The 69156-nt window shown below is 51.5% G+C and overlaps 4 protein-coding genes across 5 annotated transcripts in view; 2 read left to right on the plus strand and 2 right to left on the minus strand.

The window, feature by feature from the left end:
• Positions 1 to 4863: 4863 nt before the first annotated feature.
• HEATR9 (HEAT repeat containing 9) lies at positions 4864 to 20199 on the minus strand. Its single transcript, XM_034790510.1, has 16 exons — positions 20103 to 20199; positions 19700 to 19749; positions 18316 to 18485; positions 16878 to 16992; positions 16559 to 16615; positions 14864 to 14920; positions 14174 to 14234; positions 10539 to 10669; positions 10206 to 10415; positions 9675 to 9770; positions 8951 to 9070; positions 8329 to 8402; positions 7293 to 7344; positions 5633 to 5719; positions 5455 to 5546; positions 4864 to 5063 (listed from the first exon to the last, which is right to left on the minus strand). The coding sequence occupies exons 1-16, from the start codon at positions 20197 to 20199 to the stop codon at positions 4979 to 4981; spliced, it is 1554 nt and encodes a 517-aa protein (XP_034646401.1). The 3' UTR covers positions 4864 to 4978.
• Positions 20200 to 26661: 6462 nt separating this feature from the next.
• XYLT2 (xylosyltransferase 2) lies at positions 26662 to 50443 on the plus strand. The gene is made up of 11 exons (XM_034789939.1): positions 26662 to 26862; positions 37747 to 38218; positions 38898 to 39073; positions 41343 to 41545; positions 42237 to 42317; positions 42683 to 42899; positions 44329 to 44505; positions 45246 to 45508; positions 45604 to 45799; positions 46306 to 46639; positions 47825 to 50443. Exons 1-11 carry the CDS (start codon positions 26728 to 26730, stop codon positions 48145 to 48147), a joined length of 2577 nt encoding a protein of 858 aa, XP_034645830.1. The 5' UTR covers positions 26662 to 26727; the 3' UTR covers positions 48148 to 50443.
• A 3373-nt stretch (positions 50444 to 53816) lies between these two features.
• On the plus strand, positions 53817 to 67733 carry LOC117887038. The gene is made up of 5 exons (XM_034789263.1): positions 53817 to 54814; positions 57021 to 57142; positions 63244 to 63342; positions 64785 to 64949; positions 66309 to 67733. The coding sequence occupies exons 1-5, from the start codon at positions 54718 to 54720 to the stop codon at positions 66453 to 66455; spliced, it is 630 nt and encodes a 209-aa protein (XP_034645154.1). The 5' UTR covers positions 53817 to 54717; the 3' UTR covers positions 66456 to 67733.
• A 406-nt stretch (positions 67734 to 68139) lies between these two features.
• The window catches only part of MRPL27 (mitochondrial ribosomal protein L27), a 5806-nt gene continuing 4789 nt past the window's right edge, over positions 68140 to 69156 (minus strand). For both annotated transcript variants that reach the window (XM_034789264.1, XM_034789265.1), the window contains exon 4: positions 68140 to 69156. This exon is cut by the window's right edge and continues 433 nt beyond it. The gene's annotated coding sequence lies outside the window, so the exon portion shown is untranslated.

Genomic DNA, 69156 nt, shown 5'->3' on the forward strand with positions numbered 1-69156 from the left:
GTTACTGTCCTTTGTTTCAGTCTCCTTCAAGTATCCTGGGGGGGGGTGGAGAGGCTCCTTCTTTAGCCAGCTGAAGACAAAATGGAGGGGTCTCCCACAGGTTTAAGTAGACTCTCTCTTGTGGGTGGGGACCTCCCTCTTCTGCAAAGCCCAGCTCCAAGATGGAGTTTTGGAGTCACCTGGGCAAGTCACATGCCCCTGCATGACTCAGTCTTTGCATTGTCCACATGGCATCTTGCATGTCTCCAGGAAGACTTCTCATGTGGATTGGAGCATTCCAAGATGCATTGTTCCCTAAGTGTCTCCTGATCAGGTACTTAACCTGGCAAATTCCTTCCTAAAGAAGCTGACCAAATGCCTCACAAAGCTTACTTAGAAATCATGCAAGCATACACCACATATTCTTAAGCTTGAGTAGAAAATGATATATACGTACAAATAGGATGAATAGATATAGTAGATCACAACCCTTACGGAGATATGTTACATGGCACAGGCAGCATAAAACATATTCCAGTTATGTCATACATACATTTATAAGCACCCCCTCCCCATAAAGCCTTATGGGGTACACTGTCACAGCCTCCTTACCTGTTGCTGTAACTTTGTTCTGATCTATTTTCTGTCTCATCCAGCTCTTGCAGGAGAATCTATGCAGAGGGACAAGAACATCAACCTACCAAGTTGGTAAGGAAGATCATAGTAGGTCCTGTTACTGTCCCATCTTAAATTCTGTCCTAGGAAGGTGCAATGTCACAGGTAGAACTGGGCAAATAATGTAACCAACGTTCTGCAGATACTCATTCAAACTTTGAAATTATTTTGCTTCAGCCAGGTGAAGCAATGGAATGGGTTACCTAGGGAGGTGGTGAAATCTCCATCCTTAGATGTTTTTAAGGCCCGGCTTGACAAAGCCCTGGCTGGGATGATTTAGTTGGGGTTGGTCCCGCTTTGAGCAGGGGGTTGGACTAGATGCCCTCCTGAAATCTCTTCCAACCCTAATCTTCTATGATTCTATATTCATGTCTCTTTAGCATTTGCTTTCTGCAAATATTCCAGGGATCAAGTTTACGACCAGGAATCTTTGACTAAAGAGTGAACTTCAAGCAAATGTTGCAGAATAGTCACAGAAAGCACATTTTGAATTTGCAATCATGACCACTCACCTCAGAAAACACGGCAAAGGCCATATTCGTCCAGCCAAGGAGTAGAAATGTACAAGGTGACCCACCTGTCCAATCAAAATAGCTAAAATTTTGAATTGTTGCAACAAATTGCTTATGCATAAGCTACAGACCAAAAGTTATCCACCAAAATTATTATTAGAAAATATTTGATGAGCAATTTTTTAAAAAAACCCACCGATCTAGTCATGGAAGAAAGGCTAAAGTAACTAAACAAATGATTCAGTAGGAATTGTTCACCCAGTTCCAGGTTCATTTGCTTCCCATGTTCTTGGAACAACTACAGCCATCTAAAGAGTGACAGTGAGATAGAAAAGGATTCTGCTCGGTGGAGACTGGAGGTAGAATGTGTCAGATCTATGTCAGGGATGGTAATGAGCACTCCCAGACTTGCACCATGCACCCACCAGGATACACAACGCTGGATCCTTGGCAACACAGAACTTGATCACCAAACCATGGTGAGGTCTAGGTCAGCTCTCCAGTCGCTAGGAAGCGCGCCAGATATCTGCGCTTGTAAACAAACCACGTCCCAGGGGCTCTCAGCCCCGCAGGACCCCACATCATGTGAGAGATGCTGGAGAATTCAACAGGGAACATTTCCCCATAACTTTACTGAATTGCATCAGAGCACCCCACTGGCACATTTCTAACAAGAGAAATTGCAGAATGGAGACGCTCAGATTCACACGGGAAATAATTTGGTTACTTAGGTTTCTTGGCAACAGTATGTGTAAAACAGAACAGCAAGCCACAACAGGGTGCACGTGGAGGCTACTTCTGCACACATGTTGGGCGTGTAACTGGTTTCATACTATCAGCTGCCAGTAACTCACTGATGTAGCCCCCACTGAGGCTTATTGCTATTACCAGTCCACAGGGAATGTACCTTTCTATTGTAAGAAGCATGCACTAGGGACTAAACACTGTAGGCTCAATGCTTCACTCACCCCAGTGTAAATTCAGGGGGACTCTATTGAAATCAATGGGCAAGAGTCTCCCCAACAGTATGGGATCTTTGTCCTCCTCTGTCAGAGCAAAACTGCCCCAAAGTCAGCTGATCTCACTATTGGAAGGTCATCCCAGCACAGGGGAATTGTTAGATGATGTCAAGCTTATATTGAAGTGTGCTTATATAGTGGCCCTGTAACAGCTCTCACCTGAGGGTCTGGTTGGGGAGCATGGCCTAGTAGTCATGACTGCAACCCCTGACTGCCAAGGGCGTTGTGGGGAGGGGAGCCCAGGCCCCTCCCACTCCACTGGGCTCCAACCCAGGGCCCAGGTTACCAGTAGTCTAGCAACCAAAAATTAAAGCTGTCCCCCTGGAGCCTCTTCCCCTCCTGGGATCAGCTTAGTTCCAGGCTTTCCCCTGGTGGGGAAATCCAAACCAAATAAGTAAGAGGGGGTTACCAATGTCCAAGGTCCACAGGATACTTCCCTCTTGGGTTGTCTCTGGGGTGGATCCTCCCTTCCCTCAGAGAGGACCCTTATGGGCAGCTATGCCAGAGCCTTTTAGGCTTTGCCCTGCTGGAGCTGTGAGCTGCAGATCTGCTTACCTCTAGTTTTGGCACCTAACTAAACTAATTTGCTGTCTATTAATTCCTCCAGCAGATGGAGCATTTGCTACAGGTGTGGCAGGGCTGGGCTGACTGAGCCCAAAATAATCCCTTAACCCCTTATTGCCCAGTGTGGGGGTTTTACACCCCATCACAGGCTCTTATGTCAGTTTCCCCCCATCTCATTGGCATTTTTATCCACCTATGAATCACAATGGACTGGACTCTCCAAATCTTCCTGTGGAGTTTGCCTGAACAATACAGCAATTGTGCACACAAATAAGGTACATGCATGAGCAACAGTTGGATGCTTTGTGGAAGCAAGCATAGTACGGCAAGCACAATTTAAGTGCAAAATCGTGCCTGCGTTTTCACGTGTGTGCTGCCTGGAGGATTTAACCGTCAATCAGACCCACAGGGGGCAGGGATTTAGGGGTTCTTTGAGGATGGTGAGATTCTAGGCCCAACCTGCTGAGAACTGCTACATGGCTGTATCTTCACTCAGAAGGCCAATCCACTCAGAATGTGGCAATGCAGGGGGATGGATAGAAATACCTGAGTCCTATGGGCAGATCCATATTTATTTAAGCTAGGTGTGTAAGAACCGATGCACTTGCCCTTTGCTGCGAATCAACCCCTTATGACCCAGGACCAGCTGCCCTCCAAACACGTGTCTTTATTATACTATGATATGAGGAAATTCCTTGCCTTTAAAATCTCTTGCAGGTTTTAACTGCCCGTATCAGGTGGATAGGTCCCATGAGGATCCCTCGTTTCCAGCCCAGCATCCCTCCCAACAGCAGTGCTTATAGTCTGATTAAGGTGAGCTCTGTAGTGTGTCTATCTCTTTGTACTGAACTCAACTCCTCTTTGTCTCAGGCGGTTGAGGACAACGCAACTGACGGCAGCCCTGAGTATATGGTTATAGATCCTCCTGCCGTCACTGACCAAACCCACATCCTTCCTAGTTCTGTGAACCCTGGCAGCTGCTGCAAGGAAATCCAGCCCCACAGTTGCGTAAGAAGAAAACGCAACAGCTGCAGTGAAGAGTTCAGGGCTGCAGCTAATTTAATATCACCCACTCAGGGCTGGAGGAGTCTAACACTTACTGAGGGTATAGAAGGAGGTTTCTTCCTGGTGGGACACTCCATTGCAATGAGGGATGCGATCACCTTTAGCCCTGCAGTGAATACTTCGCAAAGCACTTGGACTGGTTCTTTGGACGTTAATATGCAGCCCTGGGAGGTCTCTCTCAGAACAGCTTCTCTCTTATGCTGCAGATGCCCCGTGTTCAGGGCTCCCCCCACCCCTCGCACTATAGACTCAGGCAATACGATCCTCGCCTGGATGTCATCTCTGAATTGTAAGGTGACCCGGTGTCTTGATTTTCTGAAGACAGCCCCATTTTTCAACAGTCTGCCCCAGAAACATGTAGCCCTCAAAAAGGTGCACAGAAGCTTTACGCTCATCAGTTGCCCTCACGTCTCCTGGAAGGGGAGCTGCTGCAGACTCTGGGAAGCTACTCTCCTCTGCCCCTGGGAGAGCAGGGGCAGCAGTGCTGTTAGGCAGAGGCACCGGGTTGGTACCACCACTGCCATGTCCCTGTAGGCAGCACCCCCAGGCTGTAGGAACAGGGCCTTTCCAGCACCACCAGGCCAGCAGCACTGGGGCCAGGCCAATGGTGGCACCAGCCCAGGAGGCGGTGCATTTGTACATGTGCTTCCAGGCTGGCGGATGGATGGGTCCATAGAGGTTCTCAGACAGAGCTCCTCACCACAGGATGTGAGGGTCCCGTTCACATGCAGATTGATAAATGAAGGGCTGATTCTATTCCCCGCAGTCACTCCCTTTGAGTAGCTCCTCATTCAGTGCATGGTCCCATTGAAATCAATCGGAGTAGCAAGGGACTATCTAGCATGGGTGTGGGTAGCAGACTCTAGTCCTAACTATGTCCTGCCAAGTGAGAGACCCTGGCTGCTGACCATGGTACCAAGAAGACGGCCCCCTGCCTCTAGGAACGGAGAAACACACTCTACAAATGAACACACACACACACAAAATATATTATGACACACACACCCCTGAATATTCCAATCTCCCAGCACTCTTAGGAGACAAGATGCAAAACAGAAGAACCCCCGGCTACAGAGCCGGTGTTTTAAATCCCCTGCGTTCTCTCCACGTTAGCTACTCCCTCTGAGCTCACTCAGCGGCAGGCCACTCCCAGACAGAGGGGCCTCAGGAGAGCTGAGAGATCTGATGCTCCAAGCCTCGTCTAGCACCGGGGAGCTTCTGGAGGATCTTCAAAGCTTTCACACATTCTCTAAAACCAGAGAGAAAACAGCACGATGAGAGATTGGGATGGAAAGGAGGTCCCTCCCTTGGACCTCGATTAGCCCTCTACCCACACTGCGGAGATGTGTACCCTGCCTTTGGGCCACTCTTTTCATGTCCTTCATGTGTTCCTTGAAGCATCATGAACTTCTTCTGGGTTGGCATATGCCTTGCCCATTTCTTACCTAGCTCAATCCAGCTGAGTTTATTCTCATCAATCCTGGTGCTTCACAGACCTGCCTAGCCACCCCAAAACAGGCAGAGGTGACCCAGAGAAGCGTTGCTGCAGAACTCCAGCAAATCAACCCCTGAGGCACCTCACCCCCCAAAATCTCAACTCACCTTGGTCATTACCTCTGATCCCTCAATCTGCACTGTACCTGGCTAGAGCCCCATCCGTCTGTTCCTTGAGCACCAGGGTTTTCAGCACATGCGTGTTGTTCATTCCCAGGGTGCAAAACGTCCTAATGACCTGCAGTGAGAAGTCACAAGCACACAGGTGAGGCCTTTGCTCCTGGACACCAAGAACCACACACGTCACTGGAGAACATCACTAACCTGAATGCGAACAGCCAGACTGCTGTCCACCTCCAGCATTTCCAGCAGGGTAAAGAACACTTGCTTCTTGCGAAGACCAAGGACCCCCTAGTGACAGGAGACGTGGAAGCAGAGCGTCACGGAGTATTTTGAAAGATCAAAATCCAGAGCGGTTTGAAAAAAGAATCTAACAACATGATGATTTGTTTCCAAAGCTGATTAGGCACCACCCTGTGGTTATAACTGGCACAAGTCTATAGTGCACAGTAACATTACACCAGGGCTATTTTAATGGGTGATTGTAATGCTGGCATGAGGCGTGAGATGGCCCGCTCTGGGGACCAAAGTCTTCTGTTTGTTCCCAAAACAACTACAGCCAGGGCTGCATCTGTGCAAGATCCCCCACGTCGCTCCACCAATGCACCTCAGTCCTGACCAGGAATCACCTCCAGGGCTGAGGGGGTCAGCCTGTCTCCACATCCAGGCAATATTTGGACTTTGTCAATGTGGGGGACAGTTCTGGAAGCAGTCTAAGATGTGGACAGTGTCCAGCAGAAAATGAACAGCCAGCCAACCGGCCATTGGACGGTAACAGCTTTCACTAGCCAGTCGCCTAGGCTGTATTTTATACCCTCAGGAAGCTCCACAACCCAACTGGCCATTTCCGGAGTCATTCAGCCTCGCTGTGGTCTGGCCGAGCTGCTCTGAAAGCAGACAGGCTGCAGGCCAAGAGAAGGAGGGGGCGATGTACCAAGAGATTAATACTGTGACAGACCCAGACCAGTGTGGTACAGGAGTCAGGTAGAGGGCAAATATACTGGTCACTGGATGAGTCGTTTTCTGTTCCCTGAGTGACCAGAGCAGGGGCTGCACTAGAGGAATCAGGAACCTGCTAGAACCAGTTCAGGCAGGCAAGCTAATTAGGACACCTGGAGCCAATTAAGAAGAAGCTGCTAGAATCAATTAAGGCAGGCTAATCAGTGCACCTGGGTTTTTAAAAGGAGCTCACTTCAGTTTGTGGTGTGAGTGTGAGGAGCTGGGAGCAAGAGGCGCAAGGAACTGAGAGTGAGGGTGTGCTGCTGGAAGACTGAGGAGCACAAGCGTTATCAGACACCAGGAGGAAGGTCCTGTGGTGAGAATAAGGAAGGTATTGGAAGGAAGCCATGGGGAAGTAGCCCAGGGAGTTGTAGCTGTCACGCAGCTGTTACAGGAGGCACTATAGACAGCTGCAGTCCACAGGGCCCTGGGCTGGAACCCGGAGTAGAGGGCGGGCCCGGATTCCCCCCAAACCTCCCAATTGACCTGGACTGTGGGTTCTTCCAGAGGGGAAGGTCTCTGGGCTGTTCCCCGACCCACATGGTGAATCTCTGAGGCAAGAAAATCTGCCAATAAGTGCAGGACCCACCAAGATAGAGGAGGAACTTTGTCACAATACATAGCTCCCAAGTTAAAGGAAGTCACGTAGGGAGGGTGGAGCCCTAGTCTGAGGAACCTAAGAGAAAGGCAGAGAGAGGCAGAACAGACTGGACAGCAAGTAGAGAACAGATTGGAGCTGGAAACACAGGGCAGGTGGGGATCCAGCCCAGAGAGAGATCGCACAGCCCACTCGATCACCCACACGCTGCCTCTAGCGTAGTGCATGTCTCACACATCTAGTGGTTCAGGACAGAACGTGACTTACCAAGGAAACCACAGCCTGTCTTCGGTTCACCTCGCTCTTCTCCTTCAGCTGCCTGCCACGATGCACACAGCATTACCCGAGAGAAATGAGGCTATTTCTCCCCTCCCGCAAGGTTTAAAGGGAGGCCCTCCCACTACGCTTTTGTCTTCTGCCTCCACTGTGAGGGGATGCAGGTCCCATCCTCTCTACATAAGGGACCACTGTGGGCCTTTAAAACCCTGGTTTTCCAGCCTATGCTGGCTACTCTTTAGATTATAGCGGAGAGTTAAAGGCCTGAGAAAGTCTGATCCTTTTCCCAGCCTTGTGAATGGAGGAGAAGAAATCCACTTAGCTGTCTCCAGCAATCTCAGCCCACTTTCTGTGGGGTTCCTGGGTTTGGGTGTTAGGTGGCTCCTTGCTTTGGGGTAGCCCCCGGTCTCTCTGGCAGCCACCCCCCTTCTGCTGAAGCTGTAGCCTTTCCTCCCACTGTTGTTAGCCAGGTAATTAGGAGCAGGTGAGGAGGTAGCTGCTCTGTACATTAAGCCCTTTGGGAGGAGATGCTTGGGAGGGGCGTGTCTTTAATGTGGTCTCAGATCATCCAAAGTGAAACTATCATCCCCAGTTTGGTGATACCCACCGTGATTCAGGGATTTCCCCAGCCCCAAACCGGAGGGCTTGTGCTGTAACTCTGGGTGTGGCTAAATTTCACCGCACACCCACTGGGGAAAGAGGAAGATCCTGGGTAGAGGGCCAAGGCTGTCCCACCCAAGCGACCATGTCTGTGCCTTCCCTGGGCTTCTGCCTTGAAGTCCAGTCACCACTAGCCGCCATCTGGCCTGGAGGAAAGGCTAAGCCTTGGAACCGTGGGAACCAGGAGAGAAGTGAACGAGCCAGTGAAAATTAGCCCAGCGGGCAGGTTCCTAAAGATGTAGGCCCTGGGAAAATATCTTGGAATCAAACCCAGACCACGCCAGCGGCCTCTGGGCTTTGTTCAGCGCGCATGGTGGGACCGAAGCAGTAGAGAACTGGGTCTCTGGCTCTTCTGCTGGCCACTCACTTCTCCACAATATCCCAGATTCGCCCCTTCATCTGCAGAGCTGCCGCAGTCATTGCCACAGTCTGTCTCACTACCTGTGAACGGGAGAGAGATGCGGGTCGGGAAAGAGATGCAGCGCAGGCTGCGGGGGGAACATTTCAGAGCTGGCGGCACAGTGAGGATGGGGCTGTGGGGTGTGTGTGCATGGGGGAGGGGGTCTTTATCGGTCAGCCTCAGCCCCAACATCTTCTCAATGTTTTGTTGACCCCACATAAATCCAGAGTGAAGAACAATAAGATCAAGACTAACATTAGCCTGAACCAAAACCTGGCCTTGGGTTCGGGTGATCTGGATCCAAAACTCTTGGCTGGTCTCTGGCTAAACCCCAGATTCAAATACTGCTGGATTTTGGATCCTGAGTGTGTCTTGGGCCCATGTTTAAATGGAAGTGAATTCACTAGCACATCTTCCATACTGATGGCCCATCAGAGAGGGTGGTAGTTGGGGTAAAAGCTCCATTAATATCCCTTTTTTGGAGCAGGGAAGGCCAGGGGGTGGATTCATGGCCCTGATGCACTCTCTTGGAAAGGGAATCCGCTATTTCGTTTCATTGCGATTAAATCCTCCATGCCCCGAGCCTCACCAGAAACGGCTCCTGGTGCAGCTTTTCCACCAGCAGCTGGAACACCTCCTCTTCCAAGCCTTCCCGTCGGATCGGCTCCAGCCCAATGGTGCTCAGCAAATTGGCGGCATCGACGCGATGCTGTGGGGAAGCAGCATGAAGAGAGTGCGCTGGGTCAGCCGCTCGTAGGCCATCGGTGCGACACAAGCAGCTAGTGTCTGTGTGCGCGTGTTGGGGAGGAGGGAGGAGCGAGAGGGGCTCTGTGTTACAAGTGAGGTCACTCCACGTCTCTCCAGGCTGCAGGAAGCAAGTGCCCTTGCTGGCAGTGCCACCAGCTGGAGAGAGCATTGCTGTGCCTTTAGCCCAGAAGGGGAGGCTGAGGTGGTGCCATCCTAGGAAGAATTGAGGCCCACTCCAGGTGTCCCACTAAACGAGTACTCTCCGACTACAAAAGACTAGGAGATGTGAATGCTCCACTGGGCAATTAGGCACCAGGACAACAGCAACCAGAGTTTAGGCATGACCCTTAGGGCACGTGGATAAAGATACATAGACACGGGGAATACCTGCTGGCCACTGGACACCTGGCCAGAGTAACCAGGCTCCTATGGACACCTGGAGGCTGGCAGTGGGGCTCCTGAATACAGGGCCATGGAAATGGGTGGAGTGGGAAGGACTGGCAGAGGGTTGGCATTCCTGTCCGCACTCCCACAGAATACGGATGGTGGTAGCTTTCCCTCCTTACCTTGTACACTGGAGAATGGCGAAGCTGATCTATAAGGGCCTGGATGATATCGGCGCTGACTACATTCACGTGCTTCACTAGCATGAGCAAAGCCTGCAGGGGATCGGGAGAGAAGGGTCACAGACTCCAAGGAAGAATTTGGGCCCCATGTCTAAACCCGTGTATCAATAACTAACACCCCCCCCCCAAGTTTTGTACTCTGCACTGTAACAGATTCTCCCATCCGAAGCCGGGGCAACCATTGGCAAAGGGAGACCCGTTGAGAGAGGAGCGGCTGCACATCTGCAGAGAATGCAGAGAGGGGCGCAGCTGAGCAGATGTGCCTGTCTAGACAGACTAAGAGACTTCAAGGCAGTGGTGTCTCTGGATCACCATCCTAAACCAGGTCGTGGGTGAGGGAACAGTCTGGGACAACCCTGCCTCCGTTTTTATCTTCCCCCAGGTAATGGAAACCAATGGGCAAAGCATCTGGGAAAGGTTCATGGATGGTCCTGGAGTGGACTGAGGAGAGGGTGGAGGACAGAGTCATCTGTGGTCAGGCAGGATCCGCACCTGCATTTTCTTCTTCATGTTCTCCTGGGTCAGGCACCTCAGCAGCGCCGCCTGGGCAGCAGGATTGGATGCATCAAGATACACCAAGCAGGTGGCTGCCAACAGGACCGAGTCATCTGTGCCATCCTGTGAGGCTACCAGCTGCTCCAGGGTCCCGATGAGCCTGGACTGGGCACCCACCACACTCCACTGGGACAGAAAGGAAGAGCAGTGCTGTTGATTGAGTTTCATCTCATACTGGGGCTGGCGGTACTGGCACCTGGAAAAGGCAGAGCCTGAGCCCTTTGGTCCAGTTTCAGCAGGAGCCGTGACCTTGGATTCGGGCCCCGCAGCCCACGCGTGCAAAGCCACCGCCAGAGCAGCGAGGAGATCCTTTCTCTGAGTCGGGCTTCCCTTCTTCAGGTGTCTGATCAGTTCCTTCACCACGGCAGCATCCAGGCAACCTGCTCCAACCCAGCACAAAAGCAGAAGGCAATGACCAACTCTGAACGCCAGAGCCCAGACGGCTGGCAGCTCGCTGGGAATTGGGTGCCAGGGGTAAACTCAGCAGAACAGCGGGATGGCACACCGCTGATGGCTGCCCATGAGCCATCTGACGCAGTAGGCTCTGGATGGCTCCTTGTGCAGGAATACTAAAAGGACCCAGGAGCAGGAAAAAGACAAGTGCCTCTCCAGCATGGGCCGCGGGGAGGGGGTGGGGCATTGTCTGTGGAGAGGGGCTTAGGCTTGAAGGCTAGAGGTAGACCAGGGAACCTGCCAGATTTTGGTGGATGCAGGCCTCTCTCATCCTCAGTCCAAGCCTGCCTGGCAGCTTGGACCCCATTCCCTTGTATCACTTTTCTACAGAGATGGGCCCAGCGGCAGAGCGCCTTCAGACTGGATCCGAACGTGGTGGCTCAGGCCTTTCTCTGTAATTAAACAGCAGCCACCAGACAGAGGGAACAGGCCTTCCTCAAGGCTGGCTGCTTTCACAATTCCCTGTCTGCGTCAGGGGGAACTCTCGTCAGAGGAGTCCCCCGCATGACCCCCTCGAGGAGAAGAGCCACCATCCTGCACATTTCTTCCACACATACAAACTCTCGCCGCCCCTTCTGTGTTCTCCCTGCAGCCCTCCTTCCTTTTCCCCATCCATTCTATCCTCCACCCATCTCCTGTGCCCCATCACCACCTGGCCAGTTTCTACACACACATATTCCCCTCTGTGCTCCTGGCAAGCCAGGAGTTAAAAGCAGCACGTCTTGTCCTGTCCTGGCTCTCTAAGGGCAGGAAGGGAGCAGCCCTGCTCTGAGCCCCCCACTGGCTCCCAGGTTATAGTCTCCGAGCCAGATCTGATCCCACAGAGCCATCCTGTGGTCAGGATGCATCAGCTCACTTCCCGGGCCCTGCTCTGACGTGCGTCTCTGCAGCCAGCACCGCCTCTCTCTCTCTGTAACACCGTAATGGAGAAATCCTCCCGTTCAGTCCCACAGGGCTACAAATGCTCCAGCCATAGGAAGGTGTGAGGGCAGGGACCCCGCCCTGTGCAACAGCACCAGGGGCTGTAACACAGACAGGACTCACATTCCGGAGCGAATAAGAGCATCTGCAGCCTCCCCTCCCAACCCCCTGCAGAAGTTCTCCTAACCCACTCCAGCAGCTCTTCCCTCACCCGCTGACCTCCTGCTCTCCGGCTTCCCCCTGTTACTAGCAGAAACTCTATGGATCCTGCCCCATGACCCTTTGTACTGCAGACCTCCCAAACCCTAGTCCACAGCTCTCCTCACTCCCCCTAACAGGTACCACGGCATTCACACACCCCATCACTACACCTGCCTATTCATGTCTCCTGGAACAGACCTCTGGGAGCCACAGACTGATACAATAGCAAGGATTCTACATGCATATCATGTAATTTATTTAGCCTAAGAAATGTTCCTGAGGTACCTAAACCTCTCTTCCCTGGTCTCAGAGATAAGGACTAACGGGATGGAGAATATGTAGAGAGAAAGTGTAAGACATATTATGTTCTTTGGTGATGGCTAGTCACAACCAGCTTCTCTTTGCCTCTTGAGAATTTTGTGGCAGATCCACAAAAACAAAACACACACCCCTGTCCCAAATTCACATGTATATACCCCTATGCTTAATAAATACCACTTAATACTTACATAGTTGTTGTTATGTTCAAAGCACTGTATGGACAATAACTAATTAACAGGCACAACACCTCTGGGAGGGAAATGTTATGCCCATTTTACAGATTGGAAAAATGAGTCCAGGAATGATTTGCACAAAATCATATAAGGAGTCAGTGATAGGATTAAAAAGGGTTCCTGGCTCTTGCCCTTGTGTTTAGGCAACTGCACCATTCTACCCCACGTATTACAAAGAGACTCGTCTCTCCAGAGTGAAGGGTGAAATCAGAGTTCAATTATAAACCCAATTTTTACCCCCACTTCTCCAAACTCTGAGAGGGAAAGCACTGTTGGCTGAAAAACGTGGATGATCGGAGATAGGGCGGAGTAAAACTTTGTCCATGAAGGCCAAGTAATTTAATGAGATGATATTCAAGTTACAACTAGATGAAAATTAGTCTCTGCAAAATTGCATGAATATCTCCTGTTTCTTCAGCCCTGTAACTTCCTAACAGAAACGTTTACACGGCAGTTGTAGATCTCATTCCAATAACAGTTCACACTCGTTTTCCCTAGTGAAAAGGGCTGTTCAGAAATGTTGTCTAAAACAGTGGTATGACATAGGAAAGGCTGGGTGAGAAGGATCAATAATACAAGTGTTATGTGTTGTTCTATGGATACAGGGATGGAGCCGCAGTTGGTCTGAATCAGCTCCACCAGAGAGAGGCTGATTTCCACCTCCTGTATTCTCAACGCAGTAACAGGAAGATATATTAGTTACACAGCAGTATTAGGTACCAGACTGTTCTTTATGTGATGTCTACTTAATCTGATAATTAAAATGTTACCATTCTGCAGTTAGAAGAGGTGTGTGTGCAACAGACCTTGAAGGGTATTGTTCTGGAGCTTGGTGCCAGGCAGCTGTAGTTGCTATAGAGATATTAGTGCCGTGTGTATGGAAACACGTCTTTGTTAAAAAGTTTCTCCCTGGAACTCAGACGCTGGAGTACTGGACTGTGTTTTTAGTGGCTACATTTTCGGGGTCGGTGTAGGAATTAGAATGTTCACATGTCAGTGCATGTATGAACTATATGGGCTTTAGGGACCATAATAAAACATAGCTCAAACATATGGTTACAGTATGGCAACGCTCCAGGGCAGAGTTAAGGTTGGGTGCCTTAATGGTGCATTTCTTTTACGTGTAACCACAACTGAATTTCCTGCGTTTGTAGTGCTTGGTTGCACAGTAAGTACCAGTTACATTCCTATAATATTTTATATCTTTAATTTACTGACACATACTCTCAGCCTTAACTCCATCTTAATGTCGTTTGTTTTAATCTTGGAATTGCAGACCTTTGCAATAGGTAAGTGTTGCTGATTGGATTTAAGGGAACATTTCTTGGTGATAATGATTCCTGACATATTACTTACTGTAACAACCTTAATTTTAAGTTACCTATGTTTTTTGGCTGGGTGCATTGGCCCTGTACTGTCTAATGATGTTGCTGCGCTCCGCAAGACACTTCACCGACATCACACACGCAGCTTCATTAGCATGCACAGCAAGTTAATAGGGCTGCGTTCCTTTGCCTGGTTACATGTATGTATTACAGCCATTGAGTATTACACTGAAAGCCTGAGACTGTGAAGACTGATGCTGTCAGAGGGAATGAAAGAGCAGGCAGATCTTCCTCTCACTGCTGAGGGATTTATGCCCAGTAGGTGCCAACAGGCCAATACCGCAGCATCTGATCATCTTCCCTGATCCATTGGTCAGAGAGTTGGGAGCTGCTGCATTGACATGGAAAAGTGACTAGAAGAATCACTCACCAAATAAAACCAGGGTCCTAGTTACTTCATATCGCACAGGCTGACTCCTGCATACCTGGAGCTAGAAAAAACAGATCCCCTAAGCAGGCCGGACAAAAGCCACTTAGCACCACACTTCCTACCCCTGCAGTTCTAACCTTTTACACAAGTTTTCTATATTAATTTGGGCATCAATATCCCAACAACTGAATCTCTCCCCACCCCAATAAATCTAGTCTCCGTGCCCTCGGGTCTGCTGTCTCCCTTTCCCTGATAAATCACTCTCCCGCGTCCCGAACCCTGGACTAATCTAGTCACCAGAGTGCTGCACGCGCACCAGCCTGGGAGATCCAGCGCCAGCTCAGGGATGCTGTTGAATAAGTGATGCTGGCTGAGCCATCTTCCTCCCCTCGGCCCTGACTTTCTGATCATCTCCTGCGCAGCGTGCCTCCCCTTCCCACCCCAGCCGCGTCAATCCCGTGACTTTGCAGTGCCACAAGTCCGCTCCTCCGACCCAGATCCCCATTACGGAGCGAGCAGCAGAGCGCATGGGAATGGCACTTTAGCCATGAGTCTGCTCTCAGGAGGAGGAAAAGGTCAGGCCCACTTCTTGGTAATGCAGCAACAGCGGGAGGCACTAAAGCTCATTATTAAACTCATTATTAAAAACACATTCTGAAGAGAATGAAGGTCCCTATGGGTTATACCTACAGTGTTGCGAAGTGCAGACAGCACAAACTCATCAGTGATCCTAAGGCAGCCCAGGGCCTAAAGAGACAAACAGCAGAGACATAAATCTTCAGGTGGGAGCAATCCTTGGAGACGTCTGACCCAACTCCCAGCGACACTCAGCCCAGCCCAGTGTAAAATCAAAGAGGACAGACAGTATGACGGCGGCCTTGAGATGAGCACACAGCAGACTGCAGTGCAGGTCTCTCAAGAGCCCCAGGGGATGGGGAGTCAGGGGTCTCCTGGCAGTCATCGTGGGCGGCCTAGAAAGAAGCCTTGGGAGTGGGGTAACATTCATCAGTTACCAGGACCTTGGAGAATGCTTCTAAGGGTACGTCTACACGGCAATAAAAGACCCACAGCATGGCTGTGGCTGGCCCAGGTCTGCTGACTGCAGCTCACAGGGCCCAGGTTGCATGGCTAAAAATTGCAATGTAGACATTTGGGCTCAGGCTGGAGCCTGGGCTCTGAGACCTCACAAGGTGGGGGGTGTCTCAGAGCCTGGCTCCAGCCCAAGCCCTGCGAGCCCCAGCCGACAGACCTGGGCTCTGAGGATGCGGCGCGGTGGGTGTTTTATTGCAGCGTGGACTTTCCCCAGGTAACTGCTGGGAGTTACTGAAGCTAAGCCACAGTAAGACGAGTGTAGGGGGGATTCTGAGTATGGAAATAATATTGTTAGTGGGGATAACGATACTTCCTGGCTTTGCGGGGGGTAAGAGAGGTTATTTAATGCTTATGAAGGGCTGCCTTCTACGAATTGATGATTGACACATTGTTCAATTTGAGTCCTCCAGCCTGTCTTTGTGCCTGGGATTTCTCCTGCTAGCTGGGGGGAACCTAGCAATTGCCAGATCCTGCTGGGTGAATGATCTTACGTGCTACTTGTAGGGCCACCAGAGGGATTCTCCCTGTCTCAGGGCTACCTGCACTGGCTAACTTCATTACAATGCAACCAGATCTATATTAACGGCACAAAGAAAGAATCCTGGGAGTTCCAGGGCTCTGCTCTGCGCTGATAAGGCCGCAGCTGGAGTATTGTGTCCAGTTCTGGGCACCACATTTCAGGAAAGATGTGGACAAATCAGAGAAAGTCCGGAGAAGAGCAACAACAATGATTAAAGGTCTAGAAAACATGGCCTATGAGGGAAGATTGAAAAAATTGGTTTTGTTTAGTCCGGAGAAGAGACAACTGAGGGGGGACATGAAAACAGTTTTCAAGTACATAAAAGGTTGTTACAAGGAGGAGGGAGGTAAATTGTTCTCGTTAGCCTCTGAGGATACGACAAGAAGCAATGGTCTTAAATTGCAGCAAGGGAGGTTTAGGTTGAACATTAGGAAAAATTTCCTGTCAGGGTAGTTAAGCACTGGAACAAATTGCCTAGGGAGGTTGTGGAATCTCCATCATTGGTGATTTTTAAGAGCAGGTCAGACAAACACCTGTCAGGGATGGTCTAGATAATACTTAGTCCTGCCACGAGTGCAGGGGATTGGCCTAGAAGATCTCTTGAGGTATCTTCTAGTCCTACACGTCTATGATTCCCCCTCCCCCTCTCACTGCCTGGAAACTTGTGATTTGCTCCAGCCATGGCTTCTATCGGACTCAGCTGGAGCGGTTTATGAAGCACGACTGAGGTTAGTTACATCCTAGACAGTGATGAACAAAGTCCTATACGTCACCTGAGCAGCGTAGATTTGCTCTTGTTCCACAGAAGAAGCCAAGCTCTCCGTGAGCTCCTGTGGGCACACAAAGGCAAGAGAGCTCTCATATGTTGATGGATTCATAGCCTTCCTGCAAATGTTAGCTACATGTTACAAAACATCTCATCCCTTCTTTGTGGAGTATCTGTACCCCAGGTGCAACATGGTCATTCGCACCACCAAGTACCAGTAGGGACTGGTAAGGAGAGGAAGGAAGATCTGGTGGCTAAGACACGGGCCTGGAATAGGGAGACCTGGCTGGCACCCCTTTTTTAAACCATGATTTTTAGCTCCTGACCTTTATCCTTTCCAGCTGCAGCATCTTGATCCCAGGATCTGTGTCCTTCCATTTAATCTTCACTGGGTATAAACTGTGGATGGACTTTAGCAACTTTGAGAGGAGGAAATCGGGCCTGGCCACAGAGAAGAGGAGAAATCACAGGTTATTTCTCTGCTGAATTTCAAGCACATGTAACACCTGTTGTGTTTCACACCTGGCTTATGGAGTCATGGTATCTGGAGGATCCATGCAGCAGAAATCCATACCTGTCTTGGGTGTGGGTGCAGAGCTCCTAATTACATCCCATCTGACAAGTCCATGATATTTGGATGGGATTAATTGTATTAGAGCAGTGATTGGAGGCTAAGATCAAGCCTCCGTTGTGCTAGGTGCTGTACATTCATATAATGATGAAAGAGTCCCTGCCCAAAGGTAAATAGCTGAGACAAAAAAATGAAGTCTTATTCCCCCCTCCTGTCTGTAGAATAGGAGAGTGTCTCCCGCTGACATAGCTACTGCTGCTCATTGAAGGTGGTTTAATTACGTTGATGGGAGAGCTCTCTCCCGTCGGCATAGAGAGGCTACATGAGAGCTCTTACAGCGGCACAGCTACATCAGTACAGCTGTGCCTCTGTAAGCTCTCGAGTATAGACATGGCCTAAATTAGGGGGCACATTTGACCGGACAAGTGTCCCGTTAACATCTGTTCCATTGCTAGAAGAGCCTGGGATCTTTAACCCCCACAGGGATGTTGGCTTCACATCAGATCCAGCCGCAGCCCTCTGGATCCGCTTAACGCCAGGCTGGAGCAAGGGTGGAGTATTGACTCCGAAGGAAGAATGCTACCACCAAGTTCTCCCACAGCACACCACAAACCAGTCCCCAGATGGCTCCAGCTGGTGAGGCACTAAGAACCCTGGGATACGGCCCCAGGAATGCTAGTGGCAAACTTGTGTCACTGTAGCACCAGTGTAGGGCATGGGTATATGGGGTTTGGAGGGTGTGTGGCTCAGTCAGCAATGTGGATTTTGGGAGGCAGGCTTGGCTAACACACCCCTGCCAGTCAGGATGTAGGCGCACACTGCAGTGTAGATACACGCTAAGTCACTAACATCATATCCTGTGGTTCACAGCAGTTCCCTAGAGCACTGTTTCTCAACCTTTTTGATACCAGGGACTGGCCTGCTGCCTTCCTAAGCTGGGTGAGGGAGAGCTCAGGGACTGGCCTTGGACTGGGCATTGAGAAACCCTGCCCTAGGGGTCTCCTCTCTAAGTACAGACCCAGCCTAACTCTTCTCAGCTTGCGTGACCACATGGTAGAATGTGAAGAACACTGGAACCGCAAGGGGAAGTTAGACAGGCAGAATGTAACTGCTCAGGCTGGAATGGGTCCAGAGCACAGGGCAGATAGACTGAGCTCTGCTGGAAAGTTAAAACCTGCCATTGTGTCTCTTACTTTTTCTTCGCCATCATTGACTTCTTCCTTTCGGCCATAATCTGGTAGGCAGATCGCTGCCTCAGGCTAGCCAACCCGGGCTGCTCCACTATGGAAGGCTGGTTAAAGCCATGCTTGAGGGGACTTTTCCTCCACACGGATGGGGGAAGTGGGAGAATTTCACAAGGCGTCTGCAGTAGGAGAGAATGTTGTTTAATAAACCCCCAATCAATCTCAGCACCAGGATGACGAGTTGCACGAAAATGCCCAGCTGAGCCGTAGGAACAAAGCAAACAGCCCCAGTTGTCTGAAACGTATTTCACAGGCTGGTGCAATATTTCTGCATCTGTGACTGTGGACTGGGGCTTTTAATACTTAGCGCTTTTATTAACTCCTTCCGCCTGAGGCTCTAAGAGCAATTTACAGACAATAACTAACTCTAACTCTCCCAATTCCCTCGGGAGGGAATATGCTGTGCTCATTTTCATGGTGCCCCCTGCCCGGAATGCCATCTGGGGATCCTCTGGGCCTCTCAGCTTCATTCTCCTCCTTTAAATCCCTCATCAGGACTCGCTTTCTGAGTCAGCTTTTCCACACTGATCTCAAACGTGGGGTCAGCCACTCCTGCCTGCTGGCCAGAGTTTGCCCCCTTAAAATTATAAGCTTACATAGATATGCAGAGGGCTGAGTTTCATTGACTTCCAGTGGGACTACACCTCTTCCCACCTGCCGAGGATTTGCCTTAGTGTATCTACAAATCCTATACACCAACCATGGATATATATTTTAAAAGACACTACTCAGATGTAAACGTAACAGGTGCTCCGTTCCCATGGTGAAGAGCCGAGTGTAAATCACTAGACAGATACCAAAGCCTGCCTCGTGATCTTTTACCGTCATAGTCTGTCCTTCTCACTTGCCTCGCCCCGCACGCTCCTTATGTTTGTCCTCCCTTGCTGTGTTAACTCTACCCAGATTGTGAGCTTCTCGGGGTAAAAATATCTCTTTTCTCCATCTGTGACGCACTGGACACTTGTGATGCTTTAGAAATACCACCAGGTTTTAGGTACAGGTAAACTGAGGCACAGAGCGGCTAAATAACATGCTCACAGTCACTCAGCAAGTCAATGCCAAGGGCAGGAATGGAACTCAGGAGTCCCGTCAGTCCCTCTAATCGAACAAGTATGTGTCCATGGTGTTACCACTGCATGGGAGAAAACAAGACTCACTGGCACACTCTTCTTTTCTCCAGTATTTTGCTGCAGCCCGCACCAGGAGGGAAGCCTGAGAACTCTTCCCGTGGGTAGGGAAGGAACTTTAGGAAGAGACCCATGACTGAGGCCAATTCCCTTCTCTGCAACCATGAGATCTGAGTGGGCACCAAGAGCAGCAACAAGGACCATACCTGGTGGCAGGAGGGCTTTGATACCCTGAACTCCAGCTCCTTCTTGTCAGCTGAGAAAAGGAAAAATATTAAATTACCAGGATAGCGACTGGATGTTGGGCTCTTCCCACCCCCTCAAGACTGATCACATGACTTCCTGGTCCTCAAGTCCTCACCTGCTCCAGCCTAATGTAGCTAATCCCCATAGTAAGTGACAAAGGTACACATTACATGAAGTAGCAAATACACTTGTGCTAAGACTAGCGCGTGAAAGACCACACTGGTTCTCTCCAGACCTGGCAGAGCCCAGCCCTGGGAATTTACTCCTCATCTTTGTTTAGTATCTATACAGGGGAAATCCAGCACCTCTTCACAGAACAACCCTGGGTCTCATCCATGCTCTTTCCCCAACAGTGTAATTCACCTGTTGTCTCTTCTTGCTCAATCATGGGGCTCCAGGACAGCATTCCTAAGCTACCGGCACCTTGAAGCCTCTTTAAGGGCATCTTTTTACCCCCCATTTCTAATCCTCCCTGGGTGCCTCAGAGCAGCTCCAGAGAAATCCCTGCCATTGATCTAGTCAGCTATAGGCTTATGCTGCGGGAGAGGCAACTGATGGACAGAGATGCGGTGACGGGACCCCATAATGCTGCTGGGGATTCACTTCCGGGCAAGATTCCCTAGAGATGGCCTTAGGATGATGTCATAAGAAGTGGTGATGATGACATCATCACATTCCTCCACCTCCTTAATCTCATCCAGCAGGGTTGCTTCCAGGCACCATGCAGGCAAAAGATGTAGGCAAGTAATAGCAGCTACAAGAGAGAGAGAGAGAGCACAGATCCTAAATAACTAGGGGTCAAGGAGCAGTCAAAGCAAGAGGAGGCAGGCATGGTACCACTAGGATTTTGATACTCATTATATGGGATGTGTTCTCCCAGCTCCCATTGTCATTTGCCAGTATGACGGCGGTCTAATACAATGGTATCTATAGAAATATAGAATATAGAAATTTAGAGGCATCACTCTCTAGGAATTACACATGGGACTGTAAGCCCCTGAATTCTAACCTCTTGGGCAAGTCGCTGCACCTCTCTGCGACTCAGTTTCTCTGTGTGTAAAAGGGGAATAATGGGCTATGACAAGCAAGTTCTAACAGCATTTCTCTGTTTGTATTGCAACCACTTTGGAATGTCAAAGCTGATCGATTCCCAAATGTCAGGGGAGGTGGTAGGCATCAGTGGGGACAAACCTATTGATCTGAGTGCAAATTAGAGTGCTGGAAAAGGCTGATTCACAGGCAAATCAGGGCCCCCGACAGCTTGGTTCTGCAGGCAGAGGAATCTCTGCTGCCCCCTGCTGCTGCCTACATATTCAGAGGCAGCAGTTTAACTTGCGGCATGGGGAGATTATCTGTTGCTTGAACTCTAACAGAAATCAGGGAGCTTTACAAGGAGGATTTGTAGCCTTTTCTACCCACTTTGCACTTGCTTTGCGCTGGTGCAAATTACTGCATTAGGGGCGGGGCAGCAGCGGATCAGGCCCCCGTCTGTAACAAAGCCAGCTTCTCATGCATGCTTTCACCAGCCCCATCACTGCACCCCGTCACAGTAGGAACCAGCAGCCTCCCTTGCCCTAATCAGGATACTCATTGGCCCTCTCCTGACTCAGCTTCCCCCAGGTCAGAGCCCAGTCTGTGTCTCTCCAAGGGGCTAATTGAGGGCAGTGAGTCCCCAGCCTACAGCTCCGGCTCTGAAGCAAAGTAGAGTATTGGCACAGTACAGAGGAAAGCACACGGTGAAGTTGGATAAACAAGAACAGGCCTAACATGGGCTCCGATCCAGTTCCCATGGAAGTCAGGGGTGGGGGAAGCTACAAGTGACTCCAATAGGCCCAGGCTTGGGCAGTGGAAACACCCTTAAGACTGCCCCCAACCTGTGTCACAGAATATTGCTTAAGAAACCTGAACACCTTAGATAAGAGCGTCTCCTCTTTGGAGCTCCCAGCTGGGGTCGTGAGCCTCACGACCCAGGCTGCGTCGCAAACCCCCTGGACGTCTCTCTGCATTCATCCAAACTCTGCCCAGTCCCAGGGAAGAGAGTTCTTTGTTTGCCCAGCAACCCAGCTGGGCTCCTGCGGTGACTGGTTACACGTTACATCACCTCTCCCAGAGGAGCTCAGTCTGACCTGTGCTTTACCATCCTCTACCTCCCCTTCTCCCCTAGAAATAGCTCCTTCCAAAGGGGTTCTCTGAAGGGCACTCTTCCTCCCACTACAGGTGGGCAGTTTCCCTTCCCCCCCCGCTCCCTGCCTGGCTTCTAGGGTCTTAACAACTCTCCCACAACACCTTTGAGACTGGCTTTTGTTTGACATAATTATTCTCAAACCAAGCTTGTCTGGGCTTGTCTGAGACAGCCTGCTGCTGCAGGATACCAGAGAAGCATAACCATAAATCAGCAAGTATTTGTAAGCAGGAGGACAGGTCTGTCAGCATAATGAAAGCAGTCCCCTAGAGCAATGATCCACCCCAGCAATTCTCATGGGGAAAAAAGCCCCACCCACTGATGGTGGAAAGATAGGGGGGTTAAATCCAAGCTGTCCATGTGCACCTGAATAAATCAGCTGCAGCCGAGAATCAAAACCTTTAAGGTGCTGGGGGCTCTTTTCAGAAACAAAGCAACAGGTGTCTGCTCATCAGAATGGAGATGAGGGAGTGTTGGGAACATGAGCTGTGCACTGGTGCAGCATATCCTTGTTTGCTGTTTATAGACTGTTAAATTGTACAAAGGGCTTGTGAGGAGAGATTTTGCTGCTTTATGTAACACTGGGTATAATAGAAAAGGAAAATCTGGTAAGTAAACCTGAAACCCCAGGGAGGGTTTGGTTCTTGTTTAATGTGGGCCAGACTTGTCAGCGCTCCGCTCCCGCAACTGGGACTAGCTTTCCAACAGCTCTTGGCTTCTGTTGTTGGGCCCCATCCCTTCTGAGTGGGCCCTGCTAGGTCTTGGGCCCTGAGTCTGCCTTTCTGGGGCAGAATCCTGTGATTCTCACATTCAGACTGGGCCCAGCCCTGTGTTGGGACTGTGATTGCTCAGCAGGTCCGAATGGGTTTGGCTACCTGTGGTTCTTCCCCTTTGGGAGCTGTGACCCAAACCAGCCTTCTTAACACAACATAGGGTTTAATCTTAACAGTGGCAGCACAGCATAACACTAGAAAAGGGCTTTTTAAAACAACAAAAGTCTATCTGCATCTCTTACCTAAAGGTTTACGTAGGCTTATTTTACCCCTGGCCTTTAAAGTCTGGGGGGCGGGCTGCTCCCCAATGGCCTGACTCAGTTTCCCCATGAATTGCCTGCCCTTCTCAAGAGAGGGTCTGTATCTTTAAACCCTGGTGAGGCTTTTCCTCCTCTTCCCCCTGCCTCACAAGGGTTGAACTCTCCTGGGGAAAGTTTATCTGGCAGGCCGTGTAGGGGACCAACGTGAATCTCTTCATTGTTTGCCAAGAGCTGTGAATATCAGGCACCATCTCGCTTCCTGGAGCCATTTCCTGGAAAACCTGACAGGGGAATTAACACAATGCATACAGTAAACAACAAACACCCAAATCAGATGCAGGATTCATCCCGTATAACCAGCTTCAAATCTATCACTTTCTCAATAGCCAGTGTGCATGTATATTTTCCCCCCCCAGTGATCTTGTACCCACCCAGTAAGTTGTTTATGGTCCAAGTGCTCTTGTATTTTGAGCAGACAGCAGAGGAAAGTGAATGCCAATGTCAGAAACCATGGTGGAGATGCTTGAATGTCTTGCTATCTAATATGCTTATCACCATAGCATCTAGGCTGCAATGTGCAAATAAGGCCAGACCAAGCAGAACTAAATACGCAGCAAGCAGAGGGTGCTGGTATGCAAAGGGGATTATTGCAAGAATCCAGTCCCAAGTCGATGCTCCATTCACTTCTGATCCCTACACTCCGTGCTTCTCTAATGCCCAGTGCAAACAGGGTCAATGGCTGTAGGACGGCTGTTACACACTTTAACAAGTGGTGTATTGGGTTCCTTAGAGATGTGAAGACTGCATCATTTTATGCTCTGGGCTTCTTCTCCTGTGGAGGGTGTAGTGCTCTGCCTCTTCCCTGACGTCATGGCTGCCCCTTTTGTCTTGAAGCCATCCTGCTGTGGACTCAGACGCTGTGAGCCAACGCCTGCTTGCGTCTACATCAACGTCAACGGGGAGTTAATGCCACTGAAGTCAGTGAAGTAACGCTGGGGTAAAGGTGATGGGACTGAGAGAAGAATCCAGCCCACTGGATCTAAACTCTGTGGTTTGTTCTATGTTGTACAAGCTGCTTCTCATGAATATTTCTGTGGGTTTTGGCCATTTGCACATTTTTCTGCAAAAGGTTGTGATGGGTTTTGTGACTTTTCAAAATTAATGGCCACTAGCTGGGCATCGTGCTGAACTAAAGTTCAGTCGGTTCATTAGCTAATTCCCTAAAGGGCTCGGTATGCTTCTTAGACAGATGTGCTGATTGGTAGATAGTCAATTTTTCCAATTATTCCCTTACCTGCTGTTCATCAACACCTCCTCTGACACAGTCTTCATTACTCCTGTGCTTTATTTTTCCTGTTAAGGAACAACTTTGACAAAGCCTCTTGCAGCATTTGGCCTCAGAGCGGTTGAGGACCAATCCATGCCCTGCTAAGTAAAAGCTCATGAGAGATCTACCATACTGGAAATGTTCGCTTTAGGAGTTTCTGACAGATTGTTCCAGCAAGCAGCAGAATTTGCAATGGAACCAGGAATTTGACTCCCAGACCCATGATCTAACCTGCAGTCAACACTGTTGTTCATTGGTCATTATTACTTTGGAGGGACAGAGTGGCCCTCCAGCCCCACAGGTATCCCAAGATCCGCAGAAAAATCCCATAACTCTCAGGCCACCAATCTGGGGTTGGAAAATCCACGCAGAGGACCCATCCCTCTATGTTAGTTCTTATTTGCCTCCTCTCTTGGCAGCATAGCTCCCTTAGGAGCCAAATTCACATTGCCCCTCACCCAGGAGTGTGTGCGCACACATATCAGAGGGGGTAGAAGGCATAGAGTAGGTTTGCAAGGAAGTAAGGGCTGCCAATGTCAGCAATGGGTGAAGAAGTGCACAGGTACTGCCCTGGATGGCAGGGAGGGGGATGATACCATATACAGCAGCTCCATCCCCCTCCAAACCCATTGCTCCTATAAAGGAGCTCCCTCTGCTTCATGGGGGAGATGCTGCTGCTCCGGTTTCTCTCCCCCTGTTACATAATCACCAGCCAATCTTGGCCATTACTTGGACCCGTTTCATCCTCCCAGGGCCTAAAAGTAGAGGGATGATTCCGCTTTAAGATTTCTACTGATCTGTGAAAATCCATGTTACTCTGGGCTTTTTATTCCAATCACAGATAACTGTATGTGTTGATGTGTAGCATGTTTCCCATATAAAAATGGAAGAGCCACCCTCCTGAGAAGGAATTCCTCACTAAGCTGAGACCTGGCTGATTTTGGACAAACTTGAATCCACTTACCCCTTCCAGTGAGGTCAAAACGATGCTCCAGTTTGGTTTGCAATAGTTAAGAAAAGTGAGATTCTAAATATTTAATTTGCAGTCTCATCACAAAACACATGAAGGAAAAGTGGGTGGCTGGCTTGGTAGCTGGGGGGGGGGGGGGGTGTGTGCTATGGTAGGGAACCTTCCACCTCCAGTTTGTGTCCAGTCAAGGTCAGTTATGATGTTACAGTTAAAATATATTAACAGAGATAAAGAGGAAGCAGGGAGGGGAAAGAGATCAGAGAAGCACTTGCGTGTGAGATGGGGCGGGGGAAGCTGCGTTCTGACATTTTTGTTAAGTCATAGGACACATGGTACGTAGGGACTTGTACTACTACAAATATGGTGCCACCTTAAGGAGCCACCATACTCAAACCAAAAGCATTGCAGGGACTGTGGAAACAGCAGCCAGAGTTTGTTACCGTGTGTAGCATGTGCCATGCTGGTGAGTTAGTCCCTGCAATCACATGCAGCAGTCTGTAATCACATGTGTACACAGCTAATACAAGCCACATAGAGGGGACATAAGGGAGCTGAATTCACATCCTCCAGACCTTTGGCTGTAAACCCTATTCTGCAGATACCACTAGAACCAGTGGAGGGAGGTAGATGGGATGCAGGTCGGTGACCTTTCCACACAAGCCATAGCCCGCAGACGCTACTAAAAGCAGGCCAGGGAGGAAGAGCAAACACAGAAAGCATCACACACCGATCCTATTTTCAGAGTAGCAGCCGTGTTATTCTGTATCCGCAAAAAGAACAGGAGTACTTGTGCCAAGTACTCCTGTTCTTTTTGCGATCCTATTTTGCGGGTGCAATGAAATGCACCTCTAGCCAATAAGCAATAAACGTGTCTCAAAGGAGGGCCAAGCAGGGGCGCAGGAACAGTGTATATAGGGCGGGTGCTGAGACCCATCGACCCAAACGGCAGACCCTGGATATGATGGAAACCACCCCCAGCCCCGATGGGGCTAAGACACACGGCAGCGCCGAAGCCCAGCAAGGGGCAGGCGGGGTGACGGCCGGGCTGCAGCGCCCTGGGGGTTGTTTCCCCCTGTGATTGAACCATGGCACCGCCACGTGGCTGCAGCCCCCCCGGGGGAGTGTTACTCCAGGGCTCCAGCTAGGCAGCGGGGGCCCTCCCGGGGCGGGCCGGGAGAGTCCCGCTGGGCTAGCCCCTGAGCCGCTGACTCGCCCTGTCTCCTAGGCCAGCGAGTGACTCCGCTGCTCCTCCCCCCCCCCCGGCCCTGCCTGATCGCGGCCCGCACCCGCCAGCCCCTTTGGGGCCTTGGGGGGGGGGGGGGGGGGCGGAATCACATGCATCCCCCCCGCATCCCTTTCCCCAAGTCCCCTAGCGTGCTCGCGCCCGCCGCCGCGCTGCGTGCTCGCGCCCGCCGTCTGCAGGGCTGGCTGGCTCGCGGGCTGGCTCGCGCCCGTCCCCCGCCGCTCGGAAGGAAGATGGTGGCGAGCGCCCGGGTGCAGAAGCTGGCCCGCCGCTACAAGCTGGCGATCGCCACCGCGCTGGCCATCCTGCTCATCCAGGGCCTGGTGGTGTGGAGCTTCAGCAGCCTGGAGGAGGACGACCACGGCGAGGTAACGGGGGGGCTCGGCTCGGGCAGGGGATGGGGGCGAAGCCTGGAGGAGCGGGGGTCGGGGCAGATATGGGGTGGGGGGTGCATTCGGGGCTGGGGGGCGGGTGTTGCTGTGCATCAGGGCCAGGGGGTGGGGGGTGACCGTGCATTGGGCATAGGGGTGGCTGATGTGGGGGAGATGGTGCATTGGGACCTACGTTATCTGCTGGGGGAAGAGAGCCCGCTAGGGTCTGGGTGGGTGAGTGGGGGGCTGCAGTTCATTAGGATCTGGGGCTGTCTGGCATGAGGTGATTGTATCAGGCTGCGGGAGGTTGGGGTGTTACAGTGCCGATGGTCTAGGTGGGTTAGACGTTCCAGTGCATTAGAATATGGGGGTGTCTGAGCTGGAAATGGCTTGTACCCCCCGTATCCTAATACTTTGTAGCACAGTGCATCTGGGTCTGGGAGCTCTGATGGGGGGGGGGGGTGACCATGCATTAGGATCTGGGCTGACTAATATGGAAACTTGCTTTAGTGCATTAGGTCTGGGGGGGGTTAGATGGGGTGCTGCTGCTGTGTATTAGGATCTGATGGTGTGATATGGGTGGAGGGGTGGTCTAGTGAATTAGGATAAGTGGGTGGGGACCTGGCTTGGGGTGAGTAGTATTGGGAGTCTGGCGTGGGGGGGGGTGTTAGGGTGCAATAGGATCTGGGGGACATTACAGTAAGTTAAGACTCAGGTCTGATCCAGAGAAATATTACCATATATTATGATATAGAGGATCAGATGTAGTGCGACTGTCAGAACTCAGAGTTCTGATGTAAGACCAGGGTTGTTAATATACCATTAGTTGGAATCTTACATTTTCCAAGCAATGGGGACGTTCACCATGAATCTTGTTCTGAGAGGCTCATCTCGGGAGGAATATTAGTATGCATCATGATGGCATCATGATGGCATCATAATACCTTGCAGTTATATGTTGCCTTTCATCTGAGACGTTCAAAGTGCTTTATGAAGCCAAGTAAGCTTCCTCCTCCCCTTTTTACATATGGGGACACTGAGGCAAGGACAGGTGAAGTGGTTTGCCCAAGGTCACGTGCTGAGCTGGCGGGGAATAGAAGCCAGTTCTCTGGACCAGATTGTCTCATCCTTCACATGAAGGTTTTGACCTCTGGGTCACTCATTCAGATGGGTCTATTTATTACAAGTGTATGGAGTGTATCTCTGCCTGTTATATCTGGTCAAACCCAGATCAGGTCAGTTGTGACTAAATCCCATTTCTGTCAGACACCTGTGATTGAGTTGATGGTCTCACAGACAGTGTAGTTTCTCACAGACAAGTGTCTGCCTGACAACTGAGCCCCTCAAGGTCCGTCTCATTTGAGAGGCCTAGAACTGTATGGGTCACCAGCCTCTTCCCCCTTTAGATCTAAGGCTGAAGCATATCTGGGTCAACGTGAGAAAGTGCTTGTACTTGTACTTGTACTTGCTGTCTGTTGTGTTCCTATTTTACAGCTGATTAGAAGTTGTCTGTCCATCCAACACCTTTTACAAATACTAAATTCACTGTGGGGAGGACCCATCTGCTGTGATTTAGTGGTAAAATCTGGGATGGGGGAGATTTGAGGGAGGACAGGCTGAAGAAATGTATAGTGCCCCCAGGGTGAAGGGTGTGAGCTGGGGAACATGGGTGTATACTGCTGTTGTATTACAGCAAACAGCATTCCGGGGTTAGCAGAAATTAAAAAGTTGAGTTCTCTGGGGGGCACTAGGATTCCACCTTTTCTTTAGGGAATGGATTTTGTGCCTTTTCTGGTGCTGTGTGGAGGGGACGTATTCCGGGATTCCACAGTTTTTCATGGGACGAGCAAAGACATGGTCAGCTGTCCTTGGGCACTGGGCAGAGATGCAGAAATAGTTGCCGGATCTGGAATGGTACATGGGAGATGCATGGAGCAAAGTGTTTTTGGACGGTAGGCAGGGCTTACAATTGTCACACTCCCAGCAGTCTAACTTCCAGCCATGTGTGCCCTGTTGTGAGTGATGCCGGTTGATTTGATGGGTGAGTGGACAGGAAGTGAGACCCCTTCATGTGCTGCACCTATCATGCATTATTGTCTCCATGTGCCGGAAAACCAAGTGGCTTCTGGAGCCTTATGGCCCAGAAAGACTTAATTGAAGCTATGGAATAAATGTTAGTGAAAGAAGAATCTCCCATGATACTAAGACACTGGGAGCCTTGCGAGGCGGGGCGGTGGAGAGATTGGCACAGAATTGGGAGCCAAGAATTCCTGAGCTGCAGATTTGGCTCTGCCCCTTTCTCTCTCCTCAACTAGCTGATGTTTGTAAAGCACTCTGAGAACTCCCTAGTGTTAATATAGCCTGTGTCTGTCTAGCCTGTGCCTTCCTCCAGAAAGAACTGTTTAGTCTCCATTCCTTCCAGAAGCCAGATTCCTGGACATTCTTTCCAAAATTCAGACTGGGAAATTGGCAGGTTTTGCTGATGCCCCAGGTCATCTTGTCTGGAAATGTGAGGTGTGCTTGGCACATTGGTCTGGTGTTATGGACATTAGGGGACAGGTGATCTAGTTCAGAGGAAGCAAAAGCCATCCTGAACCTTTGCTCAAAACCTGAAGCAGGTTCCGGGGAAGTTCAGTTCACTTTTCTTAAAAAATAGCTTTTCGTTTTCACACACCTCTGCACTTCCTGACCGTGGCTGGCGCTGGAGGAGCCAGAATACCAGGGTATTTCTGGCAAAGCTGGAAGCAACAGAAATCTTCCAGGAGATCCCCTGCTCCTCAGATTACCAGCCAATTTTGCAGACCTGAAGGGCTTGGAGAGTATGGGTCCTTCTAGTTGTTTAATCAATTAGAACCTGTTCATTCTCCCAGTCACTACTGCATGTTCTGTCCCAGTTTTGCTGGCCCTGCCCACATCTGCCAGTTGTAGTTTGCTTTGGAGACTCGAAGGCAGACACTAGTCCTTAAAATGCCATGGAGCATCTGGAGCTTGTAGGCACTCAAGTCAGCCTTGTCCTTTCCCTCAGGGGTCATTGCATTCAGCTGGGGCTTCTGCAGAAGGCGGCAAGGACTGTTCTGCTGCTGTTTATTGCAGCCGCAAGTCTCGGACTGTTTGCAGCCTAAGCCCGAATGTGAACCAATGTCTCCCAAAATGAGTCCGAGTTTACCCACTGTGCCATCTAGCTGCTCTCAAAGCAGTTGCTTATAGCTGTGGTGGTTCTGGCAGGAAGCTTCCCTTGATGTCTGTTTCCTCTCTCCTTTCTTCCCAGCGCTTTTTGTTCTGTTTTTCAGAGAAGGTGTCACACAGATAACAAGGAGACTCTAAATACAGAACATGGGGGAGGCCTCAGCCAGAGACTCAATACGCAAACAAGATCGCTGGCTTTCCAGTACGGCCGTCTTTACGGCTCGCTGACAGGTGCAGGTGTGGGTGGCTGTGTAGGGAAAAGGGAAGGCAAGCAGCCCGGCCAAGGCATTCCCATAAAGCGTTTTCCCAGGGCAAGAAATAGCCCTAACCTCAAAGTCACTTGCCCAAATGAGCCAAGGCCGTGGCTGTCCGCTAGCTTCTGCTGGGGAGAACAAGAGGGCGGCCGCTCTTGTTGCTGATCCCAGGGATGCTCTGTCAGCCAAGAGCTACAGCATAATCACTCCGTGTTCAGTTCCTGTCTACGTCCAAAGCAACTGATCAAGCACAGCCCCCTAGTATGAAGGCCCCACATCACCCAGGGAGCCAGCAGCCCCCTTCCCAGGGCTTTGTTCCCACTCTGGCTAGATGACAGCTGCATTTACTGTCTCGCTCACCTTTTCCAATCAGACCCAGAGTAAGGTTTTGTCATTGTTGCCCACCCTGAAATTGCAGCGCTCATGGAAGGTGCTGGGTTGACAGCTGTGGGCACTGAGGGGCTCTATGCACAGAGCAGGTACTGTACAGCACTGAAAGCAGCAGTGACAGCTTCCTCCAGGCCCCCTTGCCTGCATTTCTCAACCCGGGGTAGGAACAACTGTACATTGAAAAGATAGCACATGCAGTCCTTGGCTTCTATGCAGGGCCTAGCCACAAGGGATTGCAGAGATGACTGTCGTGATGTGGGTATCTGTCTGCTAGGAACTAGGCCAAGACCAACTCCTTTCACATGGGCCACTGAACAGCCTGGGCTACTTACAAACGAGAGGTTTAGAGATGAAAAGCCCTGTACTCTGTTTCCATTCCCTGGAAAGCTCCACTGAGTATCTAACCCACTCAAGTATGTATCCTTCTATGGGCATCACGCAGCTCTCTGGATTATTATATTTACTTGGGATTCCTCCAAATTGCAGTGCACATGCAGCTGAAGTATCACTCTTAAAGTCACAGTCTGCCCTTGGACGCACATACACATTTCCTGTATAGTTAATGGGACTGTGTGCATACAGGTCGACGGCAGCGTGGCCCCTTTAGGAGAGTTCAGGCTTGAATGTGTGGAAGGCTTGGGTAAGCCACAGACTATCCTTGTAAATGCGGAGGAGGAAATGTGATTTGGGAAAGGTCCATTATGTCTGATTCATTTATTTAATCTTCCCTCTTGGCTTGATAATCCTCAATCCAAACGGATCTAGGCTCTGACTAAACAAGGTGTTTGTCTCACACCCAGCACGGTGAGATCAGGAAAAAACTCCCTCTAAAATGTCCTTCTCTGTCAGTGCACCTACAACAATCGCACCAATCTTCTCCAAAGAGCTTGCTTTTAAAGAGACACAGCTGAGCCCGTTTTAGGCATAAGATTTAGGGGCTCAGAGCTGCATACATTAATGGGAATTGGGTTTTCAGATGCCCTTGATAGCTTTGAAAAATGTCAGTGTAGGATTTTAGTTCTGTAGTGAAAAAAAAAAAACCCTCCCTCCCGCCTTTGTGTTTAATTCTTTCCCTGTAGTGGCTGCAACCCAAATGCAACAACATCACAGGAGGCTTAGAAAGCAAAATGGACCCGTCCTGTTTTCGTTGCCCAAACTGAAGGGAACGCACCAAATAAAATAAAAACAAACAGTTGGCATCAGTGGTGAAAAGTAAATTAAATTTGAAAGCAAACGTTGCTTTAAACCATAGTGATGCTCGTAATCCAGGGGAGGAGATGTGTTTACAAATGGTTTTCCAAGCTGACCATTTTCCTCTCAGTCTCAGAATGCAAAAAACCTTTTCTAGGAATATTTCTGCGTCAGCAGCTGTCATCCGTTCTCATGACATATTTGTGAATGACCTGAAGAAATGCGGAGCAGAATTGAATTGCTCCCCTGCTCTGACCATATGCAAATTGTTCAGCCTCCAGAACCCTGTGGAACAGATGAGGAACGTGGGTCTTGTGCAGGTTCTGGAATCTGGGGAGTTATCAGAGCAGGTGTGCCCAGCTAGTAAATGTCTTCTGTGATGGATCTCCAATCCTCATCCAATATTAGCTTGCCTTGCGGGGGGCCTCAACTGAGATCAGGGCCCCGTTGTGCCAGGTGCTGTACGTACACACACAGTAAGAGACAATCCCAGCCCCAAAGATCTTATAATGCAAATAGGCTAGACAGACACAGGGGAACAGAGTGATTATCCCTTTTCCTGTTTCCCCAGGAACAGAGGATGATCAGAAGAGAATGGGACAAGGAAAAATCAATCCTTTGAAGTACCAAGTTGAAACAAGATATTTATTTCCTTAGTCATTTCGCCACTGCAGTATCTTTTTGTCGCTCTGGAGGAGGGGAGGGGAGTCGAGTCCCTTGTGGGCAGTTTCCATGCCGCTCTGGATTTTGTAGGTGTTATGTAGATACCTTGGCAAGGGATGTGCTAGAACCATGCCTGAGAGATTGTCCCTTTGTCAGCCTTTCGTCATGCTGGTCTGGCGTGTCATGATGTACTACAGCACCAAGCGCTCGCAGGTGTGTTGATGAGAAGACAGTCTAGATCCAGAAGATGGGGGAGATCATAGGGAAATGACCTCCTGGCAGGGTACAGGAATTGTGTGCCTGGTGGAGATGGGGGGGAGGCATAGACAAGGAGCTCATTTTGGGAACTGTGCAAAAGTTCTGCAGAAGTTTTAAATACAGTTGAGTGACACGACTGGAGTAATCTCCTTTTCACTTCCTGGCTGGGGTGGAAGGATCGCTTCAGTATGGTGTGGTATTTAGGGACTGTTGGGTTCATTAACTGGCCCCTCAAGGAAGGAGAGGGGCATTTCTTCTTATTCCTGCTATTGGGAAGGAGAGCGGGACACACTCTGTCAGCCGTGGGCCTGGGAGGGATGAATCCGACTGTAACTATGTGGTGGCATTTCATGAGCTCTCTGCTGACAGCACAGGTGGAGGAGAGGAAGAAATAGGCTCAGGCCTTGGCTACATTCTTAAATGTAGCACGGCAGCGCTGTGAAGCACGAGTGTAGTCACGCGGTCAGCGCTGCGAGAGCTCCACCTCTCTGAGGGGAATAGCGTGCAGTGCTGCGAGCGAGCGTGCAGTGCAGCGCTGTGAGCGCTGACTACACTGGCGCTTTACAGCGCTGCGCTCGGGGTGGGGGGCGTTTTCACACCCCTGAGCGCAGCAAGTTGCAGCGCTGTACAGCGCCAGTGTAGCCAAGGCCTCAGCAACATCTCTCCTCCCGTCTGTGTCACGGGAGCTCCGGTGTGCATGGTATGAAAAACAGCTCCGTCCTGAAGGACATAATCAGTCGGAAGGTGATACTCAGGGCCCGGGTGTGGGAGAGTGAAGGGAGTGTGCCTGGGAACAGAGATGTTTCCACAGATGCTGCTGGGAGTTCAGATCTCGGAGTAAACAGAATGACTTTGCTCCTGATGCCTTGAAGGGGAAAAGGAAAATTCGAGCCAGTCTGGGCAAGAAGTTCTGAAACCTGCCTTGCACACATTCCTCTGCCTTACCCTCATCCCAGCCGGTTCCAGGTGCGTCTCCTTCCCTGCTTGCTGGGTGCCAACGCTTTCTCTGGCCTTTGCGAAGCAATCCTGCCTGAGCGCCAGCTCTAAAATGTGGACCACATTTGCTCTTCACTTGTCAGTCACCTCCCGGACTCTCCGCTCCTGTGACTCTTGTGCAGAGAAAACAGGTTTTTAACTCTCCGAACAGATGGTCCTGCGTGGTGACTAATGAACTGTTATCTCTGCCCGTTCTGGGCTCTCCACCATGCATGCTTGGAGTGGGAGATGGGGAAGTTTTAAACCTTGTCGCGCTCATCTTGCTGAAAGAGCACTGCTGACAGATGCATGTTAGAACTGACCAGTTGGTCAGCGCCTCTGATCTTTCACTAGCCGTGTGATCCCTGCGTGGCTGGGGAGCAGTCTCGCTCACAGAGCTGGTTAGTGAAACAAAGTGGTTTGTTGATACAAGTGAGACTGTAGGGCTTTACTTCTGCTGACATAGGAACTGACGTTTGCACAGCCAGGTCTTGGAAGCTGCTTGGGTTTCCAAGTCCCCATCTTTGTGCCCCCTGATCTGCCTTGGGCTGGCCCTTCCTAGCGGACTATGCCGAATAAGGAAGCTGTTGAAGGACACTGCTTGCATGAAGTAATTTGTTCGATCTCTCACCCTGGTGATGAACCAATGCATTGGCTTGGCAATGCTCTTCCTGCATATCCGCGTGCAACACGCCCTATGACTGTAGCTGCCCCACTGCATTCTGGGTCTCCTGAAGCACCTGTCCTGTAGCACCTAGCTCTGTGGGTGGGAGATGCAGCATTGGGGTAATTTTCAAATACAAAGCAGTGCCTTGTGGGGTCACACCGGGACCGGCGGAACTGGGGTAGCTGCAGCACTTCAGGCTGGCTGTCCATGCCCTTATCGGCCAGGCCTGAGCTCATGACCTTACTCTGAGTTGTAATCAATACTTGTCAAATGCTGAGGCAGCTGCCGTTGTGGGTGGAGCTGAGGCATTGTCCAGGCACTGCAGATTCAGCGTGTTCCAGCCAAAAGGCTTCAGCAAAGCTGACCGGCCTACGGGAGCCAAGGAAAGTGTGTCCAGTTGTGACTCCCCTAGCACAGCAGAGCTCGATGGTGGAGCCTTAGGAGGTCACTGCTTCACTTGCTCTCTCTCCCGCTGTGACACCGGCAGTCCATCATGTCCCTGGCACAGGAAGTGTTGCTAACAGACGCGTTTTCCCCCGTCCGCATCCTGCACCGACATCCCTTTACCTTGCCCCACGCCTGGCCCCCGGCCTTCAAATGCTGTACAGCCTCTTGAGACCTGACGGCTCCTGCGGCATCCTGCTGCTTTAGCATTCACCTGGGAATGGCCCTGAAGATCAGCCCAGTAGGCTGTCTACTCTGGTGGCCTGTCTCTGACAGTGTCTAATCCTGTAAAGCAGAGAGACTGCAGTGGTTCTGGCTTCCCAGCCCTGACGCCTTATCCCCTGGTCTTCCCATCAAACTTCACTGCCTCCAGGAGCGAGACCCTCCTCTCCCCAAGGCTAAATCGTGTCTGCTAATCAGCCAGCGTGGCAGAAATAACTCTGCGTAATTAACATCGCCCTTCACTCATCAGCTTGGCTCCTTGGGAGAGTTTGCTCTGGGGATTTTCAAAGCAGCTGGAGATCCCAGCTTACAACCGAGGAACTGAGGTTAAAGCACATGGGTTCTAATCCAGCATGGACACGCTGTGTGACCTTAGACACAGAGATCAAGTAGTTGGCCCTCTGGCCCATTGGTAAAATAACCCTTTGACAGGGCTTTGTACCTGGACATCTCCAAGGCCACGCTGCACATTAGTATTATCCGCATGGAGACTCGGACTTTAAGGTCAGAAGGGACCATCATGATCATCTAGTGTGACCTGCACATCACAAGCCACAGAACCTCACCCACCCACTCCTGTAATAGACCCCTAACCTCTTGCGAAGTTACTAAAGTCCCCAAATGGTTTAAAGACTTCAAGTTACAGAGAATCCACCATTTACTCCAGTTCAAACCAGCAAGTGACCATGCCCCATGCTGCAGAGAATGGCAGAGATCCTGAGAGATTTTCGCCCTGGGGGAAGATTTCCATGGCGATCAGTTAAACTCTGAGCATGTAGGCGAAAGCCACCATTCGGACACCTGGGAAAGAATTCTCTATAGTAGCTCAGAGCCCTCCCCATCCAGTGTCCCACTCCGGCTGCTGGAGCTAGCAGTCACAGATGGGCCATGTGCCATTGTAAACAGTCTTGTGATATCATCCCCTCCATAAACGTATCCATCTCAGCCTTGAAACAAGGTCGGCTTTTTGCCCATCTACTCCGCTGGGCAGGCTGTTCCAGAACTTCTCTTCTGATGGTTAGAAACCTTCATCTAATTTCATGTAAGAGATGAGGAAACTGAGGCACAGTAAGAGTTGACTTGCCTGAGGCTCCCCTGGAAGTCATGGCAGTGTTAGTGAGGAACAAAATCCATGCCTGCTGGCTCTGAGCTCTGCACGCCAGCTCTGAGACCACAATGTATTTATAGTGTGTCCACCACAGCAGTTCCTGAACGCCTGCCTTCCCTAGTCCCGTCTCCCTTCTGACGGGATTGTGGGGGATGGTTAATGTCTGTACAGCACATGGAAAATGCAATTGCTATTTATGTGCAAAGCTGTGGTGGTGGTAGTGCTCAGAGGGGAAGGGTGGGCTTGTGGTTTTGCACTCGACTGGGACCTGAGATCTGGGTTGTGTTCCCCATTCTGTCACAGGCTCCCTGTGTGATTTGGCCGAGCCTCCATTCCCTGCCTGTGCAGTGGGGAGGATAATACTTTCTTTGGCTAGTTGGATTGTAAGCTCTTGAGGGCCGGGACTATCTCTTGCTGGGGCCAGGTCTACACAACACACTTACTTTGGTATAACTGCATTGCTCAGGGGTGTGAAAAATCCACACCCCTGAGCGACGTAGTTATACCGACCTTAACCGCCCATGTCGGCAGGAGAGTTTCTCCCGACGACACAGCTGTGGTGGAGTTACTAACCTGTCAGGAGAGCAATCTCTCGTCAGCTTAGAGCGTCTCCATCAGAAGTGCTGCAGCGGTGCCAATGCACGTTTGTGGTGTGGGCCTGCCCTGAGAGTGTGTGCAGCACCTTGCACGATGGGGTCCTCTAGGGGGTATGTCTACACAGCACTGTAAACCAACTCTATTCGACCCGCCCCTGTTACGTTGGTGCTTCCAAGCCCACGCTTGAGCATCCACACGGTGTTGTACACCTGGGCTTCCAGTTGTGGGACCCCGGGCCTTACAGCCTTGCTAAAGCATCCACGCTGCACTACACAGACGTTCTGACTCGGGCGTGCAGTTGGAGCTGCGTCCATGCTGCAAAATGACAGGGCTTGGACCCAGGTCTCGGTGCCACTCCCCTGGGTGAGTCCTAGGACCAGGTCCTGAGGACTTGCTGATCTGAGTCAAACTGATTTGTATGTGGACAGTAGGGGGATTCAGGCTCAAATGTGAATCTGAGTAGACTCAGTGTAGACATACCCTCGTGTTCCCTCATAATTATAACAACGAGAGCAGGAGATTGGGTGTTGGGGCCCTGGAGTTCTGTTCCCTGCTCTGCACTGACTTGCTTTGTGACCTCAGGCCAGTCGCTTATCCTTTTTGGACTTGGCTGTACTAGACCTTTATCTCAAGGTCAAGATTGTCTCTCTCTCTCTCCCCCCCCCCCCCCCCCCCCCAACAACACAAATTCCCCCAGCTGTGTGGGGCTGATGGTAGAAGTCAGTGTAGCAGTGCCTCAGTTTCCCTGTGTGTTAGTCCGCCCTTGCAGAGGGGTGAGATAAGCATGTATCTGCAGCATATGCTGGGGTGGAAGGTTCTGTAGCTGGATGAGCTGCTGCTAACAATAAGGAAGCTGTTGCAAGAGATGTGGTGATACCCAAGTTAACATTTTCCCTCTGTTTTGTGTCCGATCAAACTTGGAAAAGGGACGGCAAAAAAAGGCCAGGCTGCCCGAAAACAGTGAAGGCTCCAAAGATTCGGACAGCTCAGCTGGTCGCCGGGGGAGCGCGAGCCGGAAGCATGGGCGGTGGAAGGGCCGCCCGGAAAGCCCTGGAGTGCTGGTGGCCAAGGTGGTGAGAGCTGTTACCGCAAAACACAAACCTGGGCGAAGGCTCCCCGCAGCCCGGGACGACTCGAGCAGGAGGAACCGGACAGAGCTGCGTGGGGATGCCCAGCTGGCCGTCTTCCAGCACGGCGACACAGGCAGCGTGGAGGGGGCTCCCCAGCCCACCGAGAACAGCTTCACCCCCAAGTGTGAGATCACGGGCAAAGACGCCCTCTCGGCGCTCGCGAGAGCCAGCACCAAGCAGTGCCAGCAGGAGATCGCCAACGTGGTGTGTCTGCACCAGGCAGGGAATTTGATGCCCCGCTCTGTGCCCCGGCACTGCCAGCTGTCAGGTGAGTCTCTTCAAGATTGGGGGCTCTGCTGATGCTCAATGGCAAAGGTAATCCCTTGGCATCAGAAAGATGCCCTGTTAGTGGGCCGCAGCCTGTCGTCCAACCCTAATCTGGGGTGGGGCAAATGTCCTGTCTCCGCACCCCCTGACCTGTGACTAATACCTGCACAGGTAATCCAATCAAAGCCACGCCAGCCTAGTCGCCTAAGAATCTCCCTCCTAAACGAGGCTACTTTGTCTGGGTGGGTTCACTCCCTACAAAGGAAAATCACAAATGCAGCCCATCGTGTTTCTGCCTTGTGCCCCTCCACCCCCTGTTAATGGAGAAGATTGTCCCGTGGAGATTACACATCCCAGCAGGCTGTGTTGTACTTACTCAGCATCCTGGCCACATTGGATGTTAGCACTGAGAGTGCTTGCAGCCCAGTGGAGATGGGGGTGATTGCAGTCTGCTCTCCTGGCAGATCAGGTGTGTCCCTGGGGCCCGTGGCAAGGTGAACGTGCAGCCCTAGGTTGGGAAGACGCTAACAGCGGGGCTGGGCAGTACGGGGACTGTGTATTCTGCTGTAAGAGAACAGCTGGCAGAGGGGTCTTGAGCGATGGCCGCTTCCCTCCCCGAGCGAGCGGGTGAGCTGAGCCCAGCTGTTGGCTCAGTGAGCATCTGCTCTCTGTCCCCCCAGGGAAAGTCAGCCCCGTGATCCAGTGGGACGAGAGCAAGACGCACCAGGCCTCCGTGAGCAAGCCGGTGCGGATTGCGTACATGCTGGTTGTTCATGGGAGGGCCATCCGCCAGCTGAAGCGGCTCATCAAGGCTGTGTACCACCAGCAGCACTTCTTCTACATCCACGTTGACAAGGTAGGAGATGGGGGGGGGGGGAAGGGGGGGTGGTTCGGAGAAGGTCGCAGCGTGGGGTGGAGGCGCTCGGGTGTAGTAGCTGGCAGGCAGTGGAGAATGTGCCAGAGGTTGGTAGGAGGCAATTGTAATGACACCCCTGCTTGGATTGTCTGCAGGGACTGAACCTTGGGCTCTGAAAGCATCCGCCTCTACTGCTGGAGTTAAGGATCAGGCCCACTAGCTAGGGGGCAGAACAGACTTGGCTAAGCCTCTGTACATAGTCTAGCCAATAGACAAAGAGCCCCATTGAATTAGCAGGGGTCACACAAGGCACCCCCAGGAGCACTCGTGCTGCGGAGGCATCCGTGGGTGAGCGGGCACCACGGCAGGGGTGAGTGAGGGTGGCACATGGGTGGCCGGGCAAAGAACCATAGCTGTAGGGGAACATTGGGGCAGGAGGAGGTGGGGAGGACGGGGCCCTGGGGTGGGCACAGAAGGCATTTGTGCTGAGTGGGGACGGGAGGAAGGAAGGGGCCCGAGAGCCTTGTCTGCAGGGCACGGTGCCCTGGACCTTACAGGAGAGGGAGGCCTGGCCACGTTCTCTTGCTCCTGATCACTTGTAAAGCAGACTCTCGTGGGCAGATCCATGGCAGGCCCCTGGCTGGCTGGAGGAACCAGCTCAGCAAAACAGCAGCGTAAGAACAACCCGTGACGCGAATGAAGATCGGAATGAAGTGTGTCACCTGGGACGGGGGCTCTCAGACTCCTAGCACAGAGCAGGTCTGAACAGAGAGAGTGCCACGCAGGCCCCGCCTCCGCTCCTAACACCCCATGGGACTACGATAGCTCCCCTGGGAAATGAATTCATGGGAAATGTTCCTTGATCTGTCCTATCCCGTCTGCCCCGGACACTGGAATCTATTCCTCTCCCCCCATTTGCACTGGGGGCTGGATCCATTCCTCCCCCTGTGGTTTCTCCCCCCCCCTCCATCTGTGCCAGGGGGCTGGATCCATTTCTCCCCCATCCCCCTGTGTTTTCCCCCCATCTGCCCTGGGGTGCTGGGATCCATTTCCCTGTCCCTCCTACCTGCCTTGGGAAGGCAGTGATCTGTTCCCTGCCTCTCTCACAGCTGACCCTCCATGCTCTGCTCCCCTCCCACAGATCTGGCTACCTGTCCTCACCAAACTCCCCTATCAGCTTGGAGGTTTCTGCTCCTACAGGGAATATTCCACCCCGCCCTCCCCAGTGAGCCTGCGACAGGCTCCCCTCCCCAAATCTCTCTGCTCTCCTGCAGAGATGGGACCAGGCCTGGGGCTGGAGCAAAGCTGAACTGCCCCATCCCCCAGTCCCACGCTGCTCATGGAGCTCCATGGAGAAGGAGCTGACTGAGGGACTCTCCCCCTCCCCCATCCGGGAAAGGAAATGAGCATTTTCTCCCTCTGGTTCCTCTCCCCAGCCCTGGCAAAGTCCAATCAACATGCAAAACACTGGGCCAGAGGTGAAACACCTCCCCCACCCTCCCATCCCTCATAAACCACAAATGAGCCGAGCGGCTCAGCTCTTAGCACTGAGATGGGAGGCAAGAACTCCTGGGGCTGCAGGGGGGGTTATTGCTGCCCCCCCGCCCAGAGAGCATGGAGGGGCTGACTTGCCCATTGTTCCCATCCTTTCTGGGCGACCCCAGCGGGCTGTCAGACCTGTCCTAGCCTCCCAGTCAGTTGTCTGTGCCCTAAGTCCAAGCTCCACCACGAGACTTCTCCAAGCCCTGGTCCTGCTTCTGATCGTGGGGCTGAGGTTTGGAGCTGCCGATTAGACCGTGCCCAGGGGAGTAGGAGGCAGGGCTCAGTGGCCCAGCAGGGTCCAGCACAGAGACTCGTCATGAAGGCAGGCTGGGGGGCCCATGGTACCAGCCAGAAGAGACTGAAGTACCAAGCAGGCAAAATTGGTCTAATGGTTAGAGCAGGAGTCAGGATTCCTGAGTTCTATTCCCGCCTCTGCTGCTGGTTTGCTGTGAGACCTCGGGCAAGTCACTTAGCCTCGGTGTGCCTCGGTTTCCCCATCTGTACAATGGGGCAGTAATACCCGTTTTGGTGAGGCGCTCGGATTCTCAGACGTTCTGAGCAGCTCTGGGGGAAGTCAGCGGGAGCTTTAGGCGCTCAGCACCTCCGCGAATCAGGCCCCGCATCGCTAAGCGGTACAGTGCAGTGTCCAAGCGTTACTGGTTTCCCGTTGCTGGGTGCCAGTGCTCTAGAAAGCCCAGTTCCTGAGCTGCAACCTCTGCCCTTGCAGCGCTCCAACTACCTGCACCGCGAGGCCCTGGAGCTGGCCCAGCACTACCCCAACATCCGGGTCACGCCCTGGCGCATGGTCACCATCTGGGGCGGCGCCAGCTTGCTGAAGATGTACCTGCGCAGCATGAAGGACCTGCTGGAGATCACGGACTGGCCCTGGGACTATTTCATCAACCTGAGCGCCACTGACTACCCGACCAGGTCAGCAGGGGGAAGGGAGGGTTCCTGGGCTCGGGGGGAGAGAGCCAGGAGGGAAGGAGCCGCTTGCTGATGTAGCACCATGGAGCAGGAGCTGGGATCTCAGCACCCTCTCTGGTCTTCCCCCCTCCCCGGAAGACACTGGAGATCCCCACTGCATGGGGGTGAAGGGGGAAAGGAGGAGAGAGCTAAGGGGCAACGAGGGGTGGAAATGGAACCCACGTGCCCGAGAAGGGGATTGGGGAGCCCTGTCTGCACGGACCCCGCCAGCTGATGAATGAGAAGCCGTGTGGGGTGTCGGAGGGGGGCAGCGTGCGACGGGGGAATGGGGCAGTTCAGCTTTGCTCCAGCCCCAGGCCTGGTCCCATCTCTGCAGGAGAGCACAGGGTCTGGCTGGGAGGGCGGTACCTTTGCTGGGAGTCTCGAGTGTGAATCAGTTTATCCTGCTCTGTCCCTCGCCCTATGAGTGAAACACCCCCACCCCACCCCTGCTCGCTCTCATTAGGCGCCAGGCAGCGGAGCAGGCGGATTTGCACCTCGCCAGCCCTGCGATAAGGTTTTGCACCTGTGCCCGTCAGCCAGCTTTGTGGCTCTGCAAATTGCAGCCTCACCGTGTAAACCTTTAGCCCTGGCAGCTACGGCTCCCGCTCCAGCGCTGCTAACGCACTCTTGTTCGTATCCCTGCTCCCTACAGAACCAATGAGGAACTGGTGATGTTCCTGACCAAATACCGAGATAAGAACTTCCTGAAGTCTCACGGCCGAGATAACGCCAGGTAACCCGGGTGTGGGGGCAGAGCGGCGCTTGGCACCGGGGTCGGGATAGAGATCAGCAGGGGGGTGAACTCTGAGAAGAAGCAGGCACTAGGGCAATTATACCAAGCAGCTGAAAGAACAAGTCCTGCCTCCATACGTCCCTGTAACAGCGACACAAACAATGAGTCGGGTCAGCCACCCTGTAAATCCGCGTTGGCTGTAATGGAGCTCCCCTGAGTCAGGCCAGCCGAGGATCTGCCCTTGACCTTGTCACCGCACACTGGGAAGTGCCCCCGCTCCTGTTAGCGAGGTGACCTCTCGGCAGTCGGGAATGTGTGTTCCTCTAGAGACCCCACGCTGTTGACCCCGCCCCGTCCCTACGCAGGTTCATTAAGAAGCAGGGCCTGGACCGCCTCTTCCACGAGTGCGACTCCCACATGTGGCGGCTGGGCGAGCGGCAGATCCCGGAGGGCATCGTGGTGGACGGCGGCTCAGACTGGTTCGCGCTGACGCGGAGCTTTGTGGAGTACGTGGTCTACACGGAGGACCAGCTGGTGTCCCAGCTGCAGCAGTTCTACACCTACACGCTTCTGCCAGCCGAGGTGGGTGGGCGGGGAGGTTCCCCGGGGCGGGGGGCTCAGAGCTGGCTTCACAGGAGTCTCTCCCGTTTTAAATCATGTTCCTCCTCTTGGGGACATTATCCTGCCTTGGGGCCTGATCCTGTTCTCATTGACGTCGAAGCTCCCAGCGGCTTTGATGGCAGCAGGATAAAGCCCTTTAATTGCTTCCCATTAACATCCTGCCATTGGAAGATCATTCGAGTGTGGACAAAACTCTGTCTGTCTGTGTCTGGAAGAGGGGCGTGGAGCAGGGGGTGTGGTGGGCACGGGGGGTGGAAGTTGAAGAGACCCAGCCAAGTACAGCTGGAAATCTCCTGCATTCCCCCGTCGCTAAGCTGCCCCCCGGTGCGCTGGGCCCTGGCGGACGTGACATAGGTCCCCAGCCCTCTGGCTCTTACTGGCAGCAGGCAGGGCGGACTCCACAGCCGACCCATCTCGGTTACCTATGTTAGGTGCCTCCAGCCCCTGCTCAGCGGCTCTCCTGGCGCTGAGGAGCTCGATGCCTTTTCGCACAGAAGCTTGAATGCGGAGCCGCCCCGGCCAGACCAGAGACCGTGTAGCTGCCTTTGGGAGGTTTCACGTTTCTCTCTCCTAACATCGTCTCAGAAGCAACAAGCTACCCCCAGAGCCGCAGTTGCTTTGTGTTTTGGTTTTCTTGCCTGCCCGCACCACGCGCAAAGCCTGGGCCCCAGATCTGCCTTTCCCTGTTCCACCAGCTCCAGGACTAAATTCTTGAGGTTTCAGGAATTCAGCTCCGCTGGTTCTTCTGGAGCGTTGCTGGCTCCGCAGGGCGAGTGGGAGCCAAGGCTTGTGTGCGTCAGTGAAGCACCTTACTGGGTCCGATTCCCCAGGTCCCGCACCTGTGCAGCCGTCGAGACCTGTGCAAAGAGCGTGTGAAGTGCTGCCCTTCTGCCTTGGTAGCACTTCCCTCCCCTTTGCACGGCTACCCGTGGCTGCACGGCATGTGGGGCAGGGGAGAGTCAGACCCACAGCAAGCAGACGTGCTGAATAAGAAAGTGCCTTTGTTTTTTCCACTCCCTTTTTTAAACTCTAGCCACCTTGCGTGCTACGAGACCCCCGGATACGAGCCGCTGGAGGGGCGTGATGGTCTGGTTCCGGGGAGCGTGCTGGGAATGTATGTAGAGTGAGTGTGGAACCGCCCGCCCCCTGGATCCGTTATGGGAGGGAGCCAGCTAGGAATCCCAGGGGTTTGCAGACAGGAAATATTAGGGGCTTTTAAACCCGCAAAGCTCTGTGTAAACAGCTGATGCCTGAAGTCTCCTCCTGCTGGGAGGAGGCACAATGGGGTGGGCTGGAGGTGCATGTGGGGGGTGGAAACTAGCAGTGATCTCCATCATCCGGGCTTGCTGCATCTCTGGTGGTTTTTGCCCTTTTCTCTGTCTGTGCACAGTCCTTTTTCCACACCATCCTGGAGAACAGCCACGCCTGCGAGACTCTCGTCGACAACAACCTCCGGGTGACAAACTGGAACCGCAAGCTGGGCTGTAAGTGCCAATATAAACACATAGTCGACTGGTGTGGGTGCTCCCCAAATGACTTCAAACCCCAGGACTTCCTGCGGCTACAGGTGAAAATGACACTGTCCCTCCCGTCTGCTTCTCTCCTTTCTCTCCCCAACACACCCTCTTTCTTTAGTCCTACAAGCAGTTCCCTTCCCAGTCCCAGATCTCCTTCCCTTTCCTCCCCTCTGCTCTCCAACAGATCTCATGCTCAGACAGCAGCTCATCTTTCCTTCCCCCACAGGCTTTGGTTGAGCAAAAAAAAAAACTCTTTTAAAACCTTAATTGCTCTTAGGAGAAATTGTATTCAGTGTGGTGCTGATCTGTCTCCTTTGCAAACGTGAGGCTGACCAAGGCAAGTCAGAGATCTTCTGAGGCCATGCACACAGTCCCAAATGCAGTTAATCTCTGCTAATTGGCTCTGTGCTATTGAAAGTCCTGATCCAGCCATCTGAGCCATGCCCGCAGAATTGTGCCCCCAGGCAGAGCCCCATTAGGGCTCCGAGGGGAGTTCACCTGTGGACTCCTAAGTGATGGAAATGAGGCCTGTCAGTGACAGGCTTCTCCAGGAGATACCCTCAAGTTGCAATATTTCTGGAAAACAAACTGATCTGCCTTATGAGCAGCGTTTTCACTGTTGAAAATTCTTCCCGCTGTAATCAATCTAATTCATGATTGAGGCCGTTGGCCCTTTGCCTTTCTCTTGGCTTGCGCAGTAGAAATAGACTGGCTGCGTTTGCTGCTCTAGTCAATTGCTCTGCTGCTCTAGCCATTGCCAATGGTGTCGGGAACGCCTGTCTCTTTTCAGCAACTCTCCAGACCCACATTCTTTGCCAGGAAGTTTGAGTCGACGGTGAACCAGGAAGTTCTGGAGATCTTGGATTCTCACCTCTACGGTAACTACCCGCCCAACACGCCAGCCCTCAAGGCCTACTGGGAGAACGTCTACGACCGTGTGGATGGGCTGAGCGGGCTCAGTGATCTCATCCTGACTGTGTACACATCCTTCTCCAGGCTAGGGCTGCAGAAAGTGACCTCATCCCAGATGCAGAAGGCAGAGAAATTCTGCAGGTAGGAGACCCAGAGATCCCAGGTCTAGGTTCTGAGCAGTAGGGCCGCCTCAGCACCGTGGGATTGTGAGCATGCCAATGGTCTCTTCTCTGTAGATTTGAGCCCCAGAGCTTCCCATCCAGCGTGCATCTGTATTTCTACGACGACCGTTTCCAGGGTTACTTGGTGATGCAGGAGGTGCAGAACTCTGGGACGGGGCAGGTGGAGTCTCTGGAGATGTGGATGATGCCGCGAGGGGCCCTGAAGCTGGCAGGTCACGGAGGACAAACTAACCGACTACAGAACGTGGAGGTAGGACAGTTATGTGCTCCCCTCTCTGTCTATGGCCACAGCTTCTCTAAGGCAGGCAGGGAACGTGGATGGGACAGCACGGTGCAGGGGTAGGTGTGGGTTTCCTGTTGGGGGCTCTACCAGAGCAGAAGGGAGGGCGCAGGAGAATGGGACGTGGCACCTGAAACCCATTGGCAGTGCTGTCCCATGGTCATGCTCTCCAGCAAGGGAAATGCCCTGGGGTGGGGTGGCTGAGGCAACACACCCTATTTAATAAGGGGCTGGGCTGGCAGCTGCAACTGCTAGGAGTTTGGCTTCTTTCTCTGAATATTCGAGCTCCTTCCGGCATCTGGCCCAGACCAGGCTGGCAGGGGAGAGACTGTGTTGCCTTCTCCTGCTAGGCCGATGGAACATGTTCTCTGGAGTGTGATGTAAGAACAGAGGTGGCCGGTGCCTCCTCACGCATTGGCTGACTGTGGCCTGGTGCCGCCCCATCCTGACTTCACTCTCAATTTCTCCCCTTGCAGGTGGGCACGGAGTGGGATCCCAAGGAGAGGATCTTCCGGAATTTCGGGGGCCTGATTGGGCCTTTCGACGAGCCAGTGGCCATGCAGAGATGGTCCCGGGGGCCTAACCTCACCGCCACCGTGGTTTGGATCGACCCCACCTACGTCATCGCCACGTCCTACGACATCACCGTGGACGCGGAAGCGGAGTTCACGCAGTACAAGCCCCCTCTCAACCGGCCCCTGCGCCCCGGGGTGTGGACCGTCCGCCTCCTCCAGTTCTGGGAGCCCCTCGGAGAGAACCAGTTCCTGGTGGTGCCACAGACCTTCAACCACAACCAACCTGTTGGGAAAGGTAAGGGGAGTGGCTGCTCCTGCTGGACACCACCTACGCCTAGTCAGTCCAGCCCAGCCCAGATTTCCTCAGGCTGCTCCGCCTTCAGCAGGGAGGGAGACTCAGTCTCCATGGCCTGTGGGACCCTTGGACTCTGCTGAGACTGGCAACAAAATAGGATCAGTTGTACCTAGTGGCTTTTCCTTGACCACTGAAAACCACCAAACCTGTTCCACACAGGCCACCAAGCAGCCATTGGTGGGCTGATCTTAGGGCTTGGTCTACACGGCGAGTCACTGCACGGCAAGCCACGGTGTGAATCTACAGCACGCCAGCTCGCCACAAACGAACGTCCCATCTGGACGCTGCTACAGTGCCGTGAAAGCCCCGGAGGGCGGGTCAGGGTGCTGCAGGGTACTCCGGACCTGTCACTGCACTGCCCACCTGGGATGTTACTGCGCGGCAAACTGGCGTGGTGTAGAGTCACACCCTGGCTTGCCGCGCAGTAACTCGCTGTATAGACGTGATCTGAGCCCACGACCTTCTGACAGAGCCTTCGCCACCTGTCACTGGGGAAATCTCAAGCCATACTCTCGGCTGCTGCAAATGGGAGAGACCCCCTTGACGTCAGTAGAGCTGCATCCATTTAGGCCAGCTTTGGCCCTGAGAATCCACGTTGGCATGAGCTAGCTTTAGATGTGCAGCTAGGGCTGCCCGGGAAATTGTCTATCCCAACCGAAAATGTCATTTTTGTGAAATGTTCTTACCTGGGAAATTTTTGGTTTACTTGGGGGGCAAACCTCCCCCTGCTTCCCCCGTCCTGACCAGCTCTCCACACAACCACGGCCCAGCCAGTTGTTGAGGAAATGGCCAACTGCAAATGCAGGCCAGAGAACTCTGCCATGTGACCTGTGGCTTCCTGTCACTGTTAATGTGGGGCATCAGCCCATGGACACTACGGGTCCCAGCATGCCATGCTCCATCTTGTTCTGAGCATCCTGGCCTATCCTATCTCCCTATTCTTCCCCCACCCGCCGTGATCTCTCCTTGTGTGTCCGGCGGGGGTGGTCTCTCCTCCAGTTAGGTGTGGTATGTTAAGGGACCGTCTGGTGAGCGCCTCTCCACCGTGTCCAAGGGGCATGGTGGGAGGTTTGGGGACTGTGTCCACCTGTCTCTCAATCACTTCTCCCTCTGTGTTTTGCCCAGATGACAGCAGCTGGTTACATGGAGGTCCCCCCCGCAATGAGTATATGGAACAAAGCTTCCAGGGACTGGGTGGGATTTTGAACCTGCCGCGCTCGGATGAGGTGGAGAAGGAGGCCCTGCGGAACGCGCAGCTGATGGGCAAGGCCCTGGAGGACTGGACGGACAGCAGCATCGGCAGCTTCTGGTCGGTGGCGGATCTCTGCGTGAGCAGCCCCTCCAGCTGCTCCTCCCTGGACACGTGCAGCAAAACCTCATGGAGTTCGCTTTCCCCAGACCCTAAAGCAGAACTGGGGGCCATCAAACCTGACGGGCGACTGAGGTAGCAGGGACAACCTGGGGCAGAGAAAACGGAAAAAAGGAGCGTCCCCCACAGCGAACGTGATGGAGGGAAGCGCACGTGCCCCCAGGGGGGGATTCTCTTGTCTGTCATCCCGTGAAATGGCACCTTATTCACTCGGGGAAGAGAGAGAGGAACCTTCAGGCGGCGGAAAAACTTTCCTGTTTCATTTTGGGGGGAGATGCTGGAACAGGAGTCCCACCCACCTCTCCCAGGAATGGGCACTGAGTGGCTGGAGAGAGCATGCGGAAGCGCCCATCACCAGGGCACAAGGAGGGCGCTGGCAGATGGGAGGAGCGGCGTATTTATTGAATCTGTGCAGGTGTGACTCAGGTGTTGGGGGGGGAAACCCGCTGATCTGCCAATTCTGGGTTACCCCGGCACACCCCCTGCCCTGCCCCTCCCCGTCCGTGGCTGACTCTCTGTGGGATCAGGACTCACGCTGCTGATCTTCCACATTCCTGAGCGATTGCTGGCAGAGGACTCTGGGGACAAGGGTCTATGGGGAGCACCAGGGGCAGGGGCTGTCCTGCCTGTGTCCTTGGAGAAGCTGCTGCTGGCTTGATGCCTGCATCTCATCCCCCTCCACCCTATCCTCTTAGTTTGTATTTTTATAAATATATAGATAAATATATATGAAGCAAAGTGCAATAGAGACACAGGCCCTCATTGGCCAGGGAATCTGTGACTCCTCTCCCCTTCGCTGTAATGTACTTTGTTCTCTTGGTGGCTGGGGAGGGAGGGGGTTGAGTGTTTCATTTCCTTGTGCTGACTGCTGGGAATCAAACCTTGCTGTCCCTGGGTGAGGACGGTTCCCCTCCTGCTCGCCAGGGGGCGCTTCGTCAGGCGGGTTCTCTGTAGCAGCCGAGTGCCAAGGCTTCCTGGAGCGGGGCTGCCAACTGTGCCAAACTTTCACACCCTGCTGGTGTTTCTCGTGCGATGGCTGGAGCTTGGGAAGGGGGAAGCAAAGCCCCTGGGCTCACCCAGGTCACTCCTCTAGTGACTGAAGTCTGAGAGGTCCCCATTGACTCCACTGGCTTAGAGGGAGGCCCAGCAGGGGCTGCTTGGGTGGATGAATTAACCCTCCCACCCCTATAAAGTGTCTGCCCTGCCCCAGACGGGTGTTCAGTGCTGTATCCAGTTAGCCCACTCACTGGGCTCAGTGTGAATTTCCCTCCCCTGGGTTGGCAGAAACCCACAGCCTCTCCCCATACCTGCCATGGCTTCCACCGCGAAGAGCCAAGGCTTAGGCCAGCTTTGCCCAACCCCCTCCCTCCCGTTCGAGCCTGACTAAAGCAAAGCGCTACTTCCCCCTCTTCCGTGGAGTCTAGAGCCCAGTCTTCAGAAGGTGCCCAGACACTATGGGGATGGGGGCCTCATAAGCTACCTACGTGACAACATCCTCCAAGGCCTGGGGGGTGGGGCTCGTAGGATCCTCCCCCCACAACGTTCACACCACTTTCAAGACCCGCTTTTGTTCGGTTCCTAACCCTGGGCTGATCTCAGCGGGTGGGTCCCAAACGCTGAGACCCCGCTTGAATTTGCCCCGTTGAATGGTGGTGACGGGAGCTGGGGTAAGATGAATTCTCTGCCCTAGGGGTGAGCCTCTGTGTGCCATATTATACTGCAGAGGGAATGCACAGACTGACTCTTGAGTCAGGATATTGTCCCTGCAAAGGAGCTGGGGAGCTGGATGCCGTTCAGTGGGAATGAGCCCGTTTTTCGAAGTTCTGACCCAGATATGAACTTACCCAGCATTCAGGAATGTTCTGCTGGGGGGTGTCAATGTGACCCATTCTAGGGCAAGATCTCACAGGCGTTTCTGGATCAGAGGGGCTGATCTGGGTTCATCTCTGGTTTTAACTTGATCATCTCCCCGTCTCTGGTTTAAGTAGGGGGAAGGTGCTGAAGGGAACATGTTGTAAGATAAGTTCCTTCTCTAGCCCAATGGGCCTCGCCAGACCCACAGCGGTCAGAGACCTCCATACCTCTCTGGCAGATGATCCCAGTGAGGACAGATGACACGTGTGCCTATGCCCCACCGCCTCCATCCCCTCACTTTTAGCTGGGCACGTGAGGCAGTAGCACTAGGGCTGGGAAGGGACTCGGCCTGGAACGTGTTCTGTGTTCACAAGTAAACCTGGTGGTTGGAAATAAGTGGGAGAAACTATGCAGGGCTTGGCCCCTGTTCCAAAGAGGTAACGCCGAAAGCTTTGTGTCAGAAGCATTATGTAAAGTTGTCTTAAATATGCAACACCACCACAAATATAGCTGTATCTCTATGGCACTGTGCGTCAGTTCTTCCCGCGCAGCCTGGAAATGCCGCCGGGGTTCCTATGGAGATGCGATCCAGAGCCAGATCAGCTGGCCCCATCCATCCTGCCTGTCCTGGGGAAGCCCTTGAGGGACTGACGCTCACTTCCTCTGTTTCAGTCCCTTTCTTTAAACATCTGCTTGACTGGGGCTGTAGGGGGCCACAGAAGAAAATGAAAGTCTGGAACAGCTTTGCACAGCAGCCTCTGTTAACGCCTTCCTCAAAGACTGGAAACTCACTGAGTGTTATTTAGGGAGTTTCAGCATCCATCAGTCACCCATTTCAGGAAGCCTCGTTCTGTAGCTCTCCCTGCTACCCACCTGGTGCTGTTTGCCTCTCTGGTTTTTTTTTGGGGGGGGGGGGTTTATTATGGTTTTGTTCCCTGGGCAACTGCTGCTTCTGCGTCCGGCTCTTGCTTGAGGCCCGACTTGAACCCAAGAGGCAAGCTGCATGTGGGGTGGGGAGCTTTGGAAGCGGTGGGATAAGAATTGCTGGCCCAAAATGCCTCTGGGGGCAGAAGTGGAGATTTTATGCCATGCAGTGTTTCCCCACCGCCATTTGCTCCCTAATACTAAGATGCGGTGGTGACAGGCGCTACAGATTCATAAAGTTGAGGATCTTTGGCAGGATCTTGGTAGCGTTGGGTTCTATTCTGCGCCATACACGGACTCCTTGGGACATTGTACAGGTCATTTCACACGTTAGTGACTCAGTTTCCCCTAGCGTAGAGTGGCAAGAATGCTCCTGACAATATTTCACTTGCAAGTGTGGAGTGAGGCTTGATTCCTGAATGTTTGTCAGCAGGTGGAACTTGTCCAAGGGAAGTGCTAACTCCTATTAATACATTCATAGCCCCTTTTAGCCACCCTGTGCGTTGCTACACCCGAGGGTGCATAGAGCTGGCTGCCTGCCTGAACTGTGCCAGAACCGTCTTTTAATGAGTCTGAGGAGAGCTGATAGAAGAAATGCTCCATGGTTTCAAAGCATTCAGGAACCAGACTGTATAACAGCACCACAGAGACCATTCCCATTTAATGGGTAAATAACACCAGATGCATTAAACAAAAGCTGCTTCTGTGTTTTTCCCACGTATTTGTTTGATCTTCGGTGCGTAGCTACAGCCAAACCTACTTTGCCCCAGCATATCCTTGTGTTCCTTCCTGGTTTTGAATGGGAACTAGTTCAAGAGTGTGGTCCTTTAAATGTGCTGCCCACATTCACTCTGGCTAAGATGTGAAGGAAGTTTCTTGGGTGGATTTAAAAGCCGGCTGGGGTGGATTTTCTCTGCCAGTGCTGTGACTTCGTTTTTATTATTTGTGTTACAGCAGCACCAAGTGGCCTTAACTGAGATCAGAGCCCCAGCGTGCCAAGTGCTTTAGTGTGGGTTTGTATAAGCAGTCTAACTAGGCAGACACAGGGTGAGAGGAGAAGCAGAAGCACAGGGAGGTGAAGTGACTTGCCCAAGGTCATACACCAGGTCAGTGGCAAGCCAGGAATAGATCCCAGGTCTCCTGAGGCCTACTCCTGTTCCCTGTGTGCTGGACTCGAAGTCTTCTTCCATGCTGCCACTTGTGTGGAAGGCTCTTCCTGAACTGATCTGCCAGGTCCTACCTCTCTAAAGCCCTCCACACTCAGCGCTGTCATGACACCTCTAAGAAACCAGCCAGCTAGTGATAGGGGCAGATGGGGACATGGGCACTTAATTTGTTTTTGTACTGCAAATGCATCACTTTGATTGTATCTTTCTTTCTCCCACGCTTTGTGTTTTGCTTGTTGGCTTTAGGCTGGAAGAGCTTCAGTGTGGGGATCTGGGTTTTGTACGTGTTTGTAAAGGACCTAGTACAATGGAGCCTCTTTCCATGCTGGGGTCTCTATGTGCTACTGCAATAGAAATATGAAATAATACTCACTGAGAACGGGGAATAGAACATTGTTACTTCCCTTTCTTTCCTCTTCCCCAGGAGCATCTTACACCCATCAAGATGCTGCTGTGAGCTCAAGGAAAATAATAAGGGTATTTAGTTTTTGTGAAATGTGCTGGCATAGAGTAGATACAGCTCGGGCACTATCCTTATGACATTTTCCCAGCATCGCCTACTAGGCGAGAGGGGCCCCTTGCTAGGGGCAAGAGGGAAACTCAAACTCTCTTGCAGACATTTGGAAAGAATCTGGTTCTTATGTACAACGAAGGGGCTGAGTTTACAGGGGTGGCAACTTGTAGCAGCTGGCTTTTTTTAAGTCATGCAATTTCGTGAACCTCTCACTTTTAAAAAAAGAGAGCTAAGTTTTCTAGCCCTGGGGTTGGTGGAGAAAAGCTGGAGAACACGAATCCTGAAGCAGAAGCCACACTATTTAAAAAACAAACATAGAAAACAACCCTCACGATTTGTGGGTCTTGACTCACAATTTTTAAATGCTTGAGGTTGATGATAATATACATAGTAGACAGTCTTATCCTGCATGTAAGACCATTTGCAGAAACAATGACCTGTACACGTGGACTGATCGCGTTACTTAACGTTTGTACGGCACTTGTGCTCCAACATTGACCAGTGACCATTTCTGTGTCTGTTCTCTTACCCAAACGGCGTAGCTCCAGCAGAGGGAGCGCCTTGCATCATTGCAAACCCTAAAATCACTTAAAGGCGCAGCCTCCGTTCCAAGGGCAATGAGGATTTCTGGGGGCGGGTGGGGGATTAACATATCGAAAAACAGCTCTTAAGAGTCGTGGGGAGACTTCCTCCTTCCCTTTCTAACACGGGTATAAATTAAGGGCTCATCTGACGGGTCTTATTCAGCTGGAGCGAGAGAGACGGGTATTTTTAAACCATCTCTCGATGTAGGAGGGTTTTGTCGTGGGTTTCAGTGAGCCATGGTTTTGTTGTATTTTCCCCTCCGTTATTTAAACAGAGCTTGCACTGGGGAAGTCCATTATAGAAAGGGGAGCCAAAGTATATGAGGCAAGGGGGATAATATATTTAGAGGTTTCCAATATAGTTGCAGCAGAATCTTCCTCTCGAAGCCCTGCATGGGCTGAAGAGGTGCTGCTAGCTGCGGCTGCATTACACCTAAGGGGAGATCAGTGCAGCTGTAACCTACAGGCTGATCGCTGCACCACGATGCACAATAAAATCCATTGATAATGGGGAGCTGGAGGCGTGGAACAGCTTCTCTCTTCCTCCCCACGTGCTGCGTCTCCATGGCAACCGCCGACACAACGTTCCATTGGGAGATTGTAGCAATTTTCACTTTGAACCAATGAAAGCCCAGAGGGATGATTCAGCAGCCAATGAGAAGAGAGATGGGGGGGTAGGAGGTGGAAGGTGCAAAGATCTACGCGTGAGCCTGGCGGTACCTGGTCGAGCCTGGCCCGGAGCCCAGGAGGCTGGTTCGGTCGGGTCCAGTCCGTGAGATATCAGCTGCCGGTGAGTCGGACTATCCCGAGACTGACCCAACGCCTGAAGTTCGGTCCTGTGGGAGAGAGATGCGCTGCACGGTCCAACCTGAGGTGCCGGAACAAATCGGCCCGGCCCAGAAGTTATTGAACCTTTGAAGGGCTTCCCCAAGGACGGACTCCCGGTTTCGAGCCGAACCGGGCCGTATAACATTATTTGGAGAAAGGAGATGAGGCCCAGTTCAAACCCTGCTGACAGCAAATAACTTTCTCAAGGGAAAGGGGAGACCAGAACCCAGCAGACCTCGGCCAGTGCATCCAGGGAAGGAGAGATCAGAACCAGTGCACCAAGAGGAGGAGACTCCAGAAGCCATTAGAAACAGGTCAAAATACAGAAGGGAAAAGCAACTGGAATCCACCAGAGACGGGTCAAGCGACCAGGGGAAGAAGGCACCAGAACTCAGCCGAACCACGTTCAGGGGTCTAGGAAGGGAGAGAGCAGAACCCAGTCACCTTATCAAGGAGACATGTAATTCGGGCCCACCACAGACCTAGGTCTGCCTATCAGAGGAAGAGGAAAACAGGACTCAAGTGGACAGATGAGAACAGAATGGACTGAATGGCGGAAGACAGCAACAGTTGACAGGGTTGATTGTTGTGGAGAAAATAAGGCCAGACCAGCTTGCTTTGAGAGACTGGATTCAGCCACGTGAGTGAGGCTAATTAGGAGGTGGCTGAGCCAAAGCCAGAGGGGTTTGTTGTTCCAAAGCCTGGTTGGGGCTTCTACATGTAACCACGTCTGGCTTGTGTGAGGAGCCAGGAAGCAGAAGGAGAGATCACATCGGGCAATGCCAGAGATGACCCAGCCCAGCGATGTGCTAACACCTCCTCCCACTGCCAGCACTTCCATGGACGGCAATGTAGTGGCCATCATCATAGCTGCAAGTGAGTACCCGGTCTGTCTCTTTGTGTTCCCTTCACTGGGGTGGGAAGTGAGGAGCTGTTTTTACTGCAGGCCCTTGCGGAGGACAGCAAAACTCTCAAACGTGCCCCCTTCCCCCGAGTAAAAGTCCCTTTTGTTTCCCTCTTCCTGGGGCTTTCCAGGCTCCATTGTCATCTCTTCAGCACTGGGAGGGGGGGAGGGCTTATTTCTCCCAAGTGCTGCATTTACCTTGTTGTGCCATGTCTGTGCAATCAGGGTTAGGAATGCTACTTTCTTGAGTTACTGTGAAAGGTACTTGGGCTGGGGGGAGGGGGAAGAGGGAGAGCACCCCCCACACACACTCCGTACATAGCCGGATTTTCAGAGGGACCAGCACCCCTCACTCCCATTGACTTCATTAGAACTACAAGTGCACAGCACCTCTGAAAATCCAGTCATGTGCATGAAGCGAGTGTGTGAGGGGCGAGCTCCACCAGGTGCTTTTCTATTGGGAACATTTGGATTTTTTCCCCCTTTCCCTGATAGACTTTTTGAGAGGCCCCAGTTAGGGGGAGAGAACTTGCCTTTCCCTGTGCCAACTTGGAGCAGCTGAGCTTGCATTAATTGGTCTGCCTTGAAATGACCATCTGCTTACCTGGGTTTTATCATGTGTCCATCACATACTGTTCAGAACAACTAGCATTGAAGAGCCTGGTTTCCAGGTGACCCATTAAATGGAGACACACTATTCCAGCCCATAAAAAAAAGGCAGGCAGCCCGTTCTGTCAACCTGTATTGACTCCATATGGTGGAGCGGGAAATAATTCCCTCCTGCCAGCTGGCATGTTCCATAAAGACTCCATCAGGGAGGAAGATTGGATCCTTTTGTCCACGGGGGAGTGTGATCTCTGAGTCAGGGGGGTCTCACCTGAAATGTTTCACAAATGAAATCTGTTGGAGATCCCCTAGACAGGCTGGATGCGATGCTACACTTTCTAAACATCGTATGTGGAAATAAATCCCTCTTTAACGTACCTGCCAAGACCCGAGTCCTGAATCCCATGTTTTTGCTACTACATTGGCAAACACTGCTTAATAGCAATACTTAATAGCAATACTAAGCGCTTCTAGGGCACCTTTTGCCAGATGATCTCACAAGGGCTATACAAACACAACTGTATTATGGTCAATTTCACAGCACCCTTCCGGCATAGGGAAATATTACCCTCTGCATCCACAGAAGAGGATATGTGAGGCTGGCATGGGGGAGGGGACTAAGTGACTCACTTGAGGCCACGCAGCCTGTCAGTGTCAGGGCTGGGAATAGAACTCCAGGAGTCCTGCTCTAGGTGTTTACCTTTCTTGAGGACTGTAGGAAATGCTCCTTCTTGTGCTGCGCTTTACGTGTCTGTGATCTAGCCAGGGAGACGCAGAACCCTGAGCGCTGAACCTGGCCAGTGTGTCAGTTCTCTACTAATGTGCTGTGCTAGTCAGCCTGCCTTGTGACCTCAACCCCTTTGCCCCTGTGTAATTAACATGAGATTTCACCTTCCAGCCCTCTCCAGGTTGCAGGCCTGGAAGTAGGGGAGAGCAAGAGAGCACTTGTGTGAAAGCTAGAGCAGGAATGTGTTCTGATAGAGCAGGGGACCGTAGGTCCACGCTCCCAGCTTCTAATCCTGGCTGTCTTCTGCTGATGCACTTCTTGACTTTGAGTAACTTGCTTATCCCGTTCCACAGACTATAAATAAGACCCACCTCTCAAGAGCTGGGAGAATGAATGAGAGTTAATGATGATAATACCTAGCTCTTATACCGTGCTTTTCATCAGTAGCTGAAGTGGTGTGAGAGCCTCAGCTGAAAGGCAATGGTTTACTGGCTTGTTCTGATCCGTATTAGGGCTGGTTCCATTCTGCCCAAATGAAGGGTAAGTGGGCACGGAGTCAGTTTCAGTACAGAACTAACTGCTCTACGCCCCAGCTGCACAGAAGGGATGTTTGCAGACAGAGATACCACTGCCCAGTGGAGTTTTAAATGTCCTTGGAAAGGAGTGAGGCAGCTGCTCTTGGGAAACTGGCTGGCAGATGGTTATATGTCGGCCACCTGGTTCCCTTCCTGGAGCGCCAGATAGAGAAAGAAAGGGGGAGGTTTAAGGAGCATCCAGGTTGGTTGTGACCTGCTGCGCGTTCCAGGCTGGGTGGTGAACTTGCTTGTTCTCTTTTATCTTGGCAGCAGTTTCTTCATCTGTGTTCGTAGTGGCGATCTTGGTGCTGCTATTGCTCTTGTACCACCAGGACCCCCTGTGCTGCCAGTTCCTCTGCTCCTGCCGTTTCTTTCAGAGTCCCAGCCAATATGTAAGTATCCTGCCCACCTGTCTGGCTGTCCATCTAATACTCTGGGCCCTAATCCTTGCTTGAATATGGGCAGATCGCTCTAATCTCCGTGATGTGCTGGTTTGGAGTCGAGCTGCAATTTGGAAACCTGGCTAGAGTACCCTGGTGTGGCTTGGTCTTCCAGCCAGCGTGGAACGGCCTCGTTTTTTGCACTGCAATGCCGGACAGTGGCTTGGCCCAGTTCATAGTCCTCTCTTGCTGAACGATAGCGTAGGACTCCTAGCCTCTCTGCTGATCGTTCATTCTCTCTCCAAACAAAGCCCAACTAGAGGCCTTTGCACCCAAACCTGCCTGACTGTACAGTTAGTGATCAAAAGCCGCCAATCGGGGCCACATCATGGAGGTAGGAGATGAGTATCAGAGAAGATCATACTGGAAACAAGGGCTGCTTTGCCGACTTTCCTGGCACAGCAAGAGGGGGCCAGGAGACCCCAGCTGGATCACTTCACCCCTTTCCTCTCTGTTGCTCCGAGGGAGCGCGCTCCACGTTCACATATTTAGGGGAACAGCCGGAAGCTCCCAGCAAACGTCTTTCCTCCTGCTCCTCGAGGTTGGCCTCCTGTTGTCAGTGAGATGTGAATAGGCAGCAGGCTTCAGCACACACACCTGTCACAGCTGTTCTTTGTGGAGTCTCCACGTTCCCCTGCAGGGGAGACCCCAGCAGAATGGGTTCCTCCCCACAGGTAGTGAGCAGCTGCCCTCATGCACGTCAAGCAGATGCCAGTGCAGTTGTGGTGAGAAAAGTGACCGTGGCACCATCTCGCCCCACAGATCTGCTCTTTCTGGAGATTCAGAGTCCTGACTGCTTGGGTTTGTGACCATTGCGATGGATTAGGCTGGGTAATAGTTTCCCAAGGGAAGTGGTGAGAAACCCTCTGTTTGGGAATTGTGTATTGCAGGAACAGCCCTGTGTCTGCGGGGATAGGGATCCGGTGACCTGTAGTTTGGCTTTGGGAGAGTGAGCTGGAGACTATTCTGGCTTGTGCGTAATCTAGAGAATTAAATTCTACTTCCCTCTTCTGTTGGGACTGCAGAGTGGTGATATGCAAACCAGAAAGAGCCAGACGTGAACCACAAAGACAAAAGGCCCTCCTGCGTCTGGCTCCTTTGTGGTAGTTAAGGATGAAAGGGTGGGGCTGTTTGTGGTTTACATTTGAAATGTCACATCTTTTGCAAGAGGACATTTGGAGGACCCCCAGATACGAGGCTGCACCTCTTCTTACCCATCTACTAAGAGGGGACGTGGATTCCTTTAGTCTGTATATGGCCTTGTCTTCACTACAAGAAAGGTGTGTCCTTATCTCAGGGTAAAAACCTAAGGCTGCACTTCAGTTACCAGATCAAGTTGGTGATTAGGGTTTATCTTGCTCTTCTAACTCATGTGAAAACTGCAGGCTGCCTTCTGTGCATTAGGAGTCTACATCCGGTTAATGACACCCCCCCCACACACACACTTTTTTTGTAGTGAAGACAAGGCTTGTATCTCTTCAGCTCTCCTTGCGTTTTGTCAGGGTCCTCCTGCAGAGATAGCAGAAGCGAGGCGCTGATATTTGCATGTAAACACACAAGCAGGGAAATGGCTGGGGCCTTGTCCACACACACACAAGTGGTACCACTTTAACTCTACCACGCCGGTTGAAGCAATACCGTCCATCCCCCTTCCCCTAGTGTGGACACAGTTACATTGGTAGAAAGGTACTTTCATATCAGTATAGCTTATTGCCTTATGGGAAAGGAGAATAAGCTATATGGGCGTAATGCACCTTTATAAGTGCAACCAACTAGGGGTTGTACCACTTTAACTATTTCAGTTTTTAAAAAATTGTACCCTGTACCAACATAGTTAGTGTACAAAAAGTATGTGTAGACCAGGTGAGATAGTCTTTATAAGCAATAAAGAGCAAAAGTAAATCTTTGCTTTGCAGATCCAGGGCTGATCTTGCAGGGCTGGCAATTAGGAGAAACAAACATGTTGACTAGTAAACGATCAGATTTTCTCCGAAGTCATTAAGAGACAATGGGATCCGCGCAATGGCTTACGTTGGAGAGAGAGCCATAAATACGCTGATTCCAACAGGAAGAGAAACAAAGAGTGGATGAAACATAAAACCCTGACCACTTGTAATTGGTAAAGATCACATGACACTTTTCACAAGAGTGTGAGTGATTGGCCTTGGCCAAATTCCAGTGAGGGCAATTACAGTCTGCCTCCTCGCTTCACCTGGACATTGTGTGGAGGAGTTATTCTTTGCTGGAAGAGATGGGTATAGTTGGAGCACATATCTGGGAACAGTCAACTGCCCAGAACTCTAATTCTGGCCCTGACACCAACGTCTTATTGGGGAAATTGACCAGAGTAGCTATTGCAGAATGGCTTCCTATGCCAATGTTCTTAGTCCAGAGTAAGGGTTTGTCTACACTTGAAAGTTATGTCAGAGTAAGGTAGGGTGTGAATTTAAAGTGCAGTTGCTATTATGGAATAGCACCACGAGTGGACAAAGTGGATTAAGGAAAAGGAACTCTTGTTCTGGAGTAAGTGTGTCTACACCTGGAACTATTCCAGAGTAACAACTGCACTTTAAATTCACACTGTATCTTATTTTGAAATAACTTTTCCTGTGCGGACAAGCAAATTACTTACTTCTCGTACTGGTTTTATCTATGCTAGGAGAAAGGTGCTTCCCCTCCACTCCCCACCCCGGGTAGCTCAGTCAAACTAGCTTAACTTGATTGAAAACTCCATTTCACACTAACGTACTAGACACAGGGCTTGTACCGGTTCAAGTTGAGTTAATCTGCTTCTAAAACACTAGCATACGCACACTGCAATGCACCACAGCGCATTAACTCCACACTTACCACAAACTCTGGAGTCCTCTTGCAAATGGACAAAGTTTACTGCAAATTGAATTAGTTCGGTCTGTGGGTCGTGTGCACACAACAGCTGCGCATCGCTGTTGGCGTTCTTCAAGCTATCCTGTGCTGCTTTGCCATCGACCATTACTGACCTGTCTGTTTACCTGTGTGCCCTCCCCTGCCCTGGTGTCGAGTTCCCAGGATGACCCCTCCCTTGTTTAAAAGTTGGCACAGGGCTAGATTGTGCCCATTTGCTCCTAGATTCGAGTGCATCAGCGCTCTTGTGACTACAGCAATTCTACTTCACAAACCCCACCACATGCCCATGTTGCTGCTTGGAGGCCTGCTGAGACCCTGGATTTTATTGCCCCCTGGGGAGACGCCTCAGGGCAGGAAGCTCTCGGGGCCAGTCACCATCATGACAAGCTGTTTGTGGAGGTTGCCAAGCAGATGTCCACGAGGGGTCATGACCAAGATGCCTGCCAGTGCTGGGGTAAGAGCAAGCTGCTCAGAAGGGTCTACATTAAAACGAGGGATGCAAGGAAAACACTGGCCAGGGGCCATGTGATCTGTCCATTTTGTGAAGATCTAGACAGGATTTTACCCAATTTTATACAACCCCCAACCCAGACAGACAGTTTGTGGCTCCTGCTCGCAGCTCTCTCACCCCCTGCCCTAAGGCCAAGCAGCAGGGCTCATTGGAGAATGAGCCGGATGACGCATCTGGTTGGGACTCAGGATTGTGACTGAAAGCCAGGCCGCATTGCAGCAGGGCAGGGCTCCGGCTGAGTCCCAGCCGGGAACTCAGGCCAGGACCAAAGTGGGAAGAGCCTCTGGAGTGGAGGAAACTTTGGGGTGTAAGTTCCTGCCTGTCCAAAGTGATGGTGTTACTGTGTTAACTGAGCTAGCGTCTGTTCCGGGGGCCCCATGGCTGCAGCCGTGTTACACGGATGTGAGTTAGGAACCATTCCAAGTCTCCAGCCCCTGCCCCTCTTCTCCTTTCTGCTCCTGCTCTCCGCTCCCCACACCCTAGCCCCCCTCTATATTCCCAAGATGGCGGCTGCTCCATGCAAGCACTTGGCCTCTGTTATGTGCTAAAGCCCTGACCATCTGCTGTCCGCAGGTCTGTGCTGCGGAGGGCACATAGCCATCTGCCTGTTTTCCTTTCCGCTTCCCTCTGCTGTCCGGCCTGGGAAATTCCTGCCCCACTCTCCCCGAAACACCTGTTCCTCATCTCAAAATGGTGGCTGGCAGCATTGTTCAGCCATAGCCTCTACACCATCCCCGCCCACAGCAGAGTCAAATAATGAAAACCCAAGGTATGGGACCCAGCAAGTTGGTATGCTGTAGCTCCATGTATTTCAGCACATCTCTCAAAAAAGGGAGCCCTTCCCCTCCTGAAATTCTCTTGCTGGTCATCCCAGGTCTGCAGAGTGACCCTCTTCCTCTGATCCAAGCCCGGAAACGGCACTGCCCAGTGTGTGGCTGATCCAGGAACTGCTCCTCTGGTACCAATTGCTCAGTGTCCTCTTCTTCCTCACCTTTGGCCTACTTACACGGCCGCCAAATCTCCTGCTGTTGCTGGAGGAGCTGCTGATGCCACATCATACACTCGGCGGTGAGCGGTCTCCACAGCCAAATGTGTCCGGCTTTGAGGTCTGAAATACAGCCCAAGCAGCCTCTATGTACTTGGGGCTGTCACCACAGCGAGCGGAGCATTGCTGGGTCCATGCTGGCCAACAGGAATCTGAAAATGGTGCTAGCCCACCTGCAAAGGAAACAGGGGGTGAAGACATGGGAGTTTTCAAAAGTTTGAAGCCACCTGGCTTCCCACAATTCACCATGAAAACAATCCCAGGATACACACTGCTGTGCAGTAAAGCAGAAGACCACAGGATTCCCTTCAAGAATCATAGAAGTGTTAGACGGGAAGGGACCTTGAGAGTTCATCTAATCTAGTCCCCTGCACTCAAGGCAGGACGGAGTAATAACTAGACCATTCCTGGCAGGTGTTTGAATACCTGGCAGGTGTTCTTAAAATCCTCCAATGATGGAGATCCAACAACCTCCCTAGGCAATTAGTTCCGGTGCTTCACTACCCTGATGGTTTAGGAAGCTTTTCCTAATGTCCAACCTAAACCTTCCTTGCTGCAATTTAAGCCCATTGCATCTTGAATGCAACAGCCTCAGTTCACAACAAGTTGCTGCTGTGGGTATATGCGATGCAAACTGAAAAACCCAACACGTGTTTCATGTGCACACTACTGGCACAGCTTGCGTACCACACTTTATCAGACACACTGCAAAAAGCTTTTCATTCCCCCCCATCCGTCATTCCCTTCTCCCCCATGTAGACAAGACCACAGATTAACACCTCTCACTTCATTTTAGTAGGTTACGTTCTAGCTAAGGGTAGCAGTGCCCATTATATTGTGCAGCCGTGACGGGCAGAGAAATTTTGGCCAAGGGTCCCAGGGCAAACTGCTGTTTTATTGTTAAGTGCCTTGAGGTCTCTAACATTCATAGAGAACAGACTCCAGGCTTTCAAAGTCATATCTGAAAGGCCCACACAGGGAACTCAACCTCTCTCCCTTGTAAGGACAATAGGTTGAGTCCACCTTGCTGAGGTGTGAACCAGAGGTTCCAGGGAGGCCAGATATTTCCACCCAGGAGATGATGGCTTAATGGTGTAGACATCATCAGGCTTAAAAGAAATAGGAATCTAGTTGTCCATAGGAAAGGACAAGCCTGTTGTCAGCCTTAATTCTTCTGGCCTGACCAGATGTGCGAATGCTGCCGAAGAGAACACACTTGTGAACGGTGGACACAGGGAGCAACAGCATGCACAGAGCTAGGGATGGGGTGGAGGGTAACTGGTCAGGAAAGCCAAACAGAATGGAAGACCCAGAGGGGAGAGCTCAAGACTGTTTACAAAGCTGCATTATTTCTTGCTGGGAGCGTGGAATGCGGCCAGGCAGGGCTGTTTCCAACTGCTACTGATGGCAACTTAAACACCCTCCTAAGCCACACGCCATAAGTCTCGGTATTATAGTAGAGATGGACATGTTATTTCCTGTTGGCAATCTGCTGACTGCATTCAGCACACCACGCGCCTCCCTAACTCCCGGCACGCACACCAAATGCCAGAGATGGGCTCTTACCTTGTATTCATTTCTCTTCCTTTCCCTTCCCCTCATGCCATATAGGATTGTCCTCCTCCATACTTCAGCAGTAACCAGCGGCTGGTGGGACCCCAATCAGGAGCACAGCAATTGGAAAGCCCTGCCGAGAATCCTGGGGTGCAGGTGAGGGTACTGAGGGTACGGCTTCTTCCCTGATGGGGTGGGTAAGAGTGCTTTGGGGAGAAGGCTGTTGTATTAATTTTGATGGAATAAATGGGCCCAGAGAGTCAAGGGTCTCAACGTGACCCTGTCGCTGCCCAACATTGAAGTTTTAAACAGCGTTCAGGGTTTGGTATACAGAGACCTCCATCTGCTTAGTCCCACGGCAAACACACCATTACAAATCTTTTTAACCCTTTATTGAAATACAGAAAAGGAAAAACAGTGACAACATTTGCAATGTAAAGAACTAAGTGAGGCTTCCATTTTAACAATGCCCCTTGTTCCCTTTCCCACTAGCTACAGACAGGTTTTGGAAGGACCCCCTCCTATTTATGATAACCTTTGAGGTGGTATGAAAGATGATCATAGCTGGAGCTGTTAAAGTCTGATCCCATTTTCCTGAAAGACAAAACAAGATAAACACACACCAGAGAGAGGAGGAGAAACCCAACAAAGCTAGAAAAGGCAGTCATCTGGGTCCCTCTCACGTCAGGACGGTTCTCAGGGTCAGGACAAGGCAGGCCCAACGGTCCCAGGAGAAGGTGGAGGTTGCAGCGTGATAATAAAGCTCTCTTCCTGTCCACCCATCTTCCAGCCAACAGCTTCTGATTTCCCTCCCAAAGTCTTTGTCTTTTTAAGGACCCCAAAAGGGAGTGATGGGCAGAATAGTCCATCCTCTCATTATTTGGTTCAGCAATTAGGCCTAATTTCCAACACGCTAATTTTGGCTCATTGATTTCCAGTCCCACACTCTTCTTGTGTGCCAGACGTGATCTTAACACAGTCCTTGTAGGCCTTTTTGTTTGTACTAATTCAACCTGTTTCCCTTTTGCACCTTTTCCCAGCAACTCTTATGGGTTATTGTGGCATTTTATGCACTTTACTAACTTCTTACACTTGAATTTACAATTAAGGTAAATTCATAGGCCCAGTAATTACAACAGGGCTGCAAAGAGATCATGTCACGTAGTGGGAGATGCTTTGGGTATGGAGGCCGGGGGAATCCTGGGGAGGGTATTTGGGTGTGGGGCAATTCCTGGGTGTAGTGGATCAAATCCCCTTAGATGTGGGTGCAGGATGCCAGAGAAAATGGTCCTATAGCAGAAATGATTTGGGCATGAAGCTCTGGACAGAATCTCCTTGGTGTGGGTGCTGCAAGCCTGGGGTTGCAGTGAGAACTCTAGGGCACCATCATCATGGGGTGCTGGTGTAGGTGCATTAGACACAGGGCTCTACAGACACCTGTCTCGGGGGGGGGGGGGGTACTCTGAGAGTTGGCATCCTGAACAGAATTCCTGGGCTGAGGAGTGTTGGGCCATGGAGTTCCCAGCAGACTAGGTGCGCTGACTGCCGCTGACAGTCGTATGACGTTTTTCCATGCTGGGCGGCTTGGGTATTTCTAGGGAGATGAACTATTCTGCGTTGGACCCCCCAGCAGCTATCAGCTCCCTCCCTGGGAGCAGCTGCGCTTGCCAAGCTACGAGAGCGTGCGGAAGAAGGATCGGCAGCGGGAGATCCATCAGCTGATTGCCGAGAGGTTTGGACTGTGGGTGGACCCCTCCCAGGAGGTGAGTGGAAGGCTGCTTCAGCTGCCAAAATCCTGTCTAGAAGCACAGCAGTGGGTCCCATCCTGTTTGCCTCTAGGCCATCCCCCAGCACTCCGCACTGCAGCAGCAGAGGACTCTGTTCTCTGTCTCTGCAGTTTTTCCCTCTGGGAAAGGCACACCCCGGTTCCAGGAAATTCCCTGTGGTTACATTTCTGCAGGTTAATGCTTGATCCCTCCCCAGGGCATCTGCAGAGCGCGAGGAGAGGGGACAGGGCTGCCGGTCTGACCCATCGGTTTGAAGATTGGAATGGAACTTCAGGATTCCAAGTCCTTCTTTCCCCCCACTCCTTATGCTGGCAGCCCTCCTCGCTGCTGCTACAGTTGAATGTCTTTTTCCCCTGCCTGGGCTTGTTCATAAGTTAGTGGATTGTGAGGCTTTGCCTGGTGCTCACCATCCAACCCTTAAGCCTCCCGCTCAGTAGACTAGTGAAAAGCAGTGTTCTGTCTGAAGCGTCCACATCCAGGTGAGGTCAGTCCTGGGGCGGGAAAAGTCTGCTGTACCAAATGGCAGCCTCTCGGTCTTGCCACACCCAGGGTTGCTTGGGGCAGAATGGAAATCCTGTGACTCTTTCAATGCAGTGGGATTCCTCTACTGACTTCCTTCCTTTAAAGGTTGAGCCGTTAAGCCTGTCTCCAAAATAGAATCCGTGCAGTTGACACGATAACAACACTTAGCCCTGCCTTCCAAGGGCAGTTTGCATGCGCAGAGTGCATTACATGCACTTACTAAACCCTTAGCATCTTGTGCGGTACGAGAAGGTAAGGGCCTTGCCTCAGAGGGCGCTGGTGGTAGAGCCAGGTTTAGAACGCGGGAGTTCTGGCTCCTAGCTCTGTACCACACACCTCGCCACAGACTGATTTCTGTGCAGAAGTGGAGATTTATAGGTGGGGGAGGGGAACATGTAATGGCTAATCTTATTCTAACAGGAAATTAATCATTTCACAGGGAAGATTTCCTGAGAAAAGGTTTTTAATGGAAACGCTGACAGATCCCTGAACTTACCAGCAAACACCATAGCTGGGGATGAGGAGACGGGCCATAGGAGTGGGTGGGATGGGCTGTAATAGCTGCATTGGATTTCCACCGCCGCTCTTTAGAAACTGCAATGGGCCTATAATCTCCTCCTGCACACTTATCTAGTTGGCAATGTGGAAAGTGCTGCTGTTCTAAGAAGCGTTTAATGGATGGCCCAGGGTATTTAATTTTAGAGCTGTGGCAATGGTGTGAAAGGACTCACATAAAGCTGTTCTATAACATGGGTTAATCTTCACCACTGTGTTTCTGCTCAGTATAATGGATTCCTCTCTCCTCTTTGATAGATGCCACCTCCCTATGAGCAAGCCCTAAGGCATCCTCCAGCTGTCTCAGGGACTGGAGCAGGGTCAGAGTTACCAGATGGGCACGGATTGCTGGACGCATTCCAGGCCTCAGTCAGCTACCAAACTCAAAGGAACACAGCTGTGTAGAATGGGAATCAACCCTGGAACACCTCTCCTTCCTTCTGTGGCAAGGACAGCGGGGCCTGTGAGGTCTCTCCCTGCCGGCAGGGCGGAATGGAACTTCATGCCTTCGGCCAGTCACACAAACAGCTGAGAACCCCTTGTGCCAATCACAGGCAAAGCAGTGTTGATTTCCATCAACTCACTCCCCTCCAAGAACGAAGGTGGAGTGAAGACCAGGATCGATTTAACAGCCATCTCTCTCCCAGAAACAGTGGAATAAACCTGAGGGGATTTCTGCTCCACTATTTTCACTCCAGTAACCTTATCTTAACCAAAGACCATGGAATAATCCTCAGCCATTTCTGTTGTACGTGAGGGGGCAGAGCAAAGGTGATGGTCCACTCAGCCAAGGACTCTGGAGCAAAGGCATGGGGCTGTTTCACTGTAACGTAAGTCTCTGTGAGGCTGCAGCAGCTACTGCCCCACACTCCAAGTATTAAACCTCGGAAGCTAGGAATCTCGTCCTCAAATGCTTTATCTTATCTACTTCTTATGTTGTAAAAACATTTACCTTATCAGGTACCAGTGGGAATCCTGACCCGCAAGTGACAATGAATGTATTTGTTCTAGAGCTGCTATCATCAAATCATAGCTCCGTGCTCCACATTCCTCGGGGATTTAAAAATGCTACGTGGAGGAAGGCTTGTAAGTTCCGACAAGATAAAGGTTCAGCAAGGGCTAGGACTCTTGGGATTGTACAGCAAGTTGCTCCACAATGCTGTAAACAAAGGCAGAGAACAGCCACATTTCAGAACAGCATGAGCTGTGTGCCAAACCGTGCAACTGGGAAAGCTAATGTAACTTCAGGGGACTTCACCCTGAAAGGTGCAAGGGTAGAACCATGCTGATAACACCCTAAGACACTCAGTTCCCCTTCATAAACAAATGGCTATTTGAATTCTGGAGATCAGATAATCTAATTTCCCCAGTGCTGATGTAACTGCAACTCAGATTTTCAACTACTTTTTTGTATTTCAGGATGAACTTTAAAAATGTTTACAATGTTATAGATAAAACAGGGCCAGTCAGATCACAAGATGTCTGCTGTGTGACATCTGACTGAAGTTTTGTTGTTTGGATTATGCCTCTTTCACGCTTCAGCTGATGAATATGATGCTCTGACTTCTTTGCCCAACTGGGAGTTCCAAACTTAGTCAAATTAGCTTTGAAAGCATGAGCACATCACCTCCTCTAAGTCAAGGGGACATGGCATTAATCTGTTGGAGTTTGAAAAAGACAAAACCTAATTTCTTAATATCGTGTGTGTGAGAGAGAGAGTGTGTGTATGTTTTTACAAGAGGGGAAGGGAAAATTCTCTTCTGCAGTATGTGGAACCTAAACACAACAGTATAGTGTCAGTGACTGAGAACCAGAAAGTGAAACTGACTCCCTAAAAAAAATGATTTGAAGTTTACTAATCAAAAGAGGCAGGAGGCGGTTTTTTTTAAAGGCACACTACTCTAGAAATTATAGGAACAGAAGTTTAACACCTTTTACTATTAAAACCAAACATTGTAGAAGTCATCTGGCCTTATTTTTTCACTGGCTCCTCTGCCCTGCACAATACTGTAATATGAGCGTTACAAACACCAGAGGGACTCAAAATCCAGACAAATTGCCCTGGAATGAAACTTTAGAAAGTCATGAAAATATTTCTATTGACTGTAGGGTTTTATTTTTGAATATGCTCATCATGGCAGGACTAGACATAATTCTAAAGCTATTGCAGGATTAATTCAGAAGAACATTTTCTTCTCATTCTCTGAAGCTGTCTTTTGGACAGAGAGATCCTGGAGTTCCCTCTTCTACCTAAGCAGAGAGGAGTTTTACAACAAAACTTCTGGCAAAGATGCAGGCTCCACAGTACAACCAGAGCTCACCATGTGAGCAGAGCTGATTGGTTATGTCTCCCTGGACTTTCCCCTCAGCGGATAAGCACAAACAGTGGAGACAGCTCCTTCTGGTACTTGTTCATGCCAATAAACTGCAGTAACTCCCTGCATGAAGGTTTATAACTGTTACCAATATGCTGCAAACTCTTTCATTAAGAGGTGGGGGAGTGACAACAGGGATTCAATACAGCCTCTGATCCCCACCCCAGTTAGCTCCCGCCTATTAGAAACAATGATTATAGTTAGTCTAATGCTGATGCCTCTTGGTGTGTGCCGACTCAGTAACTCCTGAGTAACGATCCTGATGCTGCAGCCTTCAGCAATCTTGTGCCTCGGTTTCCCCATGAGAATAGCTGCTTTCCTACTTCACACACAGGTTATGAGAGTTCATGTTTGAAGATGTGATCATCATTATCCCGGTTTTACCAATGCGGAAACTGAGGCAGAAGTTGAGGCCCAATGCTACAGAGGGAGTTGGTGCCAAAGTTGGGATCAGAACTCAGGTTCCCACTCTTGGACTGACACTCCCTCTTCCCCCCCACCCCCATTTCAGAATTCCCAGTGTACATCAGGTGCAGTTAGGACAGGAGCCGTTCCAAGGAATGCTGAGAATCAAAATGGCTGTACCTAGAACTGGAGAATTCCTGTGCAGAAATTGCAGTATATCTAGCTGGATTGGAGCACAGCTGTCCAGAAGGGAAAGGCAGCTTTACTGAGCCCTTTTTGTTTTACATTTATTCCACAAACATCCTCACACTGTTAGAGAACCCCAG

Source organism: Trachemys scripta, chromosome 14 (assembly GCF_013100865.1).
Source record: "Trachemys scripta elegans isolate TJP31775 chromosome 14, CAS_Tse_1.0, whole genome shotgun sequence".
Lineage (NCBI taxonomy): Eukaryota > Metazoa > Chordata > Testudines > Emydidae > Trachemys > Trachemys scripta.

Bases quoted from the DNA above. Each gene is read 5' to 3' on its own strand.
- HEATR9 (XM_034790510.1), bottom strand. From the start codon at position 20,199: ATGGGGGGTAAAAAGATGCCCTTAAAGAGGCTTCAAGGTGCCGGTAGC. The intron at 7,345-8,328 runs GTGAGTGGCCAG...GCATCGTGGCAG, and splicing joins ATCTGGGATATTGTGGAGAA to GCAGCTGAAGGAGAAGAGCG. The intron at 5,547-5,632 runs GTTAGTGATGTT...TTCTCACTGCAG, and splicing joins GTCTGGCTGTTCGCATTCAG to GTCATTAGGACGTTTTGCAC.
- XYLT2 (XM_034789939.1), top strand. From the start codon at position 26,728: ATGGTGGCGAGCGCCCGGGTGCAGAAGCTGGCCCGCCGCTACAAGCTG. The intron at 41,546-42,236 runs GTCAGCAGGGGG...TGCTCCCTACAG, and splicing joins GCCACTGACTACCCGACCAG to AACCAATGAGGAACTGGTGA. The intron at 45,800-46,305 runs GTAGGACAGTTA...CTCCCCTTGCAG, and splicing joins ACCGACTACAGAACGTGGAG to GTGGGCACGGAGTGGGATCC.
- LOC117887038 (XM_034789263.1), top strand. From the start codon at position 54,718: ATGCCAGAGATGACCCAGCCCAGCGATGTGCTAACACCTCCTCCCACT. The intron at 57,143-63,243 runs GTAAGTATCCTG...CATGCCATATAG, and splicing joins TTCAGAGTCCCAGCCAATAT to GATTGTCCTCCTCCATACTT. The intron at 63,343-64,784 runs GTGAGGGTACTG...GGGTATTTCTAG, and splicing joins CCGAGAATCCTGGGGTGCAG to GGAGATGAACTATTCTGCGT.